Raw genomic sequence first — 71148 nt, forward strand, 5'->3', positions numbered from 1 at the left:
TGAATCTCATCCAAGAGTCCAATTTCTGTAGCCACACACGAGCCTGGCTATCAGATCAGGAACAAGATTCGCTGGCACCGCAGTAATGCAAATAGTGGTAAATGCCAGCGATGATGCATGAGTCAGAAATATGACATCTCGGCCCCGGGATCCCGGGCTGAATTTACTGAAAGCAATGAGAACGAAGCTCCTTGGCTGACAATTTCTTCTGAAGGGTGTGGAGAGGGACCTGCTCTACAGGACCTTATTTCCAAGGGGTTCCCAAGTCTCAAAACTGGGAGAGAAATTCCCATTTTGTTCTGTGCTTGTGCGGAGCTGCCTACAGAGGAAAGCCAGTCACGGACCTGGGCTCGCAGGCAGCATCGGAATGAGCTGAATTCCAGAGCTGTTTCTCTTTGCAACCTGTTATGCACCAGTGCATAACTGGAGCCAAGGGATGCTAACGCTCTGGCAAGGGTCATGCACTGCCAGCCCCTCGGCGCTGGTGTCAGAAGGAGAAGCCCTTTGTCCCCTGTCCCCGCTGTATTTTATGCTAATTAATATGAGAATAAACAACACGACAAGGAAATAATTTATTTCAAGAAATGTGAAACTCTCATATGCTCCTGTGCTTATATTAAAGGGATTACACTCCATTTCCTTCTTAATACAGCTAATGCTCTATGGGAAGCCCTCAGGCCAGGGATTAAAGCACTTATTCAATTAATTAGGAACAAACTTCTGCCTTAAAGTCAAACACACAACTATCAGTAAGCTCTCAAGAGTGTCTTCCTTCCAGGGCAGGGAAAATGAATCCTGTTTCTGATGTAAATAAACCCAAATCTGCACTCCAAATTATCAGGAGCAACATAAATTCAATGAGTCACTTTTAAAATTTCTGCATTCTGCAAAATCTGACAGTAAAGGAGGGGCAGCCCCATCATCTTTAACTCAGCAGCCGAACTCCCATGGGTTACAGGGGGAGTGGGGTCAGGTCCTACCCGACTCATATAAATGAGATACAATTTTAGGATAGAACATTAGCAACCAGCTCCAAGCTCCAGGCACGCCGGTGTTTGGATATATTTGAAGTTATTAGCGAAATCCTGGCCCTGCTAAACTCAAAATCCCAAAATGCTTATTCAGGAGGATCCGAATTTCACCTAAGGTGTCTGATTCATTACTGAGATAGGAGACAATTTCCAAAAGCTGGCTCCAAACCCTAATCTTCCTTGATGATGGCTTGATCCTTCCGCCTTCTCGCAGGCACAGTTCACATGAAATTAAAAGGCATTTTGCCAGCATAGGTCATGCAGGAGCAGCCCGCTACTGCTGTTCAGCTTCCCATTTCTTCTTCCCTAATACCAAACGATGGGGCTGATAATTACCAACAGGATCCCAATTAGAAGTGGGTGGGAACCAAACTCCCAGCTCTCATCTTCGCCTACCTCTGAGCGAGCTTATCTGCCTCCTGGTTGCTAATTCAGATATGGAGAAAAAGTAAACCAGCCATATGCTCTTTTTTTTTTTTTTTTTTTTTTTTTTTTAAGTGTTTTTACACATAACAGACTTCTTTTTTAACTTCTTTCACAGATGCCTGTGGGCTGTAGTGCCATTACTCCTCCCACAATGCCAGTTCCCTGAAATGGCCCCAGATGTCTCCACGACCCCAGTACAAATACATCCTTGGCAGAAGGATGCTCCCACATCGCATCCTTCCCCTGGCACCCCCGCACACATCTCAGCACACAAGACACACCGGGAGGGATAGGTCCAACTGCAAGACTCGGGAATATCATGCTGGCTTCACACAGGCTGGAGTTGTGCCTTCCCTGCTGCATTAACCACCACGAGATCATGCACCCACGAAGCAGTGGGGATCACCGCCACGGGGTGCTTGGTCAGCAGCTGTCTGAGCAGGCAGTTTTTGCCTTTTCCTCCCCAACTTTCCCCAGCTGAACACTTTTGATATGCTTTTGAAAGCTTCCCTGCCCTAAGAGCAGCTCACTGAGGAGGGTTCATGGTACCCTGCGTGGGTGCCGGCTCAGAAGAGGACCAGCACTGCCTTCTAAACACCTGCAGGAGAAAATTGCTGTTAAATAAGGGATTTATTTTCACCATGCTCCATAAAGGTGACATCTGAGATTTCCAGGACTAGATACCAGTACGAGGCACCTGACTGGAAGTGCCCCTGTTTCTCAAGGCACTCATCACCCCAAAAATCCAGAGAGGTTTCCAGAGGGTGGTGGTGCTTTTGACCCCTCCACATCATGCTATGTGTGTGGATATTAAGAAACTGAAGCAAGGCCAACGTGCCAGCCAGGACCAGACTGTCAAAGCAGCAATTATATGTTCCAACAGCACCTTGGGTGAGCTCTCCAGAAGGCCCAAGTACGTGATAGCTGAGCTCAGGTCCTTTAAATTCAGCTGGGAGGAGTTTAAATTAGAATCAAGGACTTTAGTTAGAATATAAAGCCATGAGATTCATGCACCTGATCCATGTAGCTCCTTCCCAGCATGTTGCTGGGCATTTCCCTGTGCTCAGAGGTACCTTGGCACCCCCAGAAAGTCAGCCTCATGGCCCTGGTAGGACTGTAGGTACACATAGGACTCAGCAGAGAGATGAATTTCACCTCAATTTGGCCCTAACTTCCCCCACCCGCTGTCTTTTTCCACTCGTGAGGTGGCAGGAGTGCTGTCTAAGCCCGTGTCGCTGTTGTGCAAGGTGCTGAGTTGGGTACCAGCACAGTTCAGGTCAACCACCTCAGCTATTAACAACTCACTGGGAGACAACGTGGCAAGGAGGACATTCCTCCTGTCAGCCCGGCTCTTGACAGGCGCTCTTTGGGCTAGGAGGAAGATTCATTGCCCCCGTGAGGATGTTGAAAGCGGGAAGTGATCAGCAAGCAAGGACCCCCATCGCGTGAAAGAGGCAGGGCGTAATCTGCGCATCTCCATTCGCGTTATCACCGCGAGGAGATAAGGTGCAAAGGGGAGACTCTTCTTCAAGGGATGAGTGCTGACAGCCTGTTCTGTCAGCACGAGGGCAGTCATGCATTTGGGTCTGAAAACATGAACTTTTGTCACAGTGCAGCAAGTCCAGCACAGGAGGGGTTCCCAGGGAGTTTATTTCACGCTTCTCTCCGGTTTTCTCGATAAATTGGTGGAGGCATTTATGGCACCAAGTGACCAGAAAAAAACAGTGCCCTTCTGCCTAAATTTAAAGCACCTGGAGCCATCTTCCAGCCACTGAAATCACGGAAATCACTTACAGGATGAGTCCTAAATGCCAAACTCCTTGTTACACCGATGCTCCCCTTCACAGCAGGCGGGGGCAGCTGGTGAACTCGGTGATGATGTCCCAAATCTTGGGGCCATTCTGCTGGAGCTTCCTAAAACAATCAGTCGCTTGCTCACAGTTCCCCCCCAAAAAAAGTATCCATCAGCAGAGGGCTGCTAAAATCTCCTCACTGCCTATGTGGGAGCATTTTGCGTCCTGTGATAGGAATCAATGCATATTTATGCACCTGTGTAAGGCAAATACATGCATGTATTGTCAGAGAACCTAAATCTGCTCGCTAATGCCGTTGTTTAAATAGCCCTTTAACCACATCACTTTTCTCCTCGTTAGGTTAAGTCGCTGGAGGTGAAAAAGCCCTTCCAAAATGGTTTTCACTCACTCACTCAGTCCAAAGTAAACATGCCTCTGGGACCATTATGTGTATCAGATATCCGAGGCTTTGTTAAGAGCTTGCCTGTTAGGTAAATTCTGCTACTCATTCTCCTTGGAAGGAGAAGGTTAAAATTAGAGATAGGCTCACATGAGTGTTACGGGCTCGTAGGAATAGCTGGCCAAATCAGAGTCTTGGGAAGTCTCCTGATCTAACCCAGCAATATGACTTTGGCTTGACTTACGCCCGTCACCTGCAGTCGTGTTCGTCACAGACCTCGCTGTGGCCAAGGCTCTGACGTTTTCACCGGCAAGCGGTGGAGCCACCAGAGAGAGCCCAGCATAGCAAGCACCAGCCCTTGCCAGCAGCAAATATGAGCAGGTTGTGCGTTCATAGTGTGTCACGGAAAATCTTCAACCTGTAAAGCCGTGTGTCTGGAGGAGCTAAAGGCTTTCAGCTGGCTGGACTTCCCTCCAGTCTCAGCCTGCAATACAAGCACAGCTACTTCTTAATGTTTGGCAAAGCAACCCCTCCAAACCTAGACCTTTTCCAAAAGTGAGGACACTGAGAGGAGCCTTTCAGCTGAGTGCACCAAGCTTTGGGCCGGGTCCACAACTTTCCCACTGCATCCATTAGCCGTTCAGCTGAGCCAAGCTTGTCGGGGAGAATAAAGCAACCACCTGCTCCCAGTGACAGGAGAGGTAAAGTGAGATCAAACGCTAGCAGGGGGAGAGAATTTAAGCAATGCGAGAGGTGGTTGCATGTCATTTCAGAAGTCACCTTTTGCCTTTGATCTGCGCTTAGGAAGCGGGCACCTTCTGGATCAGGTGGTCATTAGAGAAGTGTGCCACCAAACCCACCCCACCTTGAAGGCTCAAGTGTTTGCTTTCCCTGGGGATCCTCCTCCTACTTCCGCCCCGGTGTAAACCATCTCCCCAGAGATTTCCTTTAGAAAAGCCAATTAATACATGTTGGGGAACCGGGGCTCGTGTCCTCCTCTAATTCTGGGGTTGTTCACAGCAATGAAGCTGCTCTTTTATAACCGTATTACACAGGCACAGGTAGGTGCCCCAGAAATCAGATAGAGTTTTTATAAAGGATGTTATGCAAACAAACAAAACAATAAAAAAAAAAGGCCCAGAAGACCTTAACACTAAACACACCAGGCAGATACAGGACTTTGACTTGAAGGATTTTAAAGACAAAGCACTCAGAGACAAAGCAAATCTGGTGGCAAAACTGCGGATAAATCCTGCTTGGCTGAATCCTCACTCCTGCTCTTCGCTCTCCTCGGAGCGCTGCCTGCTGATGGCTAACCCAGCATTTGTTTTAGTGCCACATGCTGGGAAAATAAAATGTGCGGTTTTAATGTGGTGAGCACACACAGCTTAAAAACAGAGTTAAGAGCAGATGTGCATGTGAATATTTGCCCGCTCTGGGCATTGAATAAAGCAAACCCCTTGCATTTGGGAGGGAGTCTCCGCGTTCCTGCAGCGAGCTCGAGTTTGTTGATACCTTCAGTGATTGTTAACAAGGGGCGAAATCATGAGGAAGCAAGAGCCTGGGCTCAGGTTACCCCATAAATTGGTTAAGGCTGCAGAGAGGATTACGAGCCCAGAGCCATCCTAAGTACCTCGATGTCATTACGGCAAAATCAAAGGTAACCGTGGGGCTTGGCAGGGAACTGTCAACAGCGACGGGAAAGAGCCAGCCTGGGAAGGAGCTGCGCGTCAGGATGAAATCCAGCCACCTTTATTTTCATTTCAGGTGAGGGGTCAAGCAGAAAAGCTATCCCCAGCGGCCTTTATTTACAGTTTTCAAGGGAGCGGCTGATGAAGCGTTTCGGGGAAGAAGGATGAAGCCGCTCGTCCCTCACTCACAGGGTCCAGCCCGATGACAGACGGAGGATGCTGTAATGGCACGGGAGCTGGGAAGGTGCCTCTCGTGAAAGAAACCCAGGAGGTGGCGGTGGCCCTCGTGAAGGCATTAATAATATTCCCAGCAGCTTGAACAAGGCCAGGACTTCACCTCTAATATTTGCAGGGGGACCAAGGAAAAGATCTTCCCATCAGGATGTTTATTTTTGGCAGCGCAGGGGCTTACTCCTCTCAGTGACAACAATAGCAATGCCCCATAGGCAGATTTCAAGGTATTTCTGCAATCTGAGTTTCCTTTTACATTTCTTCTCTCCATCCTACCTGGGCAAGTGACCTGAATTTCTAGAAAACCATAATATTCTCTTTATTTCCCTCCTAGACATTAAGCCAGTTTGCCATTAAAACCTCTTTTTCTTTTTTTTTTTTTTTCCTTTTTCTTTTTTTTTTTTTCCTTTTTTTTCTTTTTTTCCATTTCTCTGGATCTCCTGTTGATGAATGAATACAGAAATTATAAATGGTTTCACGTTGTCAAGTCATGATAGCGACATCTATGGTAGAAAAACCATCAGGGGCTGTTCTTGGGCCCTGAGCCCAACCGAAGTGCCCTGAGCTCACATCCACACACCCCAACCAGCACTGCCCATGGCAGACTGGTCCCGTGGAAACTGCCCACCGAGAAAATAATAGCCTGTGAGCCCTGCCAGGGCATGGGAGAGTACTGCTAACCCCAAAACAAGCCTGGCCCACGCTAATAATTTAACAGCATGGACTACTGCAGGTCACTTGCAGAGCCCACAACTTGCTCATGCTTGATGCAGCAGAGTAAATACAGACCCTGTGTGCCGGTATCCAGAGAAGTATTTTCCTATGCTGCTACCAAAGAAATGGCAGCTGGTTTGCAGGGGAGTTTTAAGACCTCATGGCTTGAAGCTGGGCAGCATGAGGAGGCAGAGGGCGATGGCACCACACACACACACTGCATAGTACAGCGAGTGCCTCCTGCCATGCCCAGGAACTCCCATCCAGAGGAAAAAAAAAAAAAAAAAAAAAAAGGAAAACAAAAGGAAAAAAAAATCTCCTTTTTATTTCTGCTCAGACATGGGAAGCCCTCCCTCACCTCCCCCCCTTCTTTCAAGACCTACAGCCCTGGCAGCAGCCAGTTTTGCAAGGGTTAACCAGCATGAAATGAATGTGGAGAGACAGTCCGGGACCGTAATCACTTATTATTTTCAGGTAATATGCTTTATCTCTGCCTAATCTCCTCATCTGGAGAAACACTCACTGCAGACAAGAGTCACTGAGGTTATCTCTGATGATGGGGCTCTACGGGCTACTGGCTGCGAAGGACCGAGGAGAGGCCAAGGAGAGGACTTCAATTATGGCCTGAACTATGCTCTGGTAGCTGAAAGGCCATTGTTTAATCTACTAGAAATCATCTATTTTAGCAGATAAAGGGATTACTTGGGTTTTCTTTTCCCCAAGAACAGTGTGTTATTCCAACTACTAACGGAACATTTGGTATTTAATTAAAGAAAAAGCACAGGGAGAAGCAACACGGGCATCAACATCACTTCTAAGGAAATTCAAATTGATTGTCACCCTTTGATGCTGCTCAATCACCTCTATCTCACTCACCCTTCCTACAACCCACATTAAATCATCTGGTTCTCCCTGTCCTGCATTTGATTTGTTTTTTAGGGATCCCATCCAAAAGTTTGGGACTATGTAATGTGAATTCACTGCTCAGCAGAGACCTCCTGACCTGTAAAGAGCCCAATTACCCCTGGTTCATCAAGAGGAGAGGGTAGAAATTTGAGTTTGGTTTTGCCTCTTCTTTGCTTGGTGCTGGTTCCTGTCCAGCAGAGCTCTTTCCACCTGGCCCATCAGGGTGATGGTGTCATAGGTCCACAGTTTGGAAACCAAAGGTGGCTTCATTGCTCAAGGATGAACTTGAAACTGCTGCATATAAAAATCTTGTGTTTCCCTCTTGGTTCCCTTGTCTGTGCCACCTACATTTTCAGAAAGATCTTCCCTTTATTATAATTTTTATTTATTTTTTTGTCACACAGAATACTGGCCAAAGAGTAGTGTTATAAGTCATTCTCAGGTACTCCACCACATCCAGCAAACATGGACTTGTTTTCTTATGTCATCTATTCTCCTTCAAGTCCACAGACTGCCGACCCAAAGGGCCTGTGAAGGATGCGTGAAAAACAGCAGCTCACAGAGGTAGGTATAAATTCAGTGTGCAGTGGTCTGTTGAGAAAGTTGTAAAGAAAATAAATAAATAAATAAAAATTAATAGTCTTGTTTCTCCTACCATCATCATCTTAATTCTCTTCCCCTTACCACAACAGTGTACCTAGAAAGTGATTATTGAGCCAGCCAGCAGCCAGATCATGGGAGCTTCCTCTCATAGATGACTGCCACTTTTTTTGTTTTGTCTTCCTGAAAGTCTATTTCTCTGCACACAGAGCACGGAAAGGATCCTACTGGGTAGTATGACTTATGTACCCATGACTCTTGTCTTTTCGTGACTGTTTCAGGTGATCTACACCCACACGCACCGGCTACATCCTCCTTCCGATCTCTGTAGAGGGATCTGTTGCTGTCCCGTGTGGCGAAATTTCTCAGATAAATGGGGCTGTCCATCTTGTCCACCCTGCTGCTACCTGCTTGTGTAGTTCTCATCCTTTCTGCCTTTCCTCCTGGTCCTTGTCCGGCCCACACCAATGTTTGATCTACATCACTCATCGTGGGACACTGCAACCTGACTTGGCACATCTGATGAACTGGCACCACCACTGAAGATGTGGTTATCCCGGGGCTCTTGATCTTCTTGTCTGACTTTGCCCCAAATCTTTGGTGACTGTAACTCCATCCTTCACTTTCTACAGGCAGCTCCAGAAGTTGCTGTGAATTATCTGGTCACCCTGTCTGCTACCAGTCATTGTGTTGAACCAGTTGTTCAGCTTGCTCTTGACCAGGACTGCTGACCTCACCTCTTCATAATGTTTTTCAGCAGCTTCTTACACATATCATATAGCCCTAGGACACTCCACGCAGCTATTGCAACACACTGGGTCAAATGACTTCTTGAAATTGTGCAACTGAGGTTCATGTTCTTGATATCTCTGAACTTGCCAGTGATCAGCCTCTTGCACTGGTTTTGCTGTACTGTCCCTGAATCCACCTTCTGAATCCTCAGCAAGGAACACATTGAGGAATTTTATCAGGCATCGGGAAATGCACAGAATTTGGAAGGTCACCACTGTGGGAATTTGCTTACTAGGATCCACTTTTCCTTGTTTAGGAGATCTTTTCCTTCTTGATAACATACAGTTGCTTCGCTGGGTCAATGACCCATGCTATAGCTCCATCAATCCATTCTCAGCCCCTCAGATTTCTTCAGCCTCCTGACCCTTCTTTACAACCTCTGCCAGCAAAATATGTCTTGTCACCCAGCTCCTGAAGCCTTATAATCTCCCAAACACTGCAAATCTCTTCATCTCTTGATCGGTCGTCTGTGTAGAGTCTGGTAATATTTCACCCATCTCCTCAGCCTGTTCTTTTTTGAATGTGGGGGCTGGCCTTATCCTTAATGTTGTGGAGAACACACTGGTTCTTCTTCCTTTACATCTATTACAAAAGGCTATCTTGATTTGGACTTTCACGATAATGTTTTAATACTGCTTACTTTTTAAGATTATTTTTTTTGACTGCCCTTACTTTTTGACTTTTACCCAGCTCTGGGTATGCTTGCTGAGGATATATTCCTTCTCACCTATCCATTCTGCTTATCGCTGGCCAGATGGAGAACGTCCTCCTACAGACTCAGTGGCTGCCTACCTTCTTGGCTTTATGGTTGTCAACATCAAGGCTTGATGAATCTTCTGTAGCTGGTTCTCAGTGGCAACTTCTGAGTTGAGCTCTTGGCTGAAGGAATCTCCCTTACTCCTTCGCATGTTTGGTCCTTCTAGCTCAACCATTTTGTAGCTGATTCTTCCAGCCATAAGACAACCAGCCTTCTCAGTTCACATTTCTAACCAAACTGTGTTAAATAAATGAGGGTACAACTGCAGAAGACCTCTGCTCCAGAGTATATCCAGTAGCTGCTCTTCCTTTACTTGCCAGTTTTGGTCTCCCAAATGCCAGTCAGAGCTTTCTAGCTCTGCTTCCTGTTTAGTTTGCACTTACACCCCCTTTTGCATATGTAGACTCTATAGCCTCATGAAAGCCTGCAGGCTTTGCCTTATTTGTTCTTGGTTAGTACTTTCATTGCCAGTCTTCGGCATGTGCCAATCAGTCACGTACCTCACTGAGTACATGAATGGTTCACTCCGAGGTATGGCTTAGGCATGCCTTGACTGGTGGAAAATTGCCTGAAATTATTTGAAGAAATCAAAGAAATTCTTCCTTGGCATTTGTCATAGGAGCCCAAATGTCTATAAGTATTACAGCACCTGTTCCACAGCCCTATATCCTGATGAAACCAAAGGTCTGGTTTCTGAAAGGTAACAAACCTTGAGTTGACCAGGATCATTTTATCTTGACTGTTGTGATTCTTGCTAATGCCTCTTTCATGTTTTGTATCATTGCCTTAAAACAAAGTTATCCAATGTGACAACACTGCCTTGACTATCCATCTGATTTTCAAAAGGGACACACTATTATCCTGGTATATCTCTAACTTGATCATTAGCAGTGAGATTTTACCCAAAATGATCGGAGATTTTTTTTTTTTTTTTTTTTTTTCTGCTGGCCAAAGCTTCCATTAGTAGCTCTTCTTCCATTTCACTTTACTCTGAGCTGGTGAGGCCTCACCTTGAGTACAGGGTGCAGTTTTGGACAACACAGTATAAAAAGGACATAAAACTGTTAAAGAGTGTCCAAAGGAGGATTACGAAGGTGGTGATGAGTCTAGAGGGCAAGATGTATGAGGAGCAGCTGAGGTGCCTTGGTTTGTTCAGCCCAGAGCAGAGCAGGCTGAGGGGAGGCCTCATGGCGGCCTGCAGCTCCCTCACCAGGGGAGCGGAGGGGCAGGCGCTGAGCTCTGCTCTCTGGGGACAGCGACAGGACCCGAGGGAATGGCATGGAGCTGGGACAGGGGAGGGTCAGGCTGGGGGTTAGGGAAAGGTTCTGCACCCAGAGGGTGGTCGGGCACTGGGACAGGCTCCTCAGGGCAGTGGTCATGGCACTGAGCTGATGGAGTTCAAGAAGTATGTGGACAATGCTCTCAGAAAACTGGTTTAATGTTGGGTTGTCCTGTGTGGAGTCATGAGTTAGATTTGATGATTCTTATGGGTCCCTTCCAAATCAGGATATTCTATCATTCCATGATTCTATGATTCTCCTCATCCGACACCAACCTGTTATATATGTCAGATAGCATCTACATGGCCAAGACGACTGGACAGAGCTCAGAGTGTTTCTTGCCAGTAGCCTTCATGGCAGACATGGCCTGCAGGTCTCAGCACATGTTGTTGTGCATCTTTTGAACACTCCTCATGGGTGAGTTTTTGGCTTAGGTGATAACATGGTGCTCAGCCCTTCTCCTAAGAGCCATACTTCTAAGAGAGGACAATTCCTGTTCAGGCATCATAGCTGTATCCAGATTACCAAAATCACCTGGGCACTAAAACCCAGACAGAAATACTACTGGATGTGTCTGCAGCAAGCAAAATTAAGCCCAGTGCAAAGACAGCAAACCAACCAAGGGTAGCTCTGAGTCTGGGACTGTAAACAGCAAAGTGACCATGTATAGTGCAATGTTCAATGTACAACCGATGCTGGGAAAATGGGAAGCTAGGAGATCACTGTGGAGACGCATGAAGAAAGACTCAGGCTAAGGCTTCTCCTTCCGACTTCTTTCAAGTATGTATTAGAAAAAAAATGTCCCATCTTGATTTTAAAAGTGGTGGAGAATTCACCTAGTAACCCCTAGTAACTTGGTCCAACAGCTATGCACTGTAGTAAAAATGGGTGCCTTGGACTTAAGTTGGTCACAAATGAGGGTGTTTAGAACTGTCTGAGGTTCCCTAGGGTATCTGAGACATCTGCAACATCTGACACATTTGAAAGTTTCCTGCCTCTGTATTTGACTAAATGGTAAAGAACTTCATCCCTATCACTTTCCCCTGCTACTCATGTTTTTATAGGCACTATCATAATTCAATACAGCACCAATATGAAATTGTTTCCACCCCAAGGTGACAACAAGGAGCAGCTGATTATTCACAAGAACCACAACTACTTTATGAAATATAATTAATTTCCAGGATGGTCTCCATCACTTTGTCAGTCTCAGATTTTGTTCTTCTTTCTACCCTTTTGTTCTTCCATATCAAAATACATCCTACCCATCTGCTCCCAGTTCCCATGTGGAGACAGTGGTAGACTTGTGTCCTCTTCATCATTTGCATGTATACACATAGTCCCAGTTTTAGATTCCTACAAATTCAGTTGACAATGATTCTTTGGTCTCCCCCCAGATTAATGACAGAAAAATGAACCAGTTTCCACAGGATTTCCCTGCAAATAGACTCAAGGCTTCATTTTTCACAGTGACATTCTGAGATATCTCTAACCAGTTAGATCCACTTAATTTGCACTTAACTTTTTTTTTTTTTTTTCTAATCCACCTCCAATGTAGTATCAACCAAACACTTCCAAAAATCAGTGACAAGAGCTGCTTCTCTTAGAGGAAAACAATGGCAATTTGATTTGACAAAGCTTGTTTTCTATATATGCACACTCGTTTGCATCAATTTTATGCTTTCCTTTTAATAAATCATTCACCAAGAGATGTGTCCACTATTTCTTGCCTGTGACAGTCTTAGTATTACCCACATCACTTTCCCAGTCCTTTTAAATAGCAAGCAGGTATCAGTTTTCATAGTCCTCTAAAATCTTTTCACTGTCCCAAAATGAAAAATCAGCATTTATATTCCAACACGTTCGGGTTCCAAGAGTTATGAAACTCTTGGCTATAAATTACCTGGACTGGCTAATTATAAAATATTTCACTTCTGCGGTTGCTTTTTAACATCATCTCTAGTTATTAATGGAGCCCAAAATGTTCTTTCACCAGAACTTGATACTAATACACTATCTGATTTTCTCCCCCAAACAAACATGGAAAAGAAATATTAATTTAATACTCCACCATTTCCTTGTGGTGCTGGTGGTGGTGGCCTTTATCTACTAACAGTTTCGATTATTTTTACCTTAGCCGACCAGAAATTTATCTTTACTTTCTTCTGCTTCCATTACTCATTCCAGGGCAGAGGTGGCCTGTTCAGATGGATTAAAAAAATGTTGGCCTTCACCTTATTGTACAAGAGTCATCAGTATAGAGCGACCAGCACAGAGCACCACGCTCCATTTCAAATATCCCATTGTGATATCCCATATTAATGAAAACAAGAACATGGAAAATACAAATACATTGCTTTATTTCAGTCCGGGTCAGGTTCCAGCTTTAAACAGGATCCACTGCTCCCAGAAAAGACACAATCTGATACTGCCAGGTTAGTCACACCTCGCTGTCAGGAAGATCTTTTACTGTTGCAAAAATAAAATGAGGAGAGATTGTTTGTGGGATCGGAGTGGGGATTTTCAAATACTTTTTATGACTCTTCAGCCTGAAAAGAGGCTGCTCTTCGAGCCGGCAGGAGGAATTCAGAGTGCTGAGAGCTTCTGCAGACATGTTCCTAATCCCTGAAGCGTGTGCTTGATCCAGCTGCAAGCAGCTGACTTCTCGCTGTCTCCCACCTCCTCTCCTTCTCTCACAAACTCAAACCCAAAAAGTCAGGCTTTGCTCCCAGTCTGGTTTGTGACACACAGAGCTGCTGAAACCTGACCCCATCCCCTTGTTCCCCCAAACCCTGCGATTCCCGCTTGCCTCACTCCCAAGGTGTCTATTTAATCCCACTTTTATTATGAGTACAGCTACCAGTAGCTTACAGAGGTTACAAACAAAGAAGCTTTTATCAAAACTTTGGCTAATCAGTCGCTAACAAGCTCCTATTCAGAAAGGGGCTAGGTTGATTTGAATCTGAAAGTCACCCACTGACTGCAGAGAGGGAAGAAAGTCGCAGGGGAGGCAGAAAGCCAGGTTTCTGCCTGGCTTTTAGGGTCGGGAGGGCTCAAGCCCCAGGCTGAAGCAACCCCAGCGCCAGGGGATGCAATTCCACTTCTCCTTGTTCTTAATTTCTTTGGCCAAGTAGTGAACTGCATCAGGGCAGTGGCCCCGGCTAAAACGAACATGGTAGGGGTGAAAAAGGAAAAAAATAAAAATAAAAAAATCTGGGAAAAGGTGTTTCTTTAGTCCTGGCTCAGTTTCTGTTCCCCACAGAAACACTTCTGCATGCTCAGCAGGCAGAAGCAGCAGCCAGGAGTGGATGCAGAGCAGACCTGCTCCTTTCAGCGATGGGGTTCACCCAAGACAGCCTAAAGAGCTTGAGTAACTGCAGCTTGCAATAAATTATGATTTATCCCTTGCTTTATGGCAGACTCCGCGGGCTCCATCACACTCAGGGCCATATAAACACACCGAGAAAATATTTGCTGTTCCAAAATGCCAACCATCTCTCACCGGTTCTCAGTCGGCAGCCTGCACTGCTTTTAAGGAGACCGTGAGCAGCAACCAGAAACAAAACCCAACCAAGCCTGTTGTCGGTAGCCTGAAAATCGTGGAATGAGGACACCTCCCCAGGAAATGTTGTAGGGTCTGAAAAATCAAGAAAGGTTGAAAGCCTCTGATCTTATCACAAGGTAAGTTGGCAAAATTTGATCGCCAGAACTTCAGTCCAATAGATGACTAGATACAGGGAGGGAGGAATATGCATTATTCTCCTTAGGTAAGGGATAAAAATTACTCCAACCTGTATACACGTACACAGAACACCCTTCCCAGAATCACTGCAGCGAAACATCTATTGCCCACCATCAGATATTCTCTCTCCCTTCCCCATTTATGGAACAAATCAGAGGGTGAGTGAAAAAAAAAAAAAAAAAGAGATTTTCATAGAGCAGATTAATGGATGTAAAGTACAAAGCCTGGGAAGGGACAGGCTTAGCTGTAAATAAGGAAGTGGTACTATGCATGGCCTTAAATTTTATTTGAGCTGTTCTCAGTCAACCCCTTGCTGATATTCTTGAAGAAATAAAGGGGAACCACCATCCTGGACCGCTGCAAGAGAAAAGATAATTCTCCCATATTGTCCCTGTATTCCCGATTTTGTTGGTGTCTCTGGAGAGATACAATCTGCACATGAAGGGTTCTTTTATATCTGGGCCACAGAGCTACTGCCTTGCCTCTTGTCAGCCCTAGGGAGAAAGTGAGACTTATATTGCAAATGCAGCCAAAACAAACCAAACCTGTGGTTCCTGCTTCACTGCAGCAATTCGGAGCCATTGAAGAGATTCTGGTCTCTCCTATGAGAAAAGCCAAGAAAAGCCAACAGCACCCATATGGGCTGTTGGGTCTCACTCCTCTACCACCATCACTGTGGCTAGACCTCAGCATCCTTGAAAAACGGAGAGAAACCCCGCTGGGTGCAGGTATCCGTTCCTGCTGCGAGGCTGGGTGCTCAGGTCTGAAGCATTTTCAGGTTTCCGCGTTCAGCTGTACGCACCTGAGATTCACAGCAGCACTGCTAAGCCTGTACCTACATGTTCGGAGGATAGGTTCAGAGGATAGGGCCTTAGAGGCAAAGACAGTGTCTTACACCAGGGAGAAAAGCGCTGGCCGCAGGAAAGAAAAGGACCAGCACACCCCCAAAGCTGGCGGTGTCACTACCACAACACCGGGACAGGGAGGACCTCGATCTCCCGCAGCACTTTTCCTCAGGAAGCCTTGAAACCTTTTCAAAGGCAGCTCGCTGGGGAGGTTCGCACGTAATCGCAGCTGGCTGGGGATATGCTCCAGCCCCGACTCCCACATGCCATGAGCCCCTCGGCCCCGTGGACCTTGCTGCCATGCTCGCAATGCCAATGCTAACAAATGTCCCAGTGAGTCAGTAATAACAGAGGAATTTCACAGCATTGCTCAAGCCCAGCTCCGAGTCTGCTCGCAGTGATGGACAGTAGCCTCAGCCTCTTACCTTGGAAATGATTTCAGTTTTGTGTTTCGGCACCTGGCTTGCCAGCTTCTCCGCGTGTCTCTAAAAGGCAGACGTCGCCCAGACCTCTCTGGAAAAAAGCACTGTTTGGAAAGCACAGAGGCAGAGCTCTCCTAACATTGCTTTCCTCGTGCCTTGGCAAAAGGGAACAGCAACAGGTTTGTACTGAGAGCCGGCGATGTATTGAGGCAAGGCTGTGTGCTACTCACAGGATAAACGCATTAAGAAAATTAAACATTTTCAAAACCATCACACCATCAAAGCTCCACTTGTTAAAATTAAGTGTTGGTTTGCATATCCATGCCATCCTGGCTATGTAATAACCTCTCCAAAGCTATTTTTGTTTCATATTCCCTAGTGTTTGGGAAAGCATGCTGGAGTTTTCTGAGGACACGCATTTTTATTAGAGCTAATTCAGCATTATTTTCTCACCCATTTCCTTTGTTGGAAGCAGAGGAATCAACTAAAGAAAACTCGAAGGCAGCATACCATGCCTCTGAGGGAAACTGCCTCCCCGCCTCGCAATAGCCAGGCTGCTCCTCTAGATGGCTCTGCCTTTGCCCAAATCCATCAAATCCCTGAAGCAAAAACCCCAATTTCGAGTGATACGGCGATACCGCTCCGGCTCCTCTCCCTCCCTCACCGATTGCAGGCTTTTTAAGTGAACGGATAAACGCTGATTTTATTTATTTATTTTTATTTTTTTTTTTATTTTTTGTAATTTTAGAGAATAATATTTTCAGCTTAGCTCTTCTTTTTTTCTGAGAGGAAAGTCGTGCTTAAAGATCTACCTGCTTCTTGTCCTTCAGATGCCCTTTCTAGCTGTGAGTTGCCGACAAACTTCTTGCTTTGGATGCCCGCTGTCCGGTCAAACTGCAAATGAGCATTTTCCAGCGCGACCCTTCTCCAACACGCTGCAGAGCTGTTAGAAATAATAAATGTTTACAGGCAAGGAAGCAGAGAAGGGAAAAGACACCTTGCAAAACATGATGTGACATTTTCTCCTGCTGCTCTCACTACCCAGATACACGCACACACAGACGGATGGCAACGTCTTTCCCAAAGAGATACAAAATAAAATTGTCAGTAATAGTTGAAGACAGAAAGAAACAAAATAACTATAGAAAAACAACAACAAAAACCCTGCCTTTATGATTAAAGGAGGAAACCCCAAATCATACTTCTTTGTCACGCTCACTTTTAAGTTTTTCTCCATCCCCAAACTTGTCCACTAGTTTCAAAACGAAATAAAGTGACAAAAATCCTCCCATCGTTACATCCCTGCTTAGATCACACAAGAAATGAATATTGGTGATTTGAGCGAGCCCGGGAAAGCTGCCCCGGTCCAGCTTCAGGGTTTTACATGTGTTTTTTAAACTGTTTTATCGAAGAAATAAAACGAGGGGACTTTCTCCAAACAGTCTTCTCTTCCCCAAGCCCCGATGTCACATCAAGGCACCCGGTGCTGGCAGCCCGGGGGCTTCGCACTTGTACCTTGGAAGGGGATTTTTACCCATTTTTATCAGCAGAAAACGGAATTGAATAACAATCATATTTAAGTCCCGGGGATTTACATCTCCAAAGGGACTGACAAAGGCTCTCTAAACTCTCCTGCACCATCGGCCGTAGTTTTTTGCGTCTCTCCGTGTGCTTCTGGTGTTTGTCCCGGACGAGAGGGGCTTCGCATCCCCGCAGCTTCCCCTATAAACCCCGCGGTGCCGGACCCCGTGAATCCCAAGGGCTTCCCCCTTCAAAAGGACCCACTTTCCCTAAAATCCCCCCCTGCACGCAGATAGGCGAAAATCAACTTTTATTAGCCCTTTCCTCCCGCGGTACGAGCGCTGGATGCTGTTTGTTTGTTTGTTTGCTTCATTTCGGGCAATTCCTTCTCCTAAAGCTCAATTAGGCGCGATCTCAGCGCCGGCTAAATGAGGATTTGAAGCGATTTTCACCCTTCGACACCCGTCGGGGCACCCCCGGCGGTGCCGATCCCCCCCAAAACCCCCGTTTTGGGACCGGAGGGCTCAGGGACGATCGCCCCCGGGGGGTGCGGGGGCTCGGCGCGGAGACCCCGGGGAGGGGGCGGCGGGGCCGGGAGGGGAGGGATCCCTCCGGGGGCCAAATCCCACAGCTCCCCCCACCCCTGCCCAGCCGGGTCCCTCCCCCATGGCCGCTTTTGGGGCCCGGCCTTGCCCCCCTCCGCCTCCGGAGCCGCGCTACTGGCTGCGCCCCGCGGCCGCGGGCGGGGAGGCCGGGCACACGGGCAGCGCCTATAAGGCAAGGCGCTCCGCAACCCCCCTTTGGGATTTTTATTATTATTATATATATATATTTTAATTTTTTTTTTTTTTTTGTCGAGAAGGTGGGGGGGGAGGGCGGTGGGTCCAGGCCAGAAGAAGAAGGAAGAGCCGAGATTTTTTTTTTTTTCGGGGGGGGGGGAGGGAGAGAAAGAAAGCTCCGGCCGGCCCTGCATGGCCAGGGATTATGAGCGCCGGTGAGTTGCAGCAGGCGCAGCCCAGACCCTCGGCGCCGGCAGCCGCCCCGGTGCCCCCTCAACCCCGCAGCGCTCAGGAAGCCCCCGAGATGGCGGTGTACTGCGGAGAAAACTTCAGCGTCTACCCCCAGCCCAGCCTCCACCCGCCCGGCGCCGCCGCCGCCGCCGCCGCCGCCGCGGCCGCCGCCGCCGCCGCCGCCGCCTCGTCGGGGCAGCGGGCGGGCGGCTACGGGCTGGGGGATTACGGGGCTCCCGCTAACGCCGGCTACCTGTGGGGCATGAACAGCCCCGCTCCCTACCTGCAGGGCCCCCCGCCGGGCTCCGCAGCGGCTGCAGCAGCAGCAGCCGCGGCTCCTTTCTTGCCGCCGGGCTCGTACGGCTGCTCGAGGGGCGGGCAGCTGGTGGGCTCCCCCCCGGCCCCCGGGTCGCCGTCGGCGGGCGGCGCGGAGCTGAGCTGGCTGAGCCTGGCCAGCCAGGAGGAGCTGCTGAAGCTGGTGAGGCCGCCTTATTCCTACTCGGCGCTGATCGCCATGGCCATCCAGAGCGCCCCCGAGAGGAAGCTGACCCTCAGCCACATCTACCAGTACGTGGCCGAGAACTTCCCCTTCTACAAGCGCAGCAAGGCGGGCTGGCAGAACAGCATCCGCCACAACCTCAGCCTCAATGACTGCTTCCGAAAGGTGCCCCGCGACGAGGACGACCCCGGTGAGGCCGGGCGCGGCGGTGGGGGGCGGGCGGAGGGCGCAGAGTCCCCCCCTGGGGTCCCCGGGGAGAGGGGACCGGGCTCCCGTGTCCCCTTCAGGGCTCCCGTGTCCACTCAGGGCTCCCTTGACCCTTTCAAGGCTCCCGTGTCCCCTTCAGGGCTCCCGTGTCCACTCAGGGCTCCCTTGACCCTTTCAAGGCTCCCGTGTCCCCTTCAGGGCTCCCTCGTCCCCTTCAGGGCTCCCGTGTCCCCTCTTTAGGGTTCCCTTGTCCCCTTCAGGGCTCTCTTGTCCATCAGGGCTGACACCGATGACACCAGTTTTGCGTGTCCCCTCGGGGCTCTCTTGTCCCCTCAAGCCCAGCACTGAGGAGAACAGGTTCCCTCGTCCCTTCATGATCAGCGCTGTGAAGGGACCAGGCTGTCTTGTCCGCTCAGAGCTCTCCTGTCCCCTCAGGGCTCCCTTGTGTCCCCTCAGGTTTCCCTTGTCCCCTCAAGCCCAGCACTGAGAGGTTCCCCTGTCCCCTCACAGCCTGCACTGAGGAGACCAACCTCTCTTGTCCCCTCAGGGCTCCCCTGTCCCCTCATGATCAGCGCTGTGAGGAGACCAGGCTTTCTTGTCCCCTCAGGGTTCCCTTGTCCCCTCAGGGCTCCCTTGTCCCCTAAGGACTCCCTTGTCCCCTCAGGGCTCCCATGTCCCCTCATGGTTGGTGCTGTAAGGAGACCAGGCTGCCTGGTCCCCTCAGGGCTCTCTTGTCTCCTCAAGCCCAGCACTGAGGAGACCAGGTTCCCTCGTCCCCATACAGTGGGTACTGTGAGGAGACCAGGATCTCGTCCCCTCAGGGCTCCCTTGTCCCTTCAGGGCTTTCTTGTCCCTTCTGGACTCCCTTGTCTCCTCAAGCCCAGCACTGAGGAGACCAGGCTCTCATGTCCCCTCACAGTCAGTGCTGTGAGGAGATTGAGCTCCCCTGACCCCTTCAAGCTCAGTGCTGTGAGGAGACGAAGCTCCCTTGTCCCCTCAGGGCTCCCTTGTCCTCTCAAGCCCAGCACTGTGAGGAGACCAGGCTCTTCTGTCCCCTCAGGGCTCCCTTGTCCCCTCAAGCCCTGCTCTGAGGAGACCAGGCTTCCTTGTACTCCTCCAGGACAGCCCTGTGAGGAGACCGGGTGCCCTCAGCCCCTCAAGCCTGGTCTCCATGAGGAGACCTCCCCCTGCCTTGCTCCCTTTAGAGGACATGGGGCTCCTTTCGCCCTTTTCACCCCTGCCGCTATCCCCTCTGGAGGTGACGGCTGGCCCCAGCCCTTCGTCCCCCTGCCTGGGCAGGCCGGGTGGGCTGAGGCCAGGAGTGCTGGTTGTGCAAGGCTCGGATCCTTCGGCCGTGATTCACGGCTCCCCTCCCTGCCCCACGCTCACTGGCCCGGCCCCGGGGCACAGCCGGTGCCCAGGAGTGGGCGTAGCGCCCTGGTGCGCTGCCACGGTGCTGGTGAAGCCGGGCAGGGAGGGGACATGTAGGGCTGGGGTCTCCGGGGGGATGCTGTGGGGTCGCTGCTCTCATCAGCAATAGGCAAGAAGCGTGTGGGGACAGCTAATGGCACCTCAAAGTGACACGGCACCTTGTCTGCAGCGCTGCGCAGCGCTGCTGGCCTTGCTGGCCCCTTGGTGGACCTGGATCTGCAGGCCCACCTTCCAGCAGCTCTTCTGAGAAGAGCCGTGGCAGGGTCTCCACTCCGTCAGCCATGGCCGAGATGTGGGTGCCCCTGTTTGCTGTGAGGCAGCCGGAGCCCCGCTTTGTGTTCCCTTCAGCCAGGTCTGAGGTAGAGGTGGGGATCCTCCAGGGAGGTTGAGGCATCTCAGTGGTGGGGAGGTTCTTTTCCGTGTGGCATTAAGGGTCTCATGGACATCAGAAGGGGACATAGGAAGGTGATAATGTCTTGGGGCCAGGATTTGTGTTCTTGTACTGGACAACAGGCAGAGGAAGAAAATTGTAGGAGAGGTGCGGGTGCTGTGCTGATGGGGCAGAGCATGAATATTGCTTATCTTTCTGCAGCAGGTCTCGCTGTCACAGAGGCTGACTTTCTCTCTTCTTTCTCCTGTTTCCCACCAGGGAAAGGAAACTATTGGACCTTAGATCCCAACTGCGAGAAGATGTTTGACAACGGGAACTTCCGCCGCAAACGCAAGCGGCGCTCGGAGCCCAACACCCCTGCGAGCGCGTCTGCAGCCTCCTCTCTTGGGGCCCTGAAAACAGAGGAAGAACGACCCATTGCAGCTGGAGGCAAACCGTGTGGAACCAGCCCACCCCCGGAGCTGGACCCTTCGCCTTCCGCCAGGGACCATCCGAAAAGCTCCTCTCCCTCCGGTATCATTTCATCCACCCCCAGCTGCCTCAGCACCTTCTTCAGCGGCATGAGCTCCCTGAGCGGCGGAGGCGGCCGGCTGACAGGGGGGCTGAGCAGTGACCTGCATCACAGGAACTTCTCTGCTGGACAGCTGAGCAGTGGCACTTTCACCCCTTCCAGCAGCTCTTCTCAGGAGGTGCCTTCGCCAGAACAGCTGCAGCGAGTTGCAGGACCTTCCCCTGCCTACTACAGCTCCTTCCACCCCAGCAGCGGCAGCCAGGGAGCCCAGTACAACCACTACTACAACTTCACGGTTAACAGCCTCATCTACACCCGGGATGGAACAGAGGTGTAGGGCGCTGGGGCAGGCAGCCGGCGAGCGCTGCAAAGGGAACGGGAGATGCAGGCGTGTTTGGCAGCACGGAGGACCGTATGCTTTTGGCAAACAGCATTTCAATGTGGACACTTCCCGGGAGTTCTCCCAGGAAGACAGAGCTTCTCACCTTTTAAAACCAGAACGCCCCACGAACACCAGCAGAAGGCAGATGCAAAGTCTTTTCTCCATCCTGGAAAACGTTAGGTGCTTTAGATGGCTTGCCGTCTGAGCTCTGCAGATGAAAGTGAACTGAATTCAAGTTTTCTGAGGTTTCGAATCCTGAATGTAGAATAAGAAGCTGAAAAACTATAACCATTAAACGATATCAGCAAGAACCCAGTAGACATCCAGTGAGTCTTAGAAGAGAACAGGAAAAAAAAAATGAAGAGATTTCTTATGAAGTGCCTTGTACAATGTATTAAAAATTTCTTCTGCCAGCAGTTGCCTCTGTAAACCCTTTCTCTCTGCCCTGCTCCTGCAATATGCAATGTACAGGAGGACACTTTGGGAAAAAAACACCCAAAACCTCCCCAAAACCCTCAGAGGTTCGCTCTGGTCTTCCCGTGTATGGCGTATTGTACAGCTAGGGCCATGTTTTGTAAAACAATCTTTTTCCCCCAAGCTTAGTACCAAAGATAACTCTAGCCATGCAGCTTTAGCACGAGAATAAACACTGGGGTATTTTTATACATATTTGTATGTAATGTAACTCTTCTGTACATATGTTTCTATGTGGTTTTATATTTGTAAATTATGCTCTGGAGCTGTACTTATTTATAATGTTTTAAACTTTGTTAAAGTTTATTTTACTCCGTTTCCCCTTCTTTTTTTTTGTTGTTGTTGTTTTATTTGTTTTGATGTTTTTGTTGGTTTTGTTAGTGTATTAATGAAACTGTTCAGGCTGAACAGCTGTTGGGAATAAAACGTTAACAATTGTTAGATTTTTTTTTGCCTGGTTGTTCCTCGGTACGTTTGAGGCATTCCGAAGCTCTGCGGGAGACAGGTTTTCCTTTCACGTGGTTTGGGATAAAAGGTGCAAAGATTTATGAACAATTTCATCTGTGCAGTAAGAAGGAAACTGCCCTCAGCTTGAAGGAGATGCATATGAGCTGACTGGCGGCCTTTTGACGTCTCACTCTGCAGAGTGGGCACTCTGGGCTTTTTTTTAGTTGTTTATTTTTGCCAGTGATCTGAATTACCACTTTTTTTTTTTTTTTTCAGCCTGGTTTTGTCAAAATAATAAAAGCTTGCCCAAGTAAAAGAAGGAGGGGCTGCTTCCAGCTTAGCGCTGGCTAGCAGGGGGTAGGTACGAAGCCTGAGCCTGACTGCCTTGGCTCCAGCACTTTGAAAAATCCATTTTTCAAGCTGGATTGCACCTGCCTAAAGGGACGGGTCACCTAGCGGGCCAGGCCGAGCCGTCTGCTGTAAACAGCCGCTCCTGAGAATCCTTCCTGATCCCTGCTGCTGGCAGGGGAGAATCCATCCCATAGCATCCCTTCTGCAAAGCCATCAATTCCCAATTCCTGCCGTTTGCATGAGCCGTTTGCTGGGTTCCCTGTGTGGCCACAGAGCGTCGATATAAACGTCTTCTCGAGGAACCCAGCGATGAAGTTAAGCACGAAATTGCAGCTATTAACCGTACCGTGCAGCTGGCGTGATGTAAGGCCATCCCTGCAGGCTATTCGGAAAAGAAAATCGCTGGCAGTGCGATGCAGTGCCTCGCCTCCTCGCTGGCTACCTGCATAGCGTCTCTGCTAGTGATGCAAGACAAACCCCCGGCCCGATCCCAAATGCAAGGAAGCCGTGACGAAACGTCAGATGACTTCCATGTGCTTGGGATCGGGATCAAGCACTTTCCCCAGCCCTGGCCGGCGTTTGGGCAATAACTGAGGCCAGTGGGCGGCTGGCGACTCCTGCCTCATCCCCCTCTCGCTCTCCCCTTCCCAGCAGAGATACAATCTCCCTGGCTTTAGGGGTAATTCCTCCGCGTGCTTGATTTTTAATTGTGTCTCGGGTGATGCCGCGGCAGCGATAACGGGAAGGAGAGGGCAGCTTGCCACTAGCAAAATGCCGAGCTGGTCAGTCGTGTCCTGCCTGGGTTCAGTCACGCCAGGTGTGGCAGAGCTTTGGATTTGGGGCTGCTGAGTTTGATCCAGCAGTGGTGGATCAAACCCTTCGCCCTTTAAAAGAGACAGACCTTAAGCTAAGCCGGGAACCCCTCACCCGTGTCCCCGTGGGACTGTTTCACCCTTCCCAGCTCCACCAGCCTCTTGTCCGACCTCAGCGAGCAGGGCGTGCATCCAGCCCGTGTTCTTCCACCCCGATTTATTTCGGGATTTTCCTTCTGCCGCTTCCACCAGCTGATGTTTCTGCAGGCAGACCCGATAAACGGCGGCTCCTGCGGATCCCAGCTGGTGGGCTAGGCAGAGCAGGGCCAGGGAAGGGTTGATTTCGGCACCTTTCCTGCCCTGAGCACCAAATCCTGCTCCCTCCAGGGAAAGTGAGCCCTCAGCTGGAGTCAGGGCTCCTGCGGCCACGCCGCCCCCAAAGCTGCAGCGCTCATGATAAAGGAACCTGCCCAAGGGACACTTTGAGAGCAGCATTCAGCACATAGGCACCTACTCTGCAGAGGGGAGCCGAGTGAATGAGCTAATGGCAGCCTTTTAGGTTTCCTTTTGTCATTACAAGAGACTCTTCTTTTAATGAGCGACGCCCAGATCTTGGGAGAGCGAGGGCAGGAGGATTGAGTTTAATGAAAGGCACTTAAAAGCGGCAGGGCTATTGTCATGGGTTTGGGGGATTTACCGTGATTCCCCTATTGAAGGAGGGGGAAGACAAAGGCAATTAGCCTGCTGGTCCCACCCTGAGAGCCGCCACTCCCCTCTAAATGCCAAGGCCATGCATGGGCCGGGCAGCTCTCCATGACAATGAGCCTCTTCCCAGCCTGCGCCAGGCCACAGGGATGTGGGGAGAATTATCCATCCCTTGGGGAGGGCTCATCTTGGGGTCCTCTGCTCTTCCCAGAACCACACGATGGCTGAGGTAGAAGGGACCTCTTGCGCTGGTCCTTCTGCTCCAAGCTCTGCCCCAGCAGGGCCACCACGAGCAGGGAGCCCAATACCATATCCAAGTGGGTCCTGGAGATCCCCAAGGAGACTTTTGGGCAACCTGTGCCAGGCTCCATCTCTACCCAGCCCAGCAGGGCTGCCTGGTGCTCAGAGGGAACCTCCTGGGCTCCAGGCTGTGCCAGCAAGATGCCACCTCAACCAGGCTAGCACAGCCATACCAGATGTGAAGCCACAGTTGTGCTGATGACTTCGAGCACAACCGCCTGGCTCCTCAGATCCACAACGCCTGTGCCCCCTCGATGCCCCCAACCAAGGCTGGTGGCTCTCCCAGCTGCTCATCGCACGCACACAGCTCCTACAAAAGGCAGTCTTCACATGCAAAAAGGCACAGTCCAAAGGCGTTTCAAGAGACGCGCTGGATCAGTAACACGGATGCTTTGCTGGCTCCTACGTGTGGCACTTCTCCAGCATGGGGTCGTTTAACTTTGCTCGGCGCTGGCCTTATCAGCGTGCCAACAAAGGTTCGGGCAGGCACCCACTGCAGGTCTGCACTTGAGCTGCTCCACAGTACAAAGGCTTTGCCAGTACAGCTGGATCAGCCCCGTCCCCTAGAGGAGACCCGGCTCCTATCAACAAAGGGAGCTCTCGTGCCAGAAAAAGTTAAACCCCCCACCCCCAGCAAAACCCAATATATTGTGGGGCAGTGGGAGGGGATTCAAGAGGCAGAACACAGCCATCCGCGCTGGGTTTCATCGCCCGCCAACTCTTTTGGAAAGAGGGCTTCAATTACTGCTACTGGCCGGGGACTGCGGTTTGCATCTCCTCTGAAGGAGGAGGCTTTTGATTTGTGCTGTCGCTCACCGAGCCCAGGAAAGCTGGCCATGTTGTGCCCATACAGAAGGTTTTGCTGCCTTTGGTAGACTGGTTGAGGGAGACGTGTCCCCTGCGATCATTAGGGACAGTTCAAACGATGTAGCAGGGTTCAAGGGAGCTGCTCTACTCATCCCCTGCCCTTGTTCCTGCTGTGTTTCTAGCAATGGAAAATCATCAGACTTCTCTAGCCAAGGCCCATCCAGCCCTGCAGATTTCACCTGGCGTTGAATGCAACCAAAATCCTGCCCTTATTCGTGGAGCCACTGGTTTGATTCTGATAGCACATGGAACAAGAGGGCCAAAGCTTCGCTTTGTGGCTTGACCCAAGCGAGGCAAGATAAGAATCAGAACAGGCTGGTGGTAAAATGGGTGGTTGAAGCATCAGCCAGAAACATCTGTGCCAGGCGAAGGCTGAAATTATTGGGAAAATGTTGACAAAAAAAAAAAAAGAAACTAGTTTCACTGTCCTACTAGAAAATCCCTCCAAATCTGATCTTTTATTCCCAATTATTTTTCTCTGATTGTTGGAAGAAGAAAAACACAGATTTGCCTTTTTTCTTTTTCCTTCTTCTTGGCAGAAATCACCATCAAGCCGATCTCCCCCTCCCCAAATGTTTTCTATTATACAGGAGGCTGGTGGAATGTTTTTGACCAAATTACCGAGCGCAATATTCACCTGGGTAAGGTGACGAGAATTTGCCCCTCAAGGAATAACTGAAGTCTAATGTAAAACATCAAAGGTGTTGTGTTTTTTTTTTTTTTTTTTACCTTATACCTGAGCTATCTCTGAATCATATCAAATAATCTTCTCGTTTCATAACACCATACAATGCAGGCTAAAAGTGTATGTGATCTGCTTTGTGTACTGCTGAATGGATGATTAAACTGTCTCACCCGAGGGATATTCATCCAGGGCCTGCCCCAAACACAGTGAAGTCAGGGGAAAGACTCCCACTGACTTCAGAGGGCTTTGGAGCAGACCCATAATCAGCCCGGCTCTAATATACTTCAGGTGGTGTCTACGAGACTGCCCCGGGACACATAAAAGGAGCTCAAGATTGCACAGTTGTGAATTAAACATCGCGAGCCTGATCCAGGCAATTGGCTGCTGGAGGAGAGCGGAAAGCATCTCCCCTGTCCACCCAGGCTCTTAGGATCATTTTCCCTTCCCTGCCCTCCATTGTGTCTGGGATTTATTGACAAAGCAAAGCTCTCGCCATGCGCCCGGGCCATGCTTGCAATAAACGGTGACAAATCAGGTCAGGATGGATGGTTAATCGGCCCCGGACCTCTTCAAGTGGCGCTGGGTTTTATATCTCATTAAATAGCGGAGCTGCTGGGCTGTTCCCTGGGCTCACATCTCACCCTCCACCTTCGGGGTGACCACAGCTGGTGATCCTAAAGCAGGAAAAGGGAACACAACGGGGGGGAGGAACTGCAAAGACCTCATCTTTGGGGAGAAAGCGCCTGGACTGCAGAGTATAGGAGTGCAGGAATATATGTTAGGGAGGTGACACTGTATGGTGCAGTCTTTCCTAGGCAACGACCTTTTGGCACTGTTGGAGATAGGACAAAGGCATCAGCAGCCCGATCCAACAGAGCCATTTTGTGCTCCTATATCAGTCGCCGTGTAGCTGAAAGCATCGTTTCAAGTTTCCATTTAGCACCGGCCAGTGCAGAGCCAGCCCTATCGATTTGGAGGAGCACTGAAGATGCTCAGCTGGCTGCTGCAGTCTCACCCTAAAAAAAAAAGCTGCCTAAATAAGCACAGACAAGGTGCTCTCTGCGGGTGCCTCTTTCTACCCATCCAACACAGAGGCAGCCTGAAGAGAGAACTTAGGTCAAGCTTTTAGACCTCCCCTAGGACAGCAGCCCTGCTGCATCCTAAGCTGGGTCAACAGTTTGGAAATCATGAGCCCAATTCTTTACTCACCAATAGCATCAAAACCATCAGATGTCTTAGGGGCAGAAGGTTGGACAACGTTTGCTGGGCAATGGGAGAGCAAGAGTCACTAGAACAGAGCTCATCTCGAGTTCATGGGAGTGGAATCAGATCCTAGTGAGGACACCATGAGTTTGTGGCTTTCCCACAAGTCAGCAAGTCACAATAAACCGTAGTCTCCTGGTGGATCTTGAGCCAGAGCTCTCAGCTCAGGATAAAGGTATGGATTGCTTTGTCCCTGCCTGCATGTAAACCTGAGCAAGGTAGTAGAGGGCAGCTCAGTTAGGTGGCCAAGACAGCATGAGCCTAAATGTGGATGTATATACAAATATATACGTACACACATTAGTGGCTGTTGTCAAAATATAATAATTTGGTGGAGAAAAAACAAAAACAAAAACAAAAACAAAAACATTTTCTTCCTCTCCAGCATTTGCAGCCCGTCCTTTGCAGCACGCGGGGAAGCAGAGCTGACAAGACAGCAAGGAGAGCCTTCAAAGTACCAGGGAATGTGTTCAGTGTAATTGAACAAGGGATTGTATTTGTTTTAACTATCCTTTGCAAGGGATATGTGAGCAGTGGTAAGCCTAGAGCAATGTGCATGTTCTGGATGTTAAAGTCATTTATCATAACTCTTAATGCTGCTTCTTTCCAGCCAGCAGCTGCTCGTCACAATGCGAAGCCTCGTTCCCCCTGTGGAAATACGACAATCCAAAGAGACAAACAAGCATGACCAAGGAAGTGTCACTGTCCCTGTTTTACCACCAGGGGTCAAGGAACATCACGGGGAAGTGATCTGCTGCAGATTACAGCGTGCCACAGCAGAGATAGGGATCACATCTGCAGTTCCCAACGCCTCCATCACAAAACTGGCCTGCCCCTGCCAGGTCAGCCTGAAACACCGTGGCACAGTTTGAAAGCCATCCTTCCTTGGCGTTGTTACAGGAAAGCACCACAGACCACATTTCTTGCCTAAATCTTACATATATCTGCTTTGCACAGAAGCATGGATGCTGCTGGGTGAACATTGCTCCTGCTTAGGGGATCCAGTGGCAGATGATTTTCCTCGCTCCAAACCACAGAAGTCAACTCATCAGGGACTGGTTCTGTCCCAGGGGATTTTCATAGTGTGTAAACCCTGTTCTTAACCACAGGGCAAAAGGAAATGTGCTGAACCCGCCAGAATTACTACCAGCAGCTGGGCACTGCAGTGACCAGAAATATGTGATCGGTTCCCATGCATCTCAATCTGCTCAGGTTTTACAGCAGCAACGTTTAGTTTGCACAATGTTATCTCAGAAGAAACGGTTAAAGTGTGTTCTGCCATGAACCCTGTTCAGGAGATCTGATAACCTAATTGCAGCAGTTCAGGTCCCTTCTATACCCCCGGCACAACCACGTTTGCATCCAGGAGTGATACGGATCTGCTTCAGCCCGGTTTGAGCTCTCTCCAAGCAGCCTTGCTCCCCGTGAACACACACTGCTTGCTCTTGTGCACCTCCACACAGCTGCTGCAATGCTCTGAGAGCGTCTGCCCTCCCTGTTCTCAGAGGGGTGCAGAGCTATGTCCTCCAATTTTTGGTGGATGGATGAGCCTCTTGCTGCTAGGGGATATGTGAGCAGCGGTGACCCTAGAGCAACGTGCATGTTATGGATGTTGAAGTCATTTATCATATCATCCATGTTACGGATGTTCAAGTCACTTATCATCCAGTTTCCACCAGGAGAAAGTGATGCTCATTGCCACTGCAGGACGGATGCTGGAAGCACAGGGGTGGTGGCTTCTGAACCAACCTTGAAAGTGATTTTTGCCTGGCCAAGACCTCATGGCCAGATCCTCAGCTGTATTGGTCCAATAGATACAGAAAAACACATCAACTTGCAGCAGAGGAATTGCTTCAGAGACTCCTCTGCCTGTACAGAGAGTATTTTTCCTGCTTGTTACAGGACTTGGACACCCCACTCGCTTGCAGACACCCACCTGCAGGCATGTACAATTCAGTCTCTTACCTGCGAGCCGCATCCTGCCCTCCCTGCCCACCTACACGCCTGGCTGTCAGATCCCCACCAAAACTCAACTCTCTGCTAAGGGTGGGATCAGTTTCACCAACTTCAGGTGTTTCCAGCACAGACATCTCCATCTGAGCTCGTCACCTTTGCCTCCCTTTTGAGCTGAAGCAGAGAAATCGGTGCCATGCACCCGATTTGCCCTTTGCGGTCTTCTTCACGAATAGATGAATTGCTCCCTAGATTTAGTGGTCAGCATTGTTTCTTGGAGTCCATCATCTCTAGTCCTAGGAGAAAATCTCCCTTCTCCCTTTCCAGGGGCCAGTGGGGACATAGTGTCCTCTGTGTTTTCCGTCCCCTCCTCAACACTTTCAGCTGCTAAACCATCCTTTCACATCGTGTTTCCAACACCTGGCTGGTCTAGAAAAATCAGGACTGGGCACACCAGCGATGGTGGGTTACACCAAATCACAGCCAGACTTAAATCCCTCCCAGTTTATAAAGATTTTCCAAAGCTTGACTACATTTCTAATTGTCCCACCACCTGTATTGAAATGTACTGTACATGTTAATCTCCAATTCTTTCCTCTTTCTACAATCTTTTCAATTTTTCCTGCACTCAGGCAGTAAATCCAATTAGGTCCATGGGTGTTAGTGCAGAGCCAAATTTGCTTTTTCAGCTCCAGACATTAATGCACTACCAGAAAGCAAAGCTTTTTCTTTTCTTTTCTTTTCTTTTCTTTTCTTTTCTTTTCTTTTCTTTTCTTTTCTTTTCTTTTCTTTTCTTTTCTTTTCTTTTCTTTTCTTTTCTTTTCTTTTCTTTTCTTTCCTTTCCTTTCCTTTCCTTTCCTTTCCTTTCCTTTCCTTTCCTTTCCTTTCCTTTCCTTTCCTTTCCTTTCCTTTCCTTTCCTTTCCTTTCCTTTCCTTTCCTTTCCTTTCCTTTCCTTTCCTTTCCTTTCCTTCCTCCTTTCCCTTTTCCCTTTTTCCTCTCCTCTCCTCTCATTTTTCCTCCCCAAATGCTCCCAGCAGTAACACAAGTCCTCCTGTTCTGCTCCTTTGCACGTTCCACTTTCTTGTGTAGGCTGAAACCGCTGGAGGTAGAGGTGTGGCAGTGATGTTTGATCTTATTTCACATTAAAACTCTTCCACCGAGGGCTGATCCCCCCACCCCACGCACACCTTCATCTTGAAGAGCATCCCACTCCATCAGGGCTCCTGCGGGAATGAACAAGCAGGGAAGGTAACACCCGCTGTAAGCAGGGCTGGCAGGATCGAGCCTCGAGCAAGCTGCCATCCCCGCAGGCTGCAAAATCTGTAGCCTCCTCCAAAATAGAGGTGAACGTGATGACACTGCTTTCAGAGAGCTCGTGCAGTTCATGTCTCAAAGCGCATTCTGGCTCCAACAGAGGATAAAACTTCACCAGGGCCAGCATTTTGCCTGTGTCTCCCTCAGAGGAGTATTTCAGCACTGCCCAGCTTGTCCCTGCTTTATTCCTCTAAAGGCAGAATTACGCACCTATTCTGTAGCCTTTTGACTTCCAAAATGCAAATGAATGGGAATTATGCAGTGTTTGATTATATAAAATAGCGAGGTACTTGGAGAATGTGTGTGTGCTAGGTCCTGATGAAGATGGATCAGGCACGAGAGAGCTGTCAGGGAGGCAGCAGAATTGTCTCTGGGACTCTTAGTGGGATTTAAGCCTTCCTTTATCTTATTGAGATCCTTCTTTTGTGGCACTGGAGAGCTTTTTTTTTTTTTTTTTTTTTTTTTTTGTTACAACTGCTGATTTGCTGATTAGTTTCCTCCCTAAATGTTTTGAACTTCCCTACAAGGGAACAGCACTCCAGACCTTCAGCTTTCAGCTGCCTACCTGGGAAGCACCTGGTCTTTTTAATGCCCACGGTTCTCTCTCAAATAACAGAAGGAAAAATGGCTCCATGAAGGCTCACTTTAGACTCAAATAACAGAAGTAAAACCCACTCAATTCAGGCTCACTTTAGAGGTGGTAAGCAGAGCAGGGAAGACAGGGAAGATCATGTCTGTCCTCAGGGCATAGGGAGCTCACCCATCCCCAGCTGAGCACGGATTTGGGAGCTGAAGCACCAGTCTAGGTCTGGTTCCTGTGATGCCATCGAGCTTTTCCTGGAGAAGAAGCACCACGGAGGCCTCGTCCATGGTGTTTCATTCATTGTGCACTGGCCAGCGGAGGAACCAGATCTTGGCTCCTGCACCACAGCTGCCATCCCCACCACTGGTGAACAGCCAGAGGTCAGTGGCTCTTCTTCAGGTTTGCCTTCTCCATTGTGTCAGACTGGGATACTTGGACCTGTAGAACACACAGGCAGCTATGGAAAAAAAAAGTTTAGAGAAGACCAACAAAGAAGCTGATAGTGAGTGACGGGGAGAGTAATTCAGTGTGAATAACACGGCAGACAAGCAAGAAGCATGACCAATACCTGCAGGTATGAAGAGTCAAAGGACGCTGAGAAATGCAGAGGATTGTGTTAATGGGGATGAAACTAAATGCAATTAGCTGAAATACATCATTCATTGCCAGCTGCCAGGGGAAGAGGATGCTAACATGGAGAGCTACTGGGAGAAAAAGATGACACGAAGCTCCCCACCTGAGCCACTTCAGCCTGCACAAGACAGCATCAAACACTAAAGCCAGCACAGACCTGTGATGAAGAATAAATTCTTAGGTTGCTTCCTAGCTCCAGCATCTCCAATATTTATGGCACTTTTAGAATAATGTTTGCTACAGACCCCACAAAATTCCCTATTGTGGGAATGCTGAAGGTTTCTGAGGCTCTGTGGCTCCTATAACTGTTTCTAGCTGACCTAATCTTGAAGGCACCTGACATCACATCAGTGACAACCTGCTGCCTGGTGTTTTGAGTAAACAGCCTGTGATGTTTCTCCAGCTGCCTTCTGAGGATGAGTAGCTGTGAAGATGCACTGCCTTCATTTCACCCACCTGTGCTGTGCTCACACGGAGCGCAGGAGTCCTTACACCAGGAAACCACTGCATCTTCTAAAGCCTTGGAAATGTGCTTCACGAGTATTGATCTCTTTGCCTAAGTGCTTTTCTGGCCTTGCTGTATCTGGGCTTTCAGACTGTGGGAAAGGACAGTCTTTTCCCCTCCTGTTTCATGGGGAGGTACCTCTTGTTTTTGTCTAAGCAAGCAGGGCTTTTTGTTCATATGTTGGAGTTGTTGGCAGGGAGTTTTGTGAGGTGAGGAGTTCAACAGTTGGTTGTGAAGTGGTATTATTCAAGGACTTTTTTTCCTCTTGATGGCTCAGATGGCCTCACTCTGCCTTCCCTTTGACTCTGCTGGATATTAAAGGTGAAGGCACCTTCCTCCTGAAAGATGGCATGGAGCCTGGATGTCACCCCACCTGAAGGCACACAGCCCGATCTTTGGCCAGATGCAGCAAAAGGTTGGAACCCTTTTCCCCAGTGCATTGCTAGACCCCTGGACATCTCCTGGAGGCCTTCCAGACAAGCCCAAGCATGGCTTCCTCACCCAAAAAAAAAATGAATGACCACCATCGTTATTGAGTAAGCCAGTGATTAGCTTGTGTTGAACCACTCCTGGTGGGCACGACTCCACTGATGCAGGACACCTCCAAACTGCTCTCATGGTCACTCATGGTGGTTAGCAGTAGAGGCTCCTGGTTTGGTTCACCTTCTACTGAAACATCTGTCTTTCTGCAATCACAAGAGGAGATGGTTCATTAGAGGAGCCACTGCTACCTCAAGACCCTACCTGAATGTAACGGAGATTCATCTTGGACATTTCTTCATGGTGGATCACTTAAGAGTGATTCTGTCCTATTCATATTATGTGTAGTTCTAACTGTGGTATATATGGGTTATCTTTGGCTTCAGGGTCATGGCAATGTGGTGGCAAAGTGCCCTCAACATCCAAAGTATCTTGTGGTTGGATAATATCTGCCCATTCTCGATTCACAAGGATATGTGACATAACCTGGACTTCACCTGAACATGAGCCGTGGTGGCTAGGCACCCACATATTCCCCTGCTCCCATGTCCTGCCACTGTAAACACAGATAATCCCCGGCTCATGCTCACTCAGTCCTTCTGAAAGCTCCTCATGGGCTTGAATTTAAGCTCTGCTTTATGACCAAGGGAGCACAATCCTTGCAAAGCCCCAGTAATCATAATACGCAGAGGCAGAATTGATACATGTGGGCTTTTTCTATCACTCAATTAAATGGTTAGTTTATGCAACATGCCGTCTTTTTGAATCAAAGCTGGGTCACTGTTAGGCTGAGGTAACATTAATTATTTTTCCGCTTGTCGGATCCCATGAAAAGGATGTGAAAATGGCCTGTTTATGAAAGAGTGCGGGCAAAGGCTGTGAGCTGATTATGTCAAACATATTCAAAGCTTCCTCTGCAAAAGGGATTGTGATCAACAAAGCATAGCCCACACCTGCACCCATTTCACAATGAAAGCTGTGAGGGCCACAAAGCTATTGGGGAAAAAGAGAGGTTGCATTAACCCTTTTGGGCAACAGGGACCTTTCCACTGTGAGATTTGCACATGCACACAAGTTGATTTTCTCTTTCCCTCAAGTGGCTCCCAAGAACACTACCCTAGGAACAAAACCAGACTTCTCCATCTATTTTTGTTCATGCATAGTTTTTTTCTAAACTGGTTAAAAACATCAGAGTACCCCATTTACTCCTGCTCTTTGCTGATCTCCATGGGAAGTTGCAGAGAGGAGCTACACATGCCAGGAGAGCAATGCAAGCTCAGACCCCAATCCCAAAAGAAGTTTTGTACAGGCTGATCCTGGCACCCTCAGGACAAGCAGCTATGCATGAGGAGCACACTGCTGGAGCCAGGCCATCTCCTTAATAACAAATTTAGCTGCTCAGAAGGCAGGAAGGAGAGATGTGCTCTCAGAGGAAGTCAAACTGGAAGCTAACTGCAGGGAACTTATCCCATTTTCTGGCAACTCTGTTGGTTATACAACTGGATAAGATGGTTTGAGTGGAAGGTTGGACTAGAGATGTCCTGTGTTCCCTTCCAACCAGGTGATATTGTGATATGCAAAGTCATGCTCTCACGAGCCCTCATCACTGAGGGCAATTTTGCATCTGCTGGTCAGCAAGGGAATATGGGACTCGGGGAATCACAGAACCATGGAATCATAGAATATGCTGAGTTGAAAGGGACACACAAAGACACTGAGTCCAGCTTGTGACTCCACACAGCACCGCCGAAAAATCAGCCCATATGTCTGAGGGTGTTGACCAAACACTTCTTGAACTCCGGCAGGCTCAGTGCTGTGGCCACGTCCCTGGGGAGCCTTTCCCAGTGCTCAACCACTCTCTGGGTGCAGACCCTTTCCCTAACACCCAGCCTGACCCTCCCCTGTCCCAGCTCCATGCTGTTCCCTTGGGTCCTGTCGCTGTCCCCAGAGAGCAGAGCTCAGCACCTGCCCCTCCGCTCCCCTGTGAGGGAGCTGCAGGCCGCCATGAGGCCTCCCCTCAGCCTGCTCTGCTCTGGGCTGAACAAACCAAGGCACCTCAGCCACTCCTCACATCTTGCCCTCTAGACCCTTCAACATATTTGTAGCCCTCCTTTGGACAGTCTCTTATAGTTTTATGTCCTTCTTATATTGTGGCACCCAAAACTGCACCCTGTACTCAAGCTGAGGCCACCCCAGCACAGAGGAGAGCAGGACAATCCCTTCCCCTCACCAGCTAGCCATGCCATCCCTTGGCCCTTCTGGCTGCCAGGGCTCTAACAAAAAGCACCACCAATCCTCTCTGCAGACTCAGTATTTGTTATTCCTGCAGGCAGGAGATGGAGATCTCTGATCTGGGTAGCAACACTGAGGGAATTGGAGTTACACCATGTGTGGCCTCCCTTGCCACGGTGCATGCTCAAAAGGCCAAGCAGGAGCATCCACCCAGTGTTTTCCTGCAGCACCCCAGGAAAAGTGCTAGGGGACTGCTGGCTTTAGATCACTTTGAAGATATTACCGTAATCTAAACAGCGGGCAAGGGCTTGTTTTTCAGCTGCTTTCTCAACTGAGGGAAATAGAAGTGTGAAAAGGGACAAGCACGCAGGCAGAGTCTGATGACACCTCAAAAAAAGACTTATTAAGTTATATTAAATCCCTGTGAGGACACTTTTGTCCCACTTTTGTCCCAAAGTTCTTTATCTTTGGAAAATTGCAAAGAGGTAGTTGAAATAGCCATCACTTTGCCTCCAAATTAGAAGGATCTCATCAGGGACACTAAAGATGGCCAAAGTTCAGGTCACACTTAGCTAATGTGGATGAAATCCCCATCAGCAGATGAGCCCTGTGAGAAACTCCCTTGAAGTTAACTGAAGTCAACCATTGCATGAGGGAGGTAAGATCTACCACAGGATAAAATAATGCTAAAACTTCAAGTTTCTGTTCATTTTCTCTGTGGTTCAACAGATTTCTTTTTCTGGTTCCTGTGCCAAGTCAATATTGTTTTATGGGAAGACCTGGGACAATCCTTTAATTCAGCAAAACTTCTACTGATTAATGTAAGAATTATGCATTAATAAGGGTGCTAATTGCATTTACTCTAATTAATGCTTCTGAGAGAAGGTCTAGAAAAGCCCTGTTCAGCTTTGCATAATATAAAAACAGATTAATGAAAAACTCCATCTGACTTTTTTCAAGGTTGAAGTTTTCCTTGATTCATTTCACATCATGACAGCAAAAACCGTTCCTCTTTTAAGTATTAACACACAGTATGGAGAAAATGTAATTTCAAATCACAATAAACCTCTAAAAACCTGGTGTCTTAGAATCCCCATGTTGGACTTCAGAGTCTAAAGGTGAATTGCTATAAAAAGCATTGGGTAAATGTTTTGACTGGGTTGTAGTCTTTGGTTGGGTTGTAATCTAATCTCTGGGTCATGTTAATTGGAAGTGGGTAAGAAAGCAGGGTATGTTACAAAGCGATGTCAACGACTCTAGGTAAGGCAGTGAGTAGCTCATTTTCCATCATCAAATATTCTAAAAGATACTTTAACCTTGTTTGGTAACAAACAATCTAACAAAGCTTCCAAATACCTAATCTATTAATCCTCATAATTAGCATAGGTCAAGAAAAAGTAAGTTTGGTAAACATAAACTCAACTAAGAAGCTAGTCTTGAATAATGTGAACAGCAATCATTGGAACAATTATAACCTTTCAAAAATCATTCTATTTTCTGTTGATAATTAAAATCTCTTCCCTCAGAAGTACAAAATAAGTTCAGATACTTAAAAGGAATGGAAAATGAGAACACCTTAGTTCAGCAAATGCTGAGAGCTCTTTTCACAGCACAGTGAAGTCCATGTTATAATTGATGGAGAATATTTGATTATAATTATGTATAAATTTCTCTATAGTGTTTGCAAGGGTCATTACAGAAAATGGACTATGGCTTTCTGCAAAGTAGTGGTTCAGGTTTAAATACACCTCTTCAGAAAAATAGCATTTCCCTCTCACAAGAAATTCTCTTATGTCAAATATTTATTTCTGAAACTGGAATTAAAAGTCAAAATACTATCATTTTTCCTGGAATTAACACTCTGGAAAATGTTCACAAATTGAAAATATCAAGATGAGGACATATTAAGAATATGTGTTTGTTTTTTTTTTTCCTCCAAAATATCAATGATTTAATGCTTTAAATAGTAATTCATGAAAAAATGTTTCATTTTTATTTTGATTTTTTTTCTCCTTATAGTAAAATCAAAAATGTATTAAAAACTGATAATTACACATGACAACTTTGAGGGGAGAAGATGGAGAGCTAGAACCAAACTAGTTTCAAAGGTGACTTAAAAATGATTCTTGAACAATGTAAATACTTTTGAAGAAAAGCTTCTGCTTTTATTAATTGTAATTAAAAAAAATCAACCCCCTGCTCTGGATGACAGCAGATGCTAATGCCAATGGCCCTGTTGGTCCCTAGTAGCTGCTGCATCTTCTTCCCTGCCAGTCCCTGCTCCTGTGGGTTGGACTTTGCCAGCTTCAGGCACTGTAAGATTGCAGTGAAACTGTGTGGATTGGTTCGGACACTATTGCAACACTGCTGCAAGATTTCATGGGCTATCCCCCGCTACATCCAGCGACTTATCTTTTTTCTGAAGAATATTTCTGCCGATGGAGTTCCTGCTTAGGGACCAAATGAGTGAGACTTATCTGATCAGAGGTAGGTGTTTGCCCAGCCAGCTCCTCTGTCTGAGCCAGCCCCCAGGCTTCCTGTCTCATCACGGGAGGGGATCAGGCTTTCTCAGAGCCTGACTCCATCAGTCTTTAATTCAACACCTGCATCTGGCAGATGAAACATGCCCTCCTTTGCTTTGTTGACTGTGGAGGCATAAAGGCAGGGTGGACAGCTCAGAAGTAGGCATCTACCATGCAGACATCTGCAATGAGTCATGCCTATATGTAACTGATTTGGCTAATCCTCTTCCTTTTCCTTGGAAAACCACTAGATCACCAGCCAACACGCAAGCCTTGACCAGGAGGAGGAAAGCACTTAGGCAGTGCCCATCACATTTACCCCCTTTGGCACTTGGAACATCTGCACTGTGAGGCGCCTTTCCTCAAGCTTCTTTATTATTTTTTCTTTTTCTTTTTTTTTTTTTTCTTTTTTTTTTTTTTTTCCCTTTCAGCATGGAACTGTAATGAGGATTCAACCCCTTTAATAGCAAAGATATAGGAACCCCGGAGTGGATATAACTCCAACTAGAGCAGAAGGGAAATCCAGGTAAATGTCATAGGGGCCAATAATAGCATACATTTTTCTGGGCTTGACATACATGTACATACATTGCCTTATTCATCCCTGTCTGTGCAGGGCATCCTTGAAGAACACCATGGACCCTGCACAGCGACCCTCTTCACGTCATATCCAGAAACTCCATCCTCAGTTTGGGTGTGGACAACTATGACATCCCAGAACAACTGTGAAGTGGGAATGGAGTGTCATGGTCATCTGCAGATCGGCAGTGGCTAAGAGAGTATGGAAGTCTCTGAGGAAAGGAGAGGGAAGGGAGGAAAATTATCCTTATACTCTTCCTTCTGTGCATCCCTGCTGTCCTCCTCACCAATGGTGTTATTTAGTGCAATATTTTTAATGTTGGGCTTGAATGTCAATCAGGTAGGAAATGGAGTCAAAAGGTAAGTGCTTGCTTATCTTTAGATTTCAGCCTGGAGGTGCAGCTTCTCCACCTTATTTGTATTTCTCTTTTTTTCCATGTCTTTCTCTAGCCTCTCGAGTGGCAGATGTAGTTACTGTTCAAAGGAAATGTCAGCAGGTCATTTAACAACTTTCCCTCTCCTCCAAGGGCTTGACTCTTAATTATACATGGAAAGATACACAAGAGATTACAACAAGAGCAATAGCAGCCAGCCAAAACCAAACTGATTTATTTATAGCATGTGACATATGGCAACATAAGACAAGATCTCTGGCTTATGGGCATTTTGGCAAGACATGGGCTGGATCCTATGGCAACGCCTTGCATTTGTGCAGCTCCCGTTTCTGCTGCTCTGTCCTGTTTTCTTCTTTCATGTCTCATCTGTAGGTCTTCAAAGAGAGGATCCCAATCTTCCTTGGCCAGTTTTGACATGGACATTGCTTAGACAAACGCCCACAGGTAAGAACCATGCTGCTTCAAGCTGTTCAGAAGATACTGCATATCAAAACATTTTTGCCCCATTTTCCCATAGAGTGAATGAAGACAGTGGTGCTTACCTCTTTTATCCACCTCAAAGGGTAGTGTGAGGGACAGGTAATGTTTTCAAGCGGGTATTTTTCTTATCATGAGGAAAAGGAAGAACATAAGAGCATCCAGTCTGGCTCAGATCACCCCTCTGTCTCCAACATGGCCAAGAGCATGAGCTCGGGGAAGGTGTATCAGGATAAAGAAAGACCCTTGTCTATACCTTTATGCAACCTTCACTTGCTTCCCATTGAGCTGAAATAGTAATAAATGATTGATTATCCCCGTAACTGCCATCCCCTTCTTTCTTCATCCCCGTCTCCCTGGAAGTGACTCACTGTGTGGGACAGGGAAGACAGTAGGCATTTGATATCTCTGGGAAGAGCAGCTCTCAGTCAAAGGCAGTAGGGCAAACCCTCCTTCCTACAAACGGGAAGGGAGCGGAAATTTCCATGGGTGCTCCTGAGTCCCATCAGTCTTGTCTGAAAACCCTCTACCTTTGATTCCAGGGTCTCCACACAATGGGTTTTTAATGCATCGTTCTGCCTTTGATGACTACTGCCAGATTATTTTTCTTATCTGACTTAGGAAAGATCTAACAGGATCAGTTAGCTAGCTCCGGGGTAGGTTCTTTGAAAAGCAATGATTTAACAGGGCTTTCTTTTACCTGCTGTTGGGATTCTCCAAACTTTCTGGTTTATCTGGCTCTCTGAGACACAGTGCTGCCCTCAGCGATGCCCAGATGGGCTTGGTCGAGGAGCTGGCCCAGCCTGAGCCGTGGCTGTAATTCCTGGTTCAGAGGGGCCGTGAATTTGCTGATCCTCATCACGGAGCACAGCTCCAAACACAGACAGAGGACAAGGGAAAACTACTTTGAGAAGGATGGTGGTCCAAGATGCTGGGAGATAGCAATGGGCTGAGTTAATTTGGTCTAAAAACAACTGCCAGAAAGCTGTAGTTGCTCCTTCATCTCTCAGCCCTTCTCATAACGCTCATGGTGGAGGGAGAAGGGACCTCAGCTCAGCCAGAGCTGAATGCCAGTAGATACTCAAACACTCAGCTGGCATGGATGGTCTGGAAGCTGTATGGTTTATTGGGATGGAGAGGAGATCAGTGGCCACCTGAGACGGGTGATCACAAACCAGCTCCCCACTTTAAGAGGGTGGCTGAGACCCTTCCAGGAGAAGCAGAGGGACACAAGCTCACAAAGTCTCAGCTAACAGCAGGCACCTGGGGCTCCTCTGTGGGAAATGTCTCTGTGTTGGACGTGCTGGCCAGTGGCTGATCTAGCTGGAGAAGCTGTGATGTGAAACCAGTGTTTTGTGGCACTGTCACAAACAGAGTGGCTCATGAAGGCTTTGCATGCTTGAGCAGACCTGAGCAATTCACAGTCAGAGCTATCAAAGCAATGACCCAGTGACTTTAACATGCTGTCTAGAATCATGTTCAGAAACTTTAACACAAAAATTTAATGCTCCATTGTATCATTACAAACAGGCCCATGGTGATGTTGTACATTTACGCATCACCTTCCACTCCAGAGACTCCCACTGGGGAGATTTAAAGTGAGTTCATAGAATTCATGGCATTACAAAAAATATATGTACAGGTACAGAGTGATTAGATGAAGTAAAATCCCAGTCTCCTTCCAAAGCTGGGTACATTTTAATGGGGTTTGAGGGGGTGGAGGGATAAGATTTCACCAGCTATGGACGCACAGAGAGATTTGGATTCACCCAATTTATTGTCTGTGTTTCCCTGTAACACAACTAAGTGGGAGGCAGAGGCACCCTGTCCACCCCAGCAAGGTCTTGCACCTTCCTTGGGCTCCTGCTCTTCTCTCTAGCTCTCAGAGACCAAAGATACTGGAACCTCCCCCGCCCCAGCCTGGGAATGTAAACCCTGCACTCGTGTGCCCATACACAGAAGGCACCACTGACATGCAATTTCTTGCATTAATAGAGATTTCTATCCACAGTATTCCAGAGCTTTTTTTCCTTTGCTATCCACCCAGAAGCAGAGATATTAACATCTTTGAAAATGTCAGTGCCTCATTTCTATTCAAGCACCTAATTCACCTTGAAATCAACTTCTGTTGGTATTTAAGTGCCTAAATGCCTATTCCTCACTTGCTCAAGGCTCATGGCAGAGCAGAATGAAGGGTCACAAGGATATTCTTCTCTCTGTTTCCAGTCCAGTCTGTTGTGGCATTGAAAAAGATCAAATGAGAGATAGAAGGAGCCATGAAGGTGAGCACAAGTCCAGTCCCTCATGCCCCATGACCTGGTTTCATTACTGTGAGAGGACAGGACCAGTTTTAAAAAGTTTTCCAGTGTTAACTGGTGTGGCAGAGCTGTCTGGCTCCAGGTACCATGGCACATAGGTCCTTACAAGTGACCCTGGTAAATGAAAATGGAAGTTTGGTGCACGAAGTGGATTGGGAAAGTAACAGAGAGTCAACTGAGCAAGCTGAACTCCTGATCGGAAACCCTACTTACCCTGGGAACCACAGGCTGAAGTCCAAGACAGACCAGCAGTGTAAGCTGGGTCACTGAGAGCAGCCTAAGACCCCTGTGGGACTGGGAGTGAGGAGCCATCTCGCTACTCAAAAAGATACCATAGTGGTGGTTTTTGTTTGTTTGTTTGTTTGTTTGTGTGTGTGTGTGTTTTTTGTTTTTTTGTTTGTATTTTGTGAATGGACAAGGCAGCTTTTTGTGTCCTCATTCTCCTTCTAGATCCCAATCCACTCAGGCTCATCTGCCTTCCCAAAGGACTCCTGGCTAATGCTGACTTCTTGCTCTCATGTACTCTGCACTGCACACAGCTCTGTAGGGCTTGAAACCCATTGCTTGCAGTGCCCCTAGACATCTGCTCAGCAAATCCTAACAGTGGCTCAGCTTAGCACCCCTGTGCACCAGAGACCTGCCTGTGGTCTTGCTGAACGAGCCTAGGACATGGCCAAAGGAGTCACCATCCAAACCAGGGGAAGGTAGCGGACAAGTTTATCACAAGAAGGTGGAGATGAGCTCCCATGCCAGGGTAACTGGAAAGCTCCTTGTGGTATGAAGGGAGTCCAGAGGGGAGAGATGAAAGGGAGGTGTCGGGGGAGAGAAGGAGCTGTGGGAACAGCACGGGACAAGGCTTGAAGCGATGTGGGGCTGCCTGTCTGCTGCTGGCTGGGATGCCTGCCACTTGTCCAGATCAGAGCTGGTGATACAGCAAAGCTTTTTCTCTCCCTCTTTCTCTCTTTTTTTTTTTTTTTTTTTTTTTTTTTTTTTTTTGTTATTCAGAGAGAGTGTCTTTGGTTGCCATATACAATTCATTTCAGATCTGATGCCAGAGGATATTCGATACAAGATCTAAACAACCATATGTGTAAATTCATAATGCTGTCTGTGCCAGAACATGTTGCACGACTTTGAATGTTACTGTAGGCTAGTGCCATCAGATATAGCTTAACACAATCAAATGTAACACACCCAGCTAAAGAAAAGATGTGACAATTCTGTGGCTTCGCTGTAAAGCTGAAAGAAAACTAGCCAAGAGGGAACAAAACATGATTTGGCAAAGCCTCAATCAGTTCAGCAGAAACTCAGGATTTGTAGTGCATAAGTACTCCCAATACCCATCCAATGAAGAGGGTCTGGACAGACTTCCCTGAGCAGAAAGGGAAAGGAGGATTTGGCAGTAAGGTACGTGAGATAACATTGCTTCTGATCTTGCCTGAGATTCACACTCTGCTTGGAGGCTGGGAGCATCTCTTCTGGATTCATCAGTCTGGCTAAAGAGGCTCCTGCCTCCAGCTCTGCATTGCCTCCCTTCCTTCACTGTAATTCCCACTCTGTAAAACTTTTACTTCATATCTATTAAAAGGTTCTCCTGAACTTTGTAAGTTTGCACAAAACAGGCTAAAATATATATTTAAAAAAATAATAATTAAAAAAAAAAAAATCCTGTTCGTGCTCAGCATCTTACAAATGATCATTTAGTGAACATGAAAATATAGAATTGAGAGGCTGAAACACGCCCAGTGAATGTGAGCACATAGCCCATGTTCTGCAGTACTCTGGTGATCCTAACCCAGGCCCAGCACTCCTTGTCATTCACTGATATGGGGAAACTTACAGCCATTTTTCATACCTGGCCTTATAAAATTAACTCAATTGATTTGTGATCATGCCACACCTGAATAGCCTGCAGTATTTTTGGGGGAGATAAACTACAGAATCATCTCATCCATCACAGTAGACAAGGAGATTTTTGGCATTTACTTTCACATTTAGGTGTTTAAGAGATTTGTCTCGCCACCAGCATGGATTTCTGCATTATGAAAGAGCATCAGCCATGTCATGGTATCCCTTAGCCTTCGTATAGGAATGGTCTTGCAAAAGAAAAACTGTCTGAGGCTGGCATAGAGAGGGATGGGTATAGGAAGGCTGGCCAGGATGCAATGGAAAATGTGTGTTGCTCTAAGCAATCAGATGGTTTGACATCTTTTCCTGCAAAAGTAGCTCTCCAAATCCCACAGCCACCTGCCCAGCTCATAGACTTTTCTTTTCATTATGTAAATGAGAGTTTGTTTCTCTGCTGCTTCACCATTATGGGAACTTTCACACCCAGAGCAATTTTGTGGTCCAAGCACTGGGCTAGTAAGCAGAAAATTCAGTTAAGTCGTGGCTTTGGAATAGATGCCTGCATGTGTATGAGTCAGCTTGCCAACTAAAAAATTAAGATATCGATACTTTCCTATTCCTGTTGGTTGTCTTCTGTGCTTATCCTTGATGATCCTTGTGAGAAGGAAGTCTCTGGTTCCAAAAAGAGTAAATGCAGGGAGGAATGTGATTTTGCTCAGCCCCTGTGGCCACTGCTGTCCCCCCTCCTTCCCTCTGAGCCAGCCCTCAGCCCAAAGGGCCTTCCTGTGCTGCATGAGGCTGGTAATCACTTATTCCCCAAGACATGGGCAAAGACTCTGAGACAGCATTTTGTTATTGGGAGGTTATTGCCTACAATGAATGCTTCTCCTGGAAGACAAGGAAGCATCTGAACAGCCCAGAAATATACTTCTGTTTTATTTGTCAGTTGTTAAAATACATTGGATTGGTAATAGTGAAATATTTGTTCAGTGGGAGGCACAAGGCAGAGAAAAAGGGCTAAGCAGAGTGATGACCAGGCATCTAGAGAGTGAAAGCCCCAGCACATAGATTTTTTTTTTTCTGTACAAGACAAGATCTTGTGTACGTCCAACACACACAAGAGACTGCCGACAGCTCCCCTTGAGAAGCAAATCGCCTCCCTTCCCAAAAACTTCAGAGACAGTAAGATGACTCTACCTATAATTTTAATAAACCCTGTAGATATTATTTCACATGCAATTTTGCAAATGTTGAAAGAGTTATTCTGCTCATCATGATCCTCACAATTTTGTTAATGATTTGGTACAGAACATACATGCAGGGTACGATGAAAATTAACAGGGAGAACCAAGTAATCCAAATGCAGGTAACAATTAACTGTAGAAAAATAACCATTATGGTGACTGTCTAATGACTTGCAGAGACCACACTCAACTCAATAACTTCTTATTTCCCCCTTTAATTGACCCCACTTCAGATCATCCAGCTTTTGTAGGTTTTGTAGAGTAGTAAATCTAAGAGGTGACATCTGAAGACACTCACCAACTTGCCTTTCCCCTCTTTTTTATCTACTGAAGGAAGATGTAATTAAAAGTCTGAGTGCAGGCACAAAGGAACTAATCCCTGGATTTTTGAGCTTGGAAGATCTTTGGGCATGAGACAGGCTAGGGAGGATTCAGTACAGCAAGCAAAGCAGTTGATTTCACTGAGGCCTTCCTGGATTATATGGACAGGAGCTTGCAGAAAGCAATCTGAGTCCATGCATGGAGCATAAGACTGGTATTGGCTCACCAGAAGAGTGACTTTTAGTCCACATTCAGGTTTTCAGAAATGTCTGCTCCCCTTTTAACTGAGGGGATGCTGTGCCAAGTGACAGCCATGGAGATTACATCAACAAGGATCAAGTGTGAGGGATCACCAGCACGTTGGAGGAAATGGATTCAGAATGAGCTGGCCAAATCAAAGAGTCAGGCTGGAGAAAAAAAACAATGTTGTACTTCAAGGAAGAGCCATCAACTGTGCATATCTGGGATCCCTTGTTGGGCAGTACTCTTCAGAACAGGGCCTAGCATTGCAAATGCAGCAAACACCATCTTGGGATGTGTAAACAGCAATCCTGTGAAGCAATCCTTCAATCCCTTCAACACCAGTGGGGATCTGCTGAAATATGATTTTGGCTTCTCAGCATGATGGTCCAAAGATGTGGGCCACTGGAGAGAGACTAGAAGTTATTAACCAAAATCGTCTATATCCATCACAACCTAAATGGAAGGATTGAAAAGAACTGGGATTCCTTAGCCTAAAGTGGATAAGGAGCATGCTAATGGCCTTCAAATATGTGAAAGGCTGTTGTGGAGAGGAAGGAAGCAGTCTGTTCTCCATGTCCCTATTGTAGCATGAGCAGTAATGGTCTCTGAATTCAGTTTACCCCTCAGGAAACCTTTCTGATTGTCAGGACAGGAAGTGGAGGAGTAATTTTGCTGAACAAGCTGGACTGCTGCTTGACTGGACACGCTCACAAAGGGTACCCAACCTGCAGGACAGCCTTGGTGTGTGGAGATATATTTCCTGAGGTTGCTTCCAGTTCAATGGCGAGGCCAAAAATGGAGGTGTTGGTTAGAGAACTGGATTTCTATTTCTCCACACATTTTTTCCAACCATTTTTAAGTGGGAGACGGTAGAATTCATGCCTCCGGGCTGACAATCCTGATCACAGGAAAAGCAAAATAACTGCATTACAACTGCCTATGCACCAGAATTTGCAGGATATCGTTTATAAAATCACAGTATAAACCTAGAAGCTTCTGAATTTGAAGAGGAGCTGAATTCTTCCATTGAGTACCTGTTGTGTCAACCAGGACTCAAGGGCAAATAGTAAGGAGAAGATGGATAAGATCCTTCAAAGAGAGCCCTGAGCAATGCCCTGTCCCCACACACTCAGGTACCTCCCAAGGGGGTGAAGGAGCCAAATTGTGTTGGGCAATTTTAAAGGAAACCCACATTTCTGAGGGCAAAACTCTTCTTTGTTGTCTCAGGAGAAAATTTTAACCTGCAGGTACACATGAACTCTTCAGTCACATGAAGTCATAGGCAAGGGTAGGTGGCTGTTCTGAGTCTGAACCTTTCGTGGAAAATTAAACAGCTTGAGCAAAGTAGAAAATGCAAAAGAAAACTTCAGTCTTATCAAAGTGGTGAACAACAATCTAATCCTGCAGCTCAGTAAACCTTCAGCATATGTGTGTACTCAGTCCTGTGCTATGAATGTATGTGTTTACATACTCTCTCATTTTCAGGCTCTCTTTTCAATGCTGGTAATGGTGTAGTACTGAGTAAACTGGATTTTCTATTTTCTAACACATACTTGTTCTCATTCTAAACAGATTTTTTTTTTTTTAGCTGTCTCCAGGATGATGAAGGCTTCATTCAGAACAGACGTAAATACATTTTTGGTGGCATGACTCATCGCTGAACTTTTAACTGTATACATTTTCAGTCATGACTGTGTTAAGATTACAGTAAAGTTATATGGTATTTCTTCTGTTCTTCGAGATATTGGTAAATTTAACTACCATTTACATATCTACATTCTCTGTGTACACATTTACATATCTACATTCTTTGTGTACACAAACTTACTGCTGTATGACCTAGACATATATGCTGTAGCATACAAACTGCACTTTTTTTAACCTTCCCTAAACAGGTTAAGTGGAGAGCAATGGCTATTAGCAACAAAAACTTACATGCACTAGAATTTCACAGGCTGTTCAGTGACTGCCTATAAGCACTGCTACAACAAGGACAGCTCAGTCATTAATAATAGTTATTAAAATATGATAGCTTGGTATCCCTGTCCAAAAATTGCTTATTTTTCATCTTCTCTTCTGGATCTTAGAAGGCCAAATGCTGTTATGTCATTAGGAAGGTGATGTTACAGTACTGCTACGATTTATATTGCCACTAATGTACTTAGAGACGTGTGGACCAACCACGGATGTGTTTCTGTGGTACTCTCACCAAGTAATAGGCAGAATCTGCTCTATGTCAAAAAGTGCTATGTATTAAAAGGCAGTGGTGGCAGTATCACATCCACTGACGGTAGCACAAACCATGTTTTGTGACCATCCCCACAGATGGGGACTCCTCCTGGGATCCGATTTAGTAACGGAGAAGGTTGATAACCTTCTCTCTGTTGAGAGATACCATTCCTATTTTTGCTCTTTCTGCAGTTCCCGCGGTAAGGAAGTACAAGTGTTTTCTGCTGCAATAGTTCGATCCATTAATTGCGTTCCCTTGTACCTACCCAAGAAATTCCTCAGCATCCTTTAGCTGACAGCTTTCCTACTTTCCACTCAAGGACTTTGTCAGCACTTGGCAAGCTGAACACGTTCACCTCTTGTGATCTTTCCCCCTAACACAGCCTTTGCAAGGACTTTTTGCATACCAATTATCCTCAGCAGTGAGTGCCTGATGCGTGGCTCCCAAATTCATCCAAATTACCTGGTCCCAGGGAGCTGCTGCCCACAAGTTAAATAGATGTCAGCATGTCTAAAAATCAGATTCATGATTTAAGAGCTTCAACAACAATTCTAGACTTCCAAACTTGAAGAGTGTGCCTTGAATGCTCCTTTCTGATTTTTTTAGTAGGTGCAGATGTAACCCTTCCAACACAGTGGGTTACACAAGCACCTAATTGCAGAGCAAGGAGGAGGCACCAAGGTATATTAAAGCTCAGGGGTGTGACTTTTGCATTGTGATGTTGCACCATGTGCTGGAGCTGCTCTGTTATCCTGAGAAGCAGAACCTGGACGCTAGATGTTGGCCCGAGCTCAGGAGCCAGGTGAAGCTGCCGGGCTGTGGGTACAGCAGCCCTGATAACCAGCAGCACTGCAATCACGTCCCTGGGAGCCACGGAGGTGGCCGTCGGAGGTCTGGCCGGGCTGTACTACATGGGGAAACACGCAGCTCAAGGACTGCAAGCTCCCCAGAAACCTGAAGGAGTTTCTCCCCTTGCAGGGAAAGGAAGAATGAGTGTAAGGACGATCTGAATCCTGTGATTGCTATTCTTCTGCTAATGTGCTCCGCACTGTTCTCTTTATAAACTACCGAATTATCCTGAGGAACAAAAGGTATTAGGGTCCTGCAAGCTTCTCTCAGTTTGTGGTAGGACTAATTCATTAATGTGGCTCCAACAGGAATGTGTGCAATGTTCTTTCTAATTGGACATGACTGCTCAAGAATGACTCGGCCTCCATCCAGATCACACTGTCACTTATGCTGTATAATAAGCTACTACTACTGGCCCATGAATCAATTTTTAAACAATCTCCAGTAATGAACTTGGACGGCCCATTGTTGTTGACAAAGAAATGCACAGTCCCGCTATTGTCAAGGGGCTCAATTATGGGTCCTTGCTGATAAAATAGCGGAGGGGAGAGAGGGGAGGGCGGGCTGTGGACAGTAGTGACAGACTGAAAGAAGTGTTTCATCTCCGGGGTCCTTACCAAGAATGACAAGCCAAAAGGTCAGTTTCATAGAGGTTTAACTCGAAATGTCCGAGGACAAAAAAGGCATCTGGAATCATTAGGAAATGTGAAGTTTGACTTGCACCATTGGAAATCCTTAATATATTATTTTAACTGTAGATCCGACCAACTCCTTGCCCTCTGGGTGGGAAAGAGAGGTTAAGGGAAGTAAAACCTTTATGTTTATCCAGTGGGGGGGAATAAAAAGGTTAATTTTAGTAACTCTGGGAAAAGTCTGTGGGGAAACTGTCAGTGTTTCAGCCTGTTCACCATTGTCCTGAGCCACACGGGTAGCAGGAGAGCCTGCTGCCGACTCTGGCTGCCGGACGCCGGGCTCCGAATGTTTTCCCCTCAAATAACCTCATCAGTCACCGAAATGTCAGGGCGATGCCGTGTCCCTTCTTCTCACTTTGTTCAAGATTACTCGCACGTTACTGGGATTCCCTGAGCCCTGCAGCGTACAAAAAGAATAAATAAATCTCTCTGCAGTGGTTCCAGCAAGCTGGGTCCGGTGTGGAAATGCATTTGTTTGCAATATTTTTTCCACCTGACCAATGTCTCACCAAGGGAGCTCTTTGTCATTTCCATGTGGAGCCACTTTGCCAACTCTTGTTTTAAAAGCTTTAAAAATGCCATGCAAAGTCAGGAATTTGGCTTCAGCTTTCTTCCCATGGTAGAGCACCCTGTGATGAACCCATGGATGAAGGCACAGGGGGCAGGGTGTAAATCTGCAGAGGAACATGTGCACTGGGAGCACAGGTCAAAACCTTCTCCCTTTCCTCTTGGTTTTGCAATAGTGCCTGAGTAGAAGGGCAAAGGGCAGCCAGCACCAGGCGGGTGAGTCACTTCTCCAGCTGGATAAGACACTTGTCTCCGTTCCCCGGCCACAAAGAAGGACAACCTCGGTGCATTTGAAGGCCACGCTTCAGCAAGAAGAGTGGGTGAGATTTAACACAGAGCAGGGACCTGCAGCCCACTTGTGTCCTAGCAGGAAGCAGGGAACCAAGCCGAGCTGAGGCATGGCCAGAGCAGGAATGAACATGGACATGCACGGCTAAAGCCCAGGAGAAGGTGGAGTCCAAGCCACACCTGCCGCTGTGAAGGCTGCTGGGGCTTGTCGAGCAGACGGGCTCATCTCTCAAGGCAGTCCTTCCAAATGCCCTTCAGAGCAAAGGGATGGTGCCGAGGTACTGAGGACCTCCTGCTCAGCACAGCCCAGCACCAGCTCAAGTCAAGGGTAGGTGCTCCAGAACCACACACAGCAACATACAGGGACCTGGTGGAGCTTGTAGTGCAGGTGTTCATGAGAAAAAATCCCACGTGGAAGCATGTAGCTGGGCATCATTGATTTCGGTTGTTGTCCAGACCCACAGCATGGAGAAAAAAAGCCAATCAAGAGTACTGGGACTGAATCTGGGGAGACCTTCGGCAGAGGAAGGTGCTGGGAAACAGACTGTAAGGGCTCTGGAAACAGGGGCTGCCACTGCTGGGAGGCATCCTTAGGACAAGGTCTTAAAAAAATAACAAATAAATAAATAAATAAAGCCTTTTTTTTTTCCTCCTTAACAATGTTCTCTCCCGCGAATACACCTTGACCTCTGGTGCTAATGGTTTGTGATTCACCGGGCGGGAATGCATCTCCGCGTCCAAGCTCTGGGCTCTGGTTTGTCCACCTCTCCCTGGGCCGAGAGGATGCAGGAATGAGCAGAGAGAAGGGATTCGATCCCAACAATAGGGAGAAGGGCTGTGGGATGAAGAGCTGCAAGCATAGTGAGTGAGGGCTGGCTTTCCAACCAACACATTGACCTACGGATCTTTTTTGGTCATCAGGGAGCTGAAGTGAGCCCTTGGGCCTACAGGCAGTGTTTTGGGACCCCTCAAACCCCAGACAAGCTGTATTTCAACAGCCTATACCCCAGAACAGAGCATGATGTCCTCGTGGAGGTGATTCTCACATCAGCCAAGGTCTCCAGAGGAGCTGAGAGGGGCAGAAGAGGCTCAGGAGCTGGAGTTGCTGGGGCACTGGCTGCAAACCCTCTACTTACACAGCCAGAGACTGCAGGGGCCGTATTCGGTGCCTGCCTCAAGTCTGGGCAACCCCGTCTGTTCCCATCAGGAGGCCCAGGCGGTAAATTGGGCCCTGAATATATAATTAAGCAAAGGGCACCATCCTGAAGCCAAGGTTCACACTGCTCTGTTGTGGCTGGGGTGGGAACAGCCCTTTGCAAATCAGTCTCAGGATGTTGCTCCTAGTCAGCTGGAAACTTGGTAGCTCCCCTCCATAAAGGCTGGCTCTAACGCTTCAGCTCCCCAGCTGGCTTCGGCATCCTGACCAGCACGCAATTCTGTGGCTTGCTTTTTCTGCACGACAGTCTGGAAACCTTCCTTGAGAGCCTCTTGTTTGCTGGCTGCCAGGATTTGCCATGCAGATTCTTGCCAAAAGGATAATATAAACAAAGCATAATGTCAAGTTTCCCACACAAGTAAGATGATCTATTAGCACTGCACTTTGTACTAATTATTGCACAGTGGGTGGGGGCTTGTGAAAGGAGATTTATGCATTCAGCTAGCCTCACTTTTATTATTTGTAAGTACTTTTTGGCAAGGAATGAGCGAGATATGTATTTTATTGTTACGCTGTTGCAAACATCCTAATCTTCCGCACTCATTAAAACCTCATAACAAATAGTAAGAATGATATATTGTAGCCACAGCCAGCATCTCATTCATCCCCAGGTCGGGGGGAGGGGGCTGGGACACGGGGAGAAGGAGGACAGGGGAGATGGGAATGCGTTTTTTGGGGCCATGGTTGTTTTTGCAGTGCATGGAGGTCCAGCTTCCCCGGGGTGTGTATAGGGTGGTGGATGTGGAAGTGTTGTTGGGGTGCCAGGGTGGAAGGGGAGCTTTGTGGTGAGGTCTCAGGTGGTTTCCCCATGGACACTGCTGTCCCGGAGTGGGAATGCTCCCTTAAAACGAGGGTTTTGTCTATGCCTTTCCTGGCATGAAGCAATTCATCTCTCCATCTGCTCAGCGGGGGCACGTCCACTTTGCTACACGCTACCCCTGTGTCAGGACCTGGCTGGAGGAAGAGCCCAGGGCACCCCAGGAAGGCGTCTCAGAGTGTTCCTGCACTGCCTGGACAAGCAGAGAGGGCCGCAGCAGTTGCCCAACGAGGCAGTTTCTCCTTGGGTAATACCCGGCTGGGTGACGAAGGCTGGATGTTGCACTGGTGTGGCTGGGTCAGTGCGAGCTGATTCTCTGTGATCATCGCTCTGATAAGCTCCGATCGTGCCTGTGCCTCGCAGAGCTTGGCTGTAACCCAGGAAGGAGCAGGGCAAGCCTGGAGCCACAACCAGGAGGGATGTAGGTGACAACCCAGCTGGGGACATTTCTGCTGGGCCAGCTCCCCTTGCAAGCTCTGTGATCGCTGCATCCGAGCTGCATTAGTAGCATACAGAGCTGAGGTGGATGTGCCCTGAACATCTGCCTCCTGTGAGCAGGACGAAGGCAGGAGTAGGGTGGCAGTCACCCAAATCCTCATTTTCCAAACCAAGTTTGGGAAGCCCTGCTCCCCGCTTTCCTCCTAATGACAGCAAGGCAGGTTCAAAGTGCAATATTTGGGTGCTGTGCCCACTGGGGAGATGCTGGGTAAAAGCCCAAACATGCCAACTTCATCAGTCTGTTGTTTTAGGAGAAAAAATTCAGTGTAAAACTGAATTTTGTCACAGGTGAAAGGGTTGTGATGGTACATCCAGGGCACCACAATAGTTGTATAACATTTCTTTAATAGGTTCACAGCTTCTTCACAGCTCCTGGGGTTTCTCATCATTTTTCACATATTCAGAGCCTTTCTTGCTCTGGTGTTGGGACATTTTGGAGGGCTTGAGGGAAAAGAAGGACTTTCATGCTTTTTATCCATCGTTCCTCCCAGCCTGAGCAGAGCATTTCAAATATTCCAGCCAGGGCTTGCCCTGAGCCCCAAGCTGCTGCCAGCCCCAGACCTTTCTCCTGGCCAGAGCTTGTTTGAGTGTCCTTTCCTCTCCCCACCTGCTTCTTCCCGACTAATTCCAAAGTATCACTTTTTTTTTTTCCCTCTATTTCTAGCCTCCAATAAGCTATACATCCCAGCACAGAGAGCATGACCCAGCAGCTCTCAGTCAGGCTCAGCAGGGGTTAGGGCTGGGTAGAAAGAAAGTCCCAGACACCCTATTTCCAGCACGACCTTGGAGAGGCCGTGTGTCAGGCAGCCAACCCGACCCTTCTCTAATTATCTCCAGGAGGGGGCTGAAAAATGGTACAGTCTTTTTATCCCTGCAAGATCACAAGTCTTGGCATCGCCTTTGTTCTTCAGTTTCAGGCAAATAAAATGTTGGGACTGGTTAGGATTCATGAACCAAAAGCTTTGAAATATTTGGGGAATATTTCCTGCTATGTTGTCTTATCCCCTAGATCTTTATGCATTTTCCAGCTGGGGTTGTGTTAGCCGAGAATGTTTTTAGGAAAGAAAAAAAAAAAGAAAAAAAAAAAAAAAAAAAAAAAAAGGACCAAAAGGGAGAGAAAAGGTTGAATTTAGGAAATGACAGATACTGGTTTGACTTTCAGCAAATATAGAAGGGAAGAACACATCTCTCAGGCCTTTCCTGGTTGTTTTTTTGGAGGCACTATTTCTAAATCTGAACTTTTCGACCTCCCTTTCTCTCATTAAGCCCTGTTATTGTAATGGCATTACACTCCCTGGGAGACCAGGGAGGACATGTCCCACACAAAATCACTGTGTGCCCTTCAGCCTCCCCCGTTGCCCAAATGTATGGGGGTAGAAAGGATCTTGCTCTATAGCCTGGGAACACAAACATCGCCCTCAAGTCACACAGTGGCCAATATAATTGTGGAGGTTTAGGTGAGATCCTCTACCTGCATGGGATGCTGTGGAGGTGGTTTTTGGGGGAAGCCTGGCTCCTCCTGGGGAGGGGAAGCAGGGGTGTAAGGGGGAGAAAGCTGGTGTCTGAGACAGGGAGAAACAAGGAGAAGAAGGATGCTGGCATGAGGTAACTCGTGCAGGCTTGGGGAAGTCTCAGGTTGCCAAAAGAGAGATCGCAGAAATGCGCCCAGCAAGGAAGGGTTTGATATTTTTTGAGAACCACTGGTGTGAACTCAAAAGTGCTCTGCTAAGGTCCAACACTGCGGGCCCACACTGCTGAAGGAGGGATTGTTGAGGCTGCTATTGCCATCGGTGGCAGTGAGCGTGCTCAACCACCCCACCATGGTGTAAAACCCCAAGCCAACAACCTTGCTTCATTCCTACCCATCACCAAGCACCTCTCCTGCAGCTAAACCTTGCCCCAAGCCTGTCCATCCATTTCCCCCTCCTTATTTATTTTTTTTCACCCTTTCAGACCTTTCCCCAGCCATAAAGCTCAACCAGAACCTGGCAACTCCCTCCTTGGGCTGCTTTATGCCATGCTCTGTCATTATTTTCACCCCCACCTTCCTCCCCAGCCATCTCCAGCACCACGCAGACGGTCCTCCCCTTCCTTCTGCCTCCCCCTATCCTTCCACGCTGGCTCTCCCTCTGCACAAGCTCACCCCGAACAAGCCTCTTTTGTCGGGGCCACCCCACACAACAAGAAAATTAGCCTCATTCGGGCATGTCGAGGCCACCACGGCAGCTACACGCCGCGATTATGGTGCATGTGGTTAGCGCAGCCTGCAACATCAAACAGCTTGTTTACAACAGATGTAATCCGTGATGATACAACAGGTGTATAACAGTCAATACCGGCATTGTAGCGATCAAATAACTCCGTGGCACGTTCACATTGATCCGGTATTAATCCCGCTCCCTCGGGGGTTTGGTCTATGATTTATATGACTCACTGGGAGGTTTCGGCACCTCTCTGGCACGGCACCAAACTCCAGGCAGGGATCAGTATATATATAATTTACCTCTGCAGCGAGAGGCTTTTTAAATCCACGCTATTAGCGAGCCGGGCTTGTCGATGGCACTTTGAAAAGGAGGGCCTGTTGGAGCACGCAGAGACACGTTTCCTTCAAAGGGTGATTCATGTGCTGCAGCTCCAGTGACTGTCCTGGTTTTACATGCTCGAGTGCTGATGAATTAAAGAAGCAACGAGCCCGTAGCCTTTGTCAGCTCTCACAGGCTCCTGCCCGTGTTATGAATTTCCTCCGCATCCCTTTATACCTTAGCCCAAAGTGTTTACCTTAGCGAGGAGGCACAGAGGAGAGGATGGGATAAAAGCATACCGAGGGAGGGAAAGGAGGATAGGGAACGTCTGAACGGGCATCAAAGTGAAATTCCAAGGTGGCACATCCAAAACCGTCGGGGGAAATACTTTTCCACCCCGACCCTGGTGAAACTGCGGGACTGTTTCCCACTGGTGAGACCAAACATGAGGCAAGATTCAAGAAGACCAAGGCTGAGAATAATAATTATGAGGATGATAACGAGAAGGTCTGCAGCCAGTTGGACGTGGGTTACGTGCCCGGGGCAGGCATCAGGACCTGGCTCGTGGTTCTGCTCCAGGAGCCAGCCTGCCTTCGAGTAGCCAAGGGTCCACGCTCAGAAATTCAACCCACGCCTAATTTTAGTTAGCACCTCTACAGGCGATTTGCAGGCAGAACACGGGCGATCAAACACTCGTGGCAAATTAGAAGCTGCCTTTTAATAAGGAGAGCGAAATACGTTGCTGAAGGAGCGCAGAAAGGAAGCTGGTGTTGTGTGTGCTGTAATCCAACAAACGAGCTTCGCTTGCAGTGGTGGCAAGCTGGTAACTTTCATGAGTATTAAACGCAATTAAAGAAACAAACACTCTCCATCATTCCCCAGAGTGAGAGATATTATCAGTTGCGGCTTTGTATTTTTACATAATCACAGTTTAAAGGAACATTTTTCCATAAGTGGAAATTCCCTGTTTTCTCCTCCAAACGCTAACAAAATCCTTGCCGCTGGCTGGCCGCGCTCTCTTCATGGCTCCGCGTTATGGCACTCCTGCTTGCCCCAAGGCCCCGGGGAGAGGAGATGGGCCCAAAACAACCGCCAGAGGTGAACGTGCTTGAGATCCAGTCCTACACCCAAACAGCACACGTTCCCCCAGCTTGGGGTGTTTTTGCAAAATTCCCCTCTCCGAGTGTTGAAAAGCCTTTTGTGATCTCCCAGCCCTCCCCTTTCAGGTTGCCCGCCCTCGCGACGTGATCGAGAGGCACGGCTGCCTCCTGCCCCTCGCCCCGAAACCCGTGTCCCCCCGGGGGTAAGCAGCACGAAGGGCACAGCATCCCCCGAGCTGCACCTCGTGTAACCTCTGCAGAGCTCAACCCAGCTGCACTGCATCCGCCTGCACCGCTGGGTGGGCACCCTGGTGCTCAGCTTTCTCCGATCCAACCCAAGGCCATTGAGCTCAGCCTTGCTCCTAGATGCAGAGGGTCATTCTTGTGGCTTTGAGCCAGGGCTCAGCCTCTCCGTGGCCTCTTTGACTCAATGACAAAATTATTTGCCCCCTTGCCATTGAGCGGGGCAAATAATATGGGTTCAGGATGCCCCAAACCTGCACGATCACGCTTGCACACCCAACCTGGCTTGCACACCAATCTCACAGTGTCCACGCACGGCTGTCTGTGTGTCTGCCCACACCTCACTTCGGTCCAATTTCAACCACTTCTCCCCACAGACAAGGCAGACGAGCTTCTCCCACATCTCCACGCCGTTGGCCCGAGCACCCCGTGCGCCGAGCGGTGATTTCTGGCTCGCTGGCATGGCCTTTGCTCAGCTTGTTTATTTGTTTGCCGTGCGGGTTGTTTGTGTGCAGCCTGCCTGCTGAGCTTTTCTCTGCCTGCATTCAGTCCGTGGGCCGGCCTGCTCTGCTCTTGGATGCCAGCTCGCTTGGTTGTGACCCTGCAGGAACTGCCTCGCTCTTCTGGCCCCCACCATCTGTCCCATAATCAAGTCCCCAGCATGACCAGGACCACTTCAGGTGGGTGAGGTGAAGAGCTTGGGACACCCTCAGCTCTCCTGCCACCTCTCCACAGCTCCCAGAGAGGTTCTCTGCCAGCTCACCAAACCTCGAGATGGTAAAGTCTGTTTCTCTGGGAAGAGAGGGTTTGATGGCATCAGGACGTAGAGAGTGGAGGCATTGTGTCACGGTGACCTGCATGGGTACTGAACCCAAGGAGAGCTTAATCACAGGGAAATCATCAGTCTGCTGGTGCTGAGTCCAGCTTAGGAGAGGTTGAACTTGACTTTGAATGCAGTTACTGCGGCTATTTCCCATCTGGCAAGGCTTTGAGGACTTCTGGCTGATTCCAAACACGTTTTCTGGGAACGCTACGATATTCGAAAACATTCAGATATCCAACGTCACTGCGTATGGGAAAAGCTTGTTAATGTGGAAGCACCGGCGGGAGCTCTCGTTAAAAATTCCTTCCTGCTTGATAAGGGCTCTCCTTATCTAAACAGCGGTTGGGTTTCCTTCCTCCGTAGGCTGCTGGCGTGTCATGGGGCCCAGGAACGATCCCTCTTCGGGGCAGAAGAGGGAAGCCTCGATAAGCCTCTGGGGAGATCAGTCCTCGGGATGTCCTGGTCCCTCCAGGGGCTTGTGTAGGCACCAGCTCTATCTAACCTAAGGGGCTCAGACCCCCTGGTTGTCCTAGAAGCAGGATCATCCCCTCCATGGGCAACCTGTGCTGAAGACTAAAGGCAAGAATGCCTCTACCCATCTCCTCCCTTTTTCCTTCCTCTTCCCTTGCCAAAATCGGACCATCCTGGAAATTGATCATCTCTGATGCTCACACTGATTCATCCACACTTGCTAAACTTAGCTGTTATTTCAGTTTTTATTTCTTATCTGTTGTCTTTTTTTGTTGTTGTTTTTTAACCAAATCCTTTTAATCCCCTTTTAAATAGCTTGGAGACCATCCAGGACTATTTCCCAGCTCTGTTTCTCTCTGTGCTCAGCCTCTTTCAAGCCCACTTTAGCCTTTTCTGTTCCCATTAAGTAACCAGCGTATAACTCCAGTGAAAGCTCAGCTCCTCTCGGCTTTGATGGGCACCTCTGGACCAAGCACCTCCCTGAGCCAAACAAAAGGGCAATATTAAGATTTTAAAACATTGCCTTGGGGTGGAGACTATGTCTGGAGCTTCCTGGGGCAGTTCATTTGTGGGGTGGGAGAAGGGGTCCCAGGGCTTGTTGGCTCTTGGCTTGCAACAGGGAGGCTGAAAGCCTGGAGCTGCACCCTCAGCCTGCTTGCCAAGTCCTCAGCTCCTTGTCCATAAATGCTTGCTGAAGCTCAAATCTTCCAAATTAGCCCCAATGTCCCTGTGTAGCTGGGTCGCAGACACCCACCCAAGCCCACCCCAAGCACCCCACGGCTATTTGGGAACCTTGGAGACACGGCACCTCCCACCAAACCCATCTGCCCGAGGTCTGGGATTATCTGCCGTCCACATCCCAGTCCTCAGCCTGTATCTCCTAAGCCTTTCTCACTCCTCCTCTTCCTCCTCGGAGCTGCGAGGTGTGTCCCCAGTGAGAGCTGAGGGATTCACTGCAGAGCACCGCTCGCATTTGTGATTATGCAGCTCAGAGCCCTCGAAAGAGCCCTGCAGCCACTTAGCTCGCGATGACGGCTGATACCAAACACCGTTTCCTCTTCTTGCAAGCAAGTAAAAATAAACAACATCCTACTGTACCTGCCTCTATCCAGGAAAGCGCAGTAACCAGTATTTACAGATAAACACAGATACATTGCCTGCTGGGGTCTGCTGCAATGAATTCAGACCTGGAGATTGAAAATCCAATTGTGTTTATAAATCAGCTGTGACATGCCAGTGTCATGTCATCAGCGGAAGGCAAAGGGCATGTTTACTACAAGCAAAGGCACACGCTGCAGTCGTATGCATAAGCAAGGCTCTGTGCAGGCAGGTTATTTTTTGCATAGTGGTTTTTTCACTTTTACATGACTTAAGGATAATGCTCTAGGAGCCTTCTTCTTCTTTTTTTTTTTTTTTCATTGTGCAATTTTTTTATAGTAACGTTGTTTTTTTCCCCCTTTCATGATTGACTGGAGGTTTTGTTCGGTTTTGTTGTTTTCTTTTTTTTTTTTTTTTTTATGTTCTGAAGGGTGTTTGTGCTTTTTTTGGCATCTTCCTGCATACCTCAAAAAACCTGACTAAAGCCTGGCTGCTTGCACTGCTCCTGCCAAAAGGAATTCATATCCCTCTAAGTGTGCTGCTCGCCTTGCTCGCTCTGATATTTTTAATAATAAGTACGGTTACTAAGAATAGCTGTTTACCACCTCTGTCAGCTCTTATATTTGGACTCGGGGCTTGTCCTAGGGTTAACTGTACGCCTTGAACAAGAATCAGCATCGTATAAAGACACCGTCTGGGCCCTTCCAGTGAGTTACCTGCTGTCCTTGGGGTCAATCTCAAGGCACCAGCCATTTGGGATCTCACAGGAGCTGTGATCTACACGGCCAAGCCCAGGTTTCCCCCAGGGACAGTGTCCCCAGCCCCTCTCTGTGCATCACTCCATCATCCCCATCATTGTGCTGCCCATCACCAACACCACAGCCAGGTCTCCACATCCACAGCCAGTTTTATTTTTTTTTCTTCCTTTTTTTTTTTTACCCTCTAGACCAGGCCCTCTTATTAGATATGCCCTTTCCACTGACCCTGAATTATTGCTACCCATGGTCTCAGAAGAACAGCGCTGTTTGTTAGTCTAGGAGTGCATGTGACAACTCTCCTGCTGGCCAACACCAGAGGTCGAAGCAGAGATTTCCAGGCCAAAAAGCAGGCATTTCAGCAAAAGCTACAGGCTCTGGATGTGAACGGCGGGGTCAGAGGAGGACGAGGGAGTCAGCGCCTTTGCAGGAACCTGCTGGAAGATGCTCGTCAGAAAGATGTGCACAAAGCTAGATCAGAGCACACAGAGGTTGCCCTGGGCTGAATCTAAGCCCCTCGGGTGGCAAACATCCCCTTCCCACTGCAGTGGGGCTGCTGGCAGGAGATTTTCATGCCTGGGAGTTTTACTAGGGCCGGGCTGGGGAAGGGCATCCCGGTCCAGAGCTCTTTAGGGCTCGCAGCAATTTGCAGATTAGTGCTGGCACATCCAAAGGCGGGCTGGCAGCGAGACCTCTAACCAAGACAGACAGATTCCCTGCTGCGGCACTGTTCGGCAGCTCTAAATGGAATAACGATGTCGCTGCAGCTTGGGTGATATTGGGTCAGTCTCTTCTGTTCCTCTGGGCTTTGCCCCCCTCTTTTTGCTGCAGGTCATTGCCGCAGCCCGGGCCGTCAGGGCTGCTGCTCGCTGCTGCCCTTGTGCCTTTGTGTTTTGGGGAGGTGGGGGGATCATTTTTATAACTCCTTGTACCAACACAAGCAGAGCTAATGGTCAAAGGCAATCAAATCTTCTGCTCCAAGGCATAAACTGGTTGCCTGCAGGGTCGGGGAGGGATTTTGCCCTCCCTCCTCTCCGGGGCTCGGCAGTGGCACAGTTTGAGCCTCACCCCAAGAAACCCTCTGATCCTCATAACGTTTCCTTTTTTTTTTTTCTTTCTGTGTTGCATAGCTGTGAAAAATTAAAAAAAGGCCAATGTGTGCTAATGGGGCCCCTGGGCATGGTCCCCGTCTGCACCTGCAGCAAGGGGGCTCCTGGGGGCTCTGCTGGTCTGGGGGCAAATCCATTCCTCTTGGGGATTTTAATCGCCTCCCTCTGATCTCCTGCCTCAGTGGCAAATTTTCTGCCCCGAGGGTCTTCCTTTTCCACCCCAGATCCCTTTGGCTTGCCTGAGGTGTTGGATTTACCCGGGCTAAACCCCATGCAAGCCCCGGGGTGGGCGATGCTCCCACCGCCCCTTTCCCGGGGAAGCAGCTCCAACCCACGGCGCTCGCCCCAGCTTGGTCAAGGCGTACCGGTAAGGCACACGGCAAAAATGCAAGCAGGCACAAGCCGAGAAACAACCGTTGGGAAGCCAGGAGTTCAGAGGTAAGCCGGCTGTCCTCGGGTAACAAACTCTGGGCCACCCACATCAGAGCGCGAACCTCAGCTCCCTCCCAGCACAAATGACCAGGGGCAAATCTCAAAGGCAGAGCCAAGGCGCGAGACACGCACACCTATCGGCACGGCCTCGCGGGGGAAGAGCAGGCATCAAAGGCATCGAGGCCTCTTCTCCCGAATTTTGGCTGCGCCGCAGCCCCGCGATGCTGGGCCGGGCTCTGGGCTCCCCTCTTCTCCAGCCGGACCCGCGGCCGCCTTCCAAGGGAAAGAAAACATGTTAAAAAGGGATGGGAGAAAAATAGATATTATTTTTTTTCCTGTTGCGCTCTGAAGCCGTGCATAAGAAGAGACCAATAATTAAATTTTGAAAAAAATAATAACAATTAAAGCAAATTAAGTGTGAGGTCTAAGCTACCGGTTAATTCAGAAAGAGCAAAGGCAGCACTTCTGCTGGGAGCCCTGAGAGTTCGGCTCGTACGGATGGTCAGGGAGCCAGAGATGGGGATGGGGAGGGGGAAACGAGGGAGAAACCATGGCTGGGCTCTGCCCCAGAGCTGGTCGCACGACACCCCCTGGAGCTGGTGTGTGGGATGCTGCAGCACCTTCCCCGCTCATCCTGGGACTCTGGAGCATTCGGGCTGCTGTGGCTCTGCTCTGCCATCTCCAGCACACATGGGCTGTGCCGTGCTCGGAACCTCGCGGCCTGGCCCCAAAATCAGTGTTTTCAGAGCCAGAGGATGGAGGGAGAAATGTACAGGAGGTGCAAGAATGGGCTTGCACCACCTGTCCCTGCTGAGCATCTTTTTGGATGTCTGCTTCACCAGGGAGAAAATCCTGCTAGCCCTTCCATTCCTGACCCTCCTCCCCTGGGGGATGCCATTTTGGTCCCTGCCACTAAAATTTTCCCAAACCCAGGGTCATCCCAAACATACACCCACATCTTTCTGTGCTACAGACACTGGCTTATGCCTTCAGTGTGGCCAAATGCCTGGATTGCCTAAGACATTTCTGGCTCACCTCTAGGGGCACAGACACTTGCTCTGCCGGCCCCCAAAATGCATCTCTGGGCTCCAAACCTTCACCTAGAGAATGAGGCAGAAACCCCACAGCTTGTCCCAGCCCTGGGACCAGCCTTCCTAACCCACCACAACCATCACCCAAAGGTGTGCAGGCTGAGCTGCCCAACCTTTCAAAAAAATCCCCAAGCTTTCATTTATTTATTTATCTTTATGCTTGTGCTTTCTGTCCATCCCAAATGCAGATGGAGGCGGAGAATCAGGGGATGGAGGAGTCGGGCACAGGACAGGACGATGGTGTCCAACATCCCACTTTCATGGGCTTTCAGCTCTTGGGGTGCCCCTAAAGAGGAGATCAGCTATTCCAGGCCATCCCCAAGGACATTTCCTCACTGTTTTCCCTAACCCACCACCCGGAGCCCCCCTCCATCCGTCCCCCCACCCACGGCCCTTCGCCGCCGCGCGGCGCAGCCTGCCCAGGGCTGGCAGATCCGCGCCGAGCCAGAGACATCAAAGTCTCTCCTGGAATGCGTGTGGCTCTGCCGGGCCGTGAGAGATACGGAGCCAGGGATCATTAAAGAGATACTGCGATGGTTATCGCCCCGGCAAATCAAGGGGAAGCTGAGCATCGGGCTTGCCAACAATACCTGTTATTGTTCCTCCCCTGCGCGGCGCTTTATTAAGCGCTATAAGCGTTTTAATATTCATGCATCTCCGCAGCCGTTCCACCCTCCCCCTTCTCCTCCTCTTTGCTTTTCAACATATTCCGCCTCGGAAAGTGCCTTTCTTGCATTTCCTGGGAGCTCGCTTTCCCTCCGGGCAGCAGGTGTTTCGGTCCGCAGCACCCAGGCACCGTCCCTCTCCGCACAGAGAAAAGGGGATTTTCTCTCGGTCTTTTGCTTTGCTTCCCCCCACACACACCTCCTTCCATCCGCCACCGCCCCCTTTTCCTTTATCTAAAAGCTCATTAAACGCCGCCTTGTTCAGATGATGGCATCGCTTCAGGATCTATAGGAGGGAGATGCTGGATGCTGTCGGGTGCGAGGAGCCGTGCCAGGACATCCCCTCCTTCCCGGGACACCTCGAGGGTGCCCTGCAGGGTTGCTGGAGGGAGGATATTTTCCAGCAGCCACGCACGGGGCTGGGGTTGGCACCCAGCTGCAGAGGCTGGAGGTCCGTTTGCCCATCTCTCCAGGCTTCATCCCTCATCCTTTCATCCCTCATCCCAAAAAATATAGATGTTGTGGGGCAGGTGGGTCTGCTCCAAGAACTTCCCTTACCTGGTGGCACTGCTTATCTGGTGGCAAAGTCTCAGCCCCAGCCATACCACCAGCCCCAAAGTAGCCCCAAACCCTTCGTATCTCCTCCATCCTCCCTCAGAGGGCTGCTGGTGAGATTAGACGGGGAAGTATCGCATCTGGCAGCCCTTGCAGCAGGGCAAAAACTCGCTGAGGATATTTGGGATGATTTGGGGAAGATGTTCTGAGCCTGATGCTTCGCACCTCACAGCATCATGGAGGTCAGCTTGGCACAGCTGTGCTCCACCCCAAAATTTTGGGGTCCCAGACTCATGCACATTTCCCCAGGGACCCAGACAAGCCTTACAGCAGGGTGAGGGACATCTCGGCCAAAAGCAGCTCCACCTCTCCTCCAACCCCACCCAGAGCCCATTGCCCATCACAAAGATGACTCCTTGCGTTTTGAGGCAGCTAAGTTCATTTTTGCACTCCTTCCTTGGTTCAGCAACCAAATATTTCACTTGGAAATGAGATGGGGAAGATGTTGTTCTGAAATTGTTCAAGTGAAATATAAAAAAATAGAAGAAAAAAAAAAAAGCGCTGTGGGATAGTTGCCCGAATTCCCCCAAGCAGCTTGGGAGCCTTTCCAGATCCTGGTTTTCTGGTTAAAGTACTATTTTTGAGTAAAACCTTCCCCAGTTGGGTTCATTGGGAGTGCCTGTGGGAACTGGGTGCATTTGGCATCTGACGGAAATGGATCCTAAAACATTGGGATCCTAATGGATCCTAAAACACCGGGAGTCACGGTGGGGGCTCTTGAGAGCTGGATGTCCCCTGCCAGGGGACAGGGAGGGGGACAGCAGTGCCCATGCAGGCCAGGGGATGGTGCCAGCACAAACCATGCTCCAGAACCCATCTCCCTCCCCATCACCACCAGCTCAGGACAACCCATCCCAAAACAAGACAGGACTTTGGGGTCTGTGAACCTGTGAACCCCCTATTCCTGCAGCAGGTCCTCAGCCGGGCACCATCTCGGCCCCACACGGTTCAGGGGTGCAGGATGAGGCCCCTGGTGCCTCCAGCTGCTGCCGAGGTATGCACAGCTGGGGCTCTGCACCACTGGGGACTTCCCCCAGGTTCAAAGCGCCGCTGCTCGCTTTGTACCCCGCTGGAAGACATTTCCCCTCGCCGCCTTCCGGGTGTGATTTCATAGCTGCAGGAGAGAAGGCTTTTTTCATCATCTGGCCTCAGCCTCCTTATTCTTTTCTCTTTCTTTTCTTTTTTTTTTTTTTTCTTTTTTTTCCTCCCCCTTTCTTTTTTTGGTAACAATATCCCATATAGAAAGGAAACAAACAAATTCACCGCTCGGTCTCCAGGCTTTGGCAGCCTCACCCACACACAGCAGCCGTCACCCTTGATCCCAAAAGTGCTACGTCCCTCAAATACACCTCATTCCCTGTCTCCTTCTGCAGGGTTTCTCTGCTGAGCACAGGAAGCATCGTGTGCTTGTGCCCAGGAAGGAGAAGCAGAGGTGCTGGGGTACATCATCTTAATTATTGATGCCCATCCCAGCAAGGTACAAGCCTCTGCCAAAGCCACCTCCACTGTCAGGGCTGCCACTGTCCCCAAAACCTGCTTCTGGGAACAGGAGAGCCCCCGGGAGCCTCCATCCCGTCTGCACATGGGTCTGCAGGAGAGGTCCTTGGAGGTCCATCACCAGAGATCTTCCTAAAAGCACCACAGAGGGCTTGAGCCAGGGTGTAACTGAGACACTGGAAGGCAAAGATGAGTCCTGGGACAGGCAACCCCACAGGAGAGGGATGATGTGCCTCAGAAATTTGGCTTTCCGATGTGAACCCCCAGTGATGCCCACTGGCGCATCGAGTCTCCTCGGAGCACACTCATGCTGATACTGAATCTTTCAAGACACAAGACCAAATTTTGGCAATTACCCACTGGACGACCAAAACCCCCTCGCTGATCCTGAAACCACTTGAATCTAATATCTATCCAACGGCACGAAGTAGCCTGAGTTTATCACGGGGCACCCGGTCATACGAAGAGCTTACAGTAAATAAGCCAGCCAGACAGAGGCGCGGATAACAATCACGCTCAGGGTCAGGGCATTGTTAGGAGCTGTTTTGCTGAGATAAGACTTCTGACATCCATCATTGCTTCTGTCAGACCGGAGAGGTTGTGAGTGTGATAAGAAGCTGTCGTGGTTTCACTTTGTTCGACGGCTTTCTTAGGTCTAGCGAAGAGGTTTCAGCAACCATCAGTTCTGCAGTGATTCTCTGTGAGCGTGTAACCTTCCCTCTAGCACCTTAAATAACTGTTGTGCAACTGATTCAAGAGGCAGTTCTGAGAGATATTTCATTATTTCTGTCTGTTATCTATCTGTTTATCTATTTATCCATCTATTTTTGTCCATGTTATCCAAAGCCACCTCTCGGTCCAGGCTGATAACTGTTTCTGCTGCTGCAGTTTTGCTGGTTGGTGGGAGCCAGGCTCACGGGCAGCAGCTTTATGGGCATTTAACAAATCACTGCTCAGTAGCTGAGCTGCATCACCTTCCCATAAACAGGACAATTCACCCCAAATCTCCCTTGCTGAGGCTTTCCCCCTTACTGGGTCCGCTCTGCATCACGCTGGGCCTCCCCATTCTCTCTGGGTGGAGGCAGAGGAGCAAACCCTCCTCTCCCAGCAGCTCAGACCACGTGAGAAAACCGCACGGAGGGATTTCGGCGCAGAGACATGCGGTGCCTCTTCAAAGCCCCAGCACAGAAGCTGTTTACACTGTAAATAAACAGACACAAATAGCGGGTGGAATCCTTTTCCTTATCCCTGGCTCCTCTGGAGGAGAAAGGCAGCTGCAGAGGTGCTGGGCATGAGTGCCATGGCAGTGAAACCTTCCTTATTCTTTTTTTTTTTCTTCTTTTTTCTTTTTTTGAGAAAAAAAAGGGGGTGAAAGGGAATTTCTGAAGCAAACTGGGTCAAACGTGCTGAGATGGCTGGAAATGGGGAAGTAGCAGGACCTCATTGTACACAGCAGGTGGTGGTGGATTTGCTTCTGCACCCCCCCAAGTTGGGTGCTGGAGATCACAGAATCACAGAATTTCTAGGTTGGAAGAGATGCCGCCCTCTGTCCCTTTTCCACTGGGAAAGGGGAAATCTGGGACTGTTCCCATCAGTCCCTCCTGAAACGCAGTGCTGGTGCCAGTTACAAGGGGGAAAAACAAACCTTAGATGAGCAAGAAGTGAATCACTTGCTGCAGCCTGATTATTAAAAGAAAACCTGGGATGACAGGTTTAGTGAGAATGAGAAGCTCCTGCTGCGTGCACCATGCTGCAGCAGGGGCACGGCGCTCCCCGTGCATTGCTGCAGGCTGCCAAGGTCCTGGAGGAGCTACAGGAAGGAGCCCCAAAAGCAGCCCAGAGGGAGCTGTGGTGGGGTGGGAGCAAAGGCTGGGTGGGGAGGGGGGGGAAGGAAGGGAGGAAAAAGGCCATTTCACATGAGAGAGGTGACACTAAGAGCGATAGGATGGCTCTGCAACGTTTCTGGGGGCTTTCAGCTATATTGGTCACTTTGGCTTGGCCATGCAACATCAGGTCTTGGAGGAGGAAAGAGGAGCAGGGATGCTGCGTGCCTGGCCATGAGAACAGCACGAGGTGTTGGTGTGATCAAGGATGCACAGCGACCACCAGAATAAATTGTGGAGCAGCTCAGCAGGACCCAGCAGTGCCTGGAGGCTTGGGTATCACCAGCTGGACCAGCAGCTCTGCAGCACAGCTCAGCTTGATCCACCAAATGCTCTTTCTCCTCCTGTCCAGCCCCGTGGGATTAAACTTTCCTCCGCCAGGTGCTCTGTGGTCGGGGCAGGGTTTGGAGAGGCCTGGTGGTGGTGGGCGAGTGAGCTTTAAAATAACCCAGGGTGTGGACAGCTCTCTGGCAGTCGTCTTTTGGAAGGGCCTGGCTTGCCCAAACAGGTCTGTGCTGTGTCCTCAGCCCTCGGCGGTGGGTACCTGCACTGCAGCAGAGCCAGCAGTGGGTGCCCTCGTGGTGGATGAGCCCTGTAGGCTCGGGAAGGACCAAAGATCTCCTGTGGTTCGCAGCAAACCCATCCTTTGCAGGTCTCCAAATAGCACTGCTGCCCCAGGCCTTGCTGCTAAGCTTTGGAGAGCTGAGGATGGATGAGGTGACCTCTGGAGGTCTCTTTCCACCTGAATTATGCAGCAGGAGCAGGTGCTTTGTGATCTGTGCTCTGTGTACATCGCGTGCTCCGAGATAAAGCTGTACCCAAAACTCTTCCAGACGCGGCTTGAGTCATTCTGCCTCTCAATATGATGGTGCTGCCATCCCAGCCAGGGCAATGTGATCCTCTCATATAACAAATGATGCGTAATGGAGGTACAGGAGGGGTAATGCCAAGGTCTGTGGATGGGATTCCACCAGAAGTCAGGCATTGCTGTCCCAAGGGGTGAAAACCCCATCCCACTACATCCTGAGGGTCTACAGTAGAGCCAGAAGGACACCTGCACAGCACCTGACCTCCAAGCCAGGCTCCAGCCATGGTTATCCCCACCTTTGGGTGTTCATTTCCACTTTGGTGTCACTCAATTCACTGACTCTCGCCCCAAACCATTTCATAAAATCATTAAGGTTGAAAAAGACCTCCAAGACCTTCTGGTCCAACCATCATACTACCACCAATGTCACCACCAAACCATGTCCCCAAGCACCAGGCCCAACCTTGCCTTGAACACCCCCAGGGACGGTGACGCCACCACCTCCCTGGGCAACCCGTCCCAACGCCTGACTGCTCTTTCTGAGAAGAAATGTCTCCTCATTTCCAACCTGAACCTCCCCTGGCACAACTTGAGGCCAGAGGAAGAAGGGAGACAGGGCAGAAGGGTGGTGGGGCAGCTGCGAGAGTGGGGCTGGCTTCCTGCCTCGTCTGCAGGGCAGAGAGAGCTGCCAGTGGAGGGGGTCCCCAGCCTGCAGCTCCCCTCCTGCCACCAGCACAGCACCGTGGCTCTTGCAGCTGAGTGATGGGGGCTTTGCACGATCCATTTCCCAACTGCTCACACTGCCAAGGCCGCTGCGTCCCCCAGTGCCATCCTCAGTGCCGCCTTTGCCGCTGATGAGGGAGCACTAATGATGAGATCCCGCGTGTTTGTGTTTGTGCTAGCTTTGCTGAGATAATTGACGGCAAACACTGCAGCTTGATAAGCAAAACATTGGCAAGCTGCAATTTCTAAAGCATCTTTAGCTAAATTTGTAGCGGTTGTCTCCAATTTGCAGTCCTGTTTGTGTCTGTGAAGAAGACACACACTTTCTCAGCTCCGTTCTCATGTTCCCACTTGCCTCTCACAGCCATGGAGGTAGAAGGAGGATTCCCCTTGCTTTATGCAGCTTGGCTTTGACTGAATAGCTTCCAGTTACCTTGAAACCTAATCTTCTTTTGAACTCTTTTTAAGTCAGTTGCATTCTTGGAAGGAGATGAGCCTGCAAACTTGTATCATCTGATGAGAGAGATAACAGCTCTGCAGAACCTACGCCCGGTGGCAGGCACAAGCCAGAAAACATCTGCACCTGCTCACATGGAAAAAAGCACCCGGGTATTAGAGGAGGCGATTTGCCTTTCATGAGTTTTGGGATGTTTATTCCATCAGGGAGCTTCTCAGAGATGTCCTGGCTGCCTCCTCTGGGACAACCGCCTGGAGGTCCTACGTGAGCTCCGGGATGTGCTGCAAGATGAACTAGTACTCAAACTTCTCCAGATGAAGATGAACTTCACAAATATATATATATATATATATTTTTTTTTTTTTTGAGTGATTTGTTGCTTATGGGACAAAGCTGAGAGCTCTGCCCCTCCTTAGATTCTGGATTCCCATTCTTTGCTGTTTCTCATGCCCTGAAGCAGGGACTGAACAACAAGCTGTGTACAAAACTAGGTTCTGTGTTTCTTCCTGAAAAGTGACCACCGAGGGAGCCCAAGAATGGCATAATTTGTAAAGATCATAAGTTGGTGACCCCTCTTCTAGCAGGGTCTATAGAGCTGTTCCTATGGCTGGCCCCACACCCTACTTGTTGGGTTAAGGTACGTTTTTCTGGGTGTGCTTGGGTATGTTTTGGGTAGTCTGTTCAGTTTACTGCACTGAGGTACATGCCTATAACATCCAAGTGTCACTGGTGTGTAGCTGAGCTTTGAAGCTACGTTAGATATTGTTATTGCAGCTTCAAATATAGCAGATCCTGTGAACCTCCAGGAGCCGAGAGTTTGGTATCCAACTTGTCTCCTTTATGTGGAAACAAACTGGGCTGGCCTCACTGCCGTCAGCTTTGTGTTAGTAAAGACATTATTGCTAAGCAATGAGCTCGAGGAAGCGAGCAAGGAGAGGCAGGCACTACGTGAGGCAAGGAACCAGCTCTGTGCCTCTCACCCGCTCCTCCACCCAAACAGGCCCCGAGACAAAATGGAGGCCGCGGCCTTTGGTCTCGCCATGGAGCTGAGGAGCATCAAAAGAGGGAAGGGCTGGAGAGGAGGACAAAAGCCGCTGTGTTTAACGCAGGGAGGCCACGCTAGGCTCTGAGCTTCAAGCAGCCAGCCCACTGGAGGGAGAAGATCTGGGCCCTGGGGACTCCCTCAGGGAGTAGGGATTACACTGCTTTTTTGTGTGTGTGCCTTTTGTGTTCCTCCATGGCTCCTTGGATCCCCAGCTTCAAACACAGCTGCTTATCTTCCTACATTACTCAGTGTTTCCCTACGTGTGCTCTAATGTAGCTTCAAAGCACGGCACTTACCACAGTGAACAGACCGGTTGATTAAATTAGTGACTTCTTCTAATCATCAATGGTAGAGACTCCAGCGAGAGCTGGAGAGACATTTTGGAGTAGCTGGGAATAAAGTTTCCCTAAAACCACTGATTTCGTTGTCAGAACCTTCTGAGGCAAGACCCACACAAACTCTGGAGCCACGTGTAAGGTCTCACCCTTAGAGGAGCAGAGGAACCCTTGCAAGAGCAGACGTGCACTGATGGGTTTTCCTCCTTTAGTAGTGTTACCCTCCCCAGGACATTAAAGAGCTATCCCAGAGCATCTGGGCAAATAGCTCATTCCCCCAAAAACGCAGGGCATTTCACCAGCCCAATCCACCCCAAGTTCTTCTCAGCACTTTGAATTCCAGATGCAGGTTTCAAATTGTAACAGCGAGGGTGAGCAGGAGGAAACAGCCAGTCCTTTTCCTCCTTGGAATTCCTTTGTTCATTAAAAAGACGGCAAAAAGGGTGAAAGTCTGAAGCCTGGTTGCAGGGCATGTGCAAGCTCTCAGCTGGAGCAAGACTGGGGCCCTTGACTAAAGCAGGCTCCTGCTCCCAGGCACCTTCTTGCCACCAGTGGTGGTCATGAAGGAGGACTTTTTTCGATATATATATATTTTTTGAGCCTTGGCATAGCTGTTTATTTTCACTTTCTTCCAGGACAGTGATGCTTGCCTTCTCCAACATGGTAGGACCACGTCAGTGCCCCCCGATGACTGGAGAGGCCCTGCTTTGTCAGGTAACCCAACTGGAGTCCTCCCAGCAGGCGATGGCCACGCGGCGGTTGTGGGGCTATGGGAAAGGAGGCAAGTGGGAGTGGGACCGCCGGCTGCCAGAACAGTTCATACAGCCCACAGCGTGCTCCTGCCCACATCTGAGGAGCTGTCGGGAAGGCGAGCGAGAAGGAGTGAGCTGCGGACCAGATGGATTGCTCTGGTGGGCCGTCTCCAGCCTGCAGGCCATCGGGAAGGCACGCCCGCACGAACGCTCCCGGCGCTTCTTCTTTGATAGATGCCGTGGAGCGAGATCATGCATCGGAGAGAGCGGTGGGGTGATCCAGTCCGGGAAGTCGTGTCTATCTTTGTTCTCCTCCTACCTGATTGCGGGATGACTCATCCCCTTCAAACCAGTGAGGCTATTTCTGACACGAGGTGCTACTTGGCGTGAGTAAAGATGGAAAAGCCTGCCCCATAACTTGGATGATAAAAAG

The 71148-nt window shown here is 48.9% G+C and overlaps 1 protein-coding gene and 2 long non-coding RNA genes across 3 annotated transcripts; 1 reads left to right on the forward strand and 2 right to left on the reverse strand.

The window, feature by feature from the left end:
* Positions 1–14661: 14661 nt before the first annotated feature.
* LOC311436558 lies at positions 14662–18557 on the reverse strand. Its single transcript, XR_014692942.1, has 3 exons — positions 18445–18557; positions 16443–16573; positions 14662–15721 (listed from the first exon to the last, which is right to left on the reverse strand). It is a non-coding gene; the product is annotated as an uncharacterized lncRNA (long non-coding RNA).
* FOXI3 (forkhead box I3) lies at positions 18136–22497 on the forward strand (the record flags this gene model as incomplete). Its single annotated transcript, XM_084518825.1, has 2 exons — positions 18136–18850; positions 20948–22497. 2 exons carry the CDS (start codon positions 18136–18138, stop codon positions 21535–21537), a joined length of 1305 nt encoding a protein of 434 aa, XP_084374951.1. The 3' UTR covers positions 21538–22497.
* An 8353-nt stretch (positions 22498–30850) lies between these two features.
* Positions 30851–32241, reverse strand: LOC311436537. Its single transcript, XR_014692920.1, has 2 exons — positions 31906–32241; positions 30851–31775 (listed from the first exon to the last, which is right to left on the reverse strand). It is a non-coding gene; the product is annotated as an uncharacterized lncRNA (long non-coding RNA).
* Positions 32242–71148: the final 38907 nt, after the last annotated feature.

Source organism: Aythya ferina (assembly GCF_964211825.1).
Source record: "Aythya ferina genome assembly, chromosome: 4".
NCBI lineage: Eukaryota > Metazoa > Chordata > Aves > Anseriformes > Anatidae > Aythya > Aythya ferina.